The 72,089-nt window shown below is 34.3% G+C and overlaps 2 protein-coding genes across 2 annotated transcripts; one reads left to right on the forward strand and one right to left on the reverse strand.

Annotated features, from left to right (window-relative positions):
* The first annotated feature begins 832 nt into the window (after positions 1-832).
* Positions 833-19,875, forward strand: LOC124367788 (CD63 antigen-like). The gene is made up of 5 exons (XM_046824901.1): positions 833-1,114; positions 12,629-12,817; positions 13,908-14,078; positions 15,362-15,574; positions 17,160-19,875. The coding sequence occupies exons 1-5, from the start codon at positions 1,052-1,054 to the stop codon at positions 17,223-17,225; spliced, it is 702 nt and encodes a 233-aa protein (XP_046680857.1). The 5' UTR covers positions 833-1,051; the 3' UTR covers positions 17,226-19,875.
* A 6,477-nt stretch (positions 19,876-26,352) lies between these two features.
* Positions 26,353-52,327, reverse strand: LOC124367789 (ubiquitin-conjugating enzyme E2-24 kDa). Its single transcript, XM_046824902.1, has 6 exons — positions 52,308-52,327; positions 43,697-43,840; positions 41,137-41,187; positions 38,511-38,643; positions 34,318-34,465; positions 26,353-28,590 (listed from the first exon to the last, which is right to left on the reverse strand). Exons 2-6 carry the CDS (start codon positions 43,825-43,827, stop codon positions 28,493-28,495), a joined length of 561 nt encoding a protein of 186 aa, XP_046680858.1. The 5' UTR covers positions 43,828-43,840; positions 52,308-52,327; the 3' UTR covers positions 26,353-28,492.
* Positions 52,328-72,089: the final 19,762 nt, after the last annotated feature.

Here is a 72,089-nt window from a genome sequence, read left to right on the forward strand (position 1 = left end):
GTGCCAAGTAACCTATTACGTACGTTTTACCATGTCAAATGGTTGTGCTCAATTTATTTATAAATTTGTTTATACTACGGTACGTATTTCTCGTTGCCATCTCGGTTACCCAAAAGACCAATTTAAAAAAATTCGCAAACGCTTCGCCAAATCTATTGAAGTTATATGAACTGTCATCTAGTTTGATCTTGCTTATATAGAAATGAAGCTGTATGCAAAACTTCGAAGTCTATAGGTCAGTTTGCTCTTAAGATATTGGTTGATACATAGATAGGCGGATAGGCCGAAATGAAATTTGACCAGCCCCTCAGGTGATAGTTTTCGCTAGCGCTCGCCATTGAAAAACTAGTAACACGTTTAGTCACTAATATAATATAGGTAACCGCGGTTATTTGAAAAAATAATAACACTAACATCACTTATGTGTTAGATTCTGAAAATGCATGGTATAATTTGACACTCGGGTGGTTTGCAGTCCACTCCTATGAGATCCAGTTTTTATTGGGAGACCGAAGACAGTACATTTGCAGTTGGCACCATTTATTCATGATGGTAGAGTTTCAAGGTGGAATAGCTTGTCAACTAAAAACTTATCTTGTCAAGGACGACTAGCGTGAAGTTGTGCTATTTTTTTAAAGTAATGCAATTTTTTCAGTAAAGCTACCATTAATGTTGTAACGATTTGACCTTACAACAAATCGCGGCGGGGACCTTGAGTCTCAAGTCCCAGTAGAAACTAAGATATAAACTCACAGTTGCATTTTTTTTAACGACCATCATTGATCAACTAGAAAAAAGTATGAGCTGGTCATTGCTGTTGGTCAATCTATATCTGTTTTGTTAGTGTGTGAGGCCAGTGAGGGAAACGTCACTGAGGTCTGAGGGCTGTATGTGTAGATTTATGGGTTTGATAGCAAGATATAATTAATTAATTAATTAGTCACTTAAGCATTTTGTCATACTTGAAGAAGCTTCTTTGTAAAGCCACAATTAGTAACAGTTTCCACTATACATTGGTTGAACTAAAATCCATCCAGAATAATCATTCATCATGGATTCTGTGGGAATGAGTTGTGTCAAATACCTACTGTTCTTTTTCAATCTCTTATTTGCAGTAAGTACATGCTATATGTGTATTTTTTTGTTAATATTTAATATATGACATAAAGCATTATTTTTAAATTAGAGCAAGTGTATTGTCAGTGAACCAAACTTTTAGCCTAACAGTTAAATCAAACTTTTAGTAATCTCTTATACCTGGACTTTACCCTTTTTGTGCCAGGCCAAATAATTGTGTAATTTCAAAGAATTTTGGGAAATTACCACCCAGTAGGCAATTGCTGAAGGATACCAGGCCTATTAAGGGGGTAGAGTTGATACGTGGACCCGGTTTTTGTATCGATTAGTATAGCCTAATTATCGATACTTAATATTCATGTATCGAATACGTATGAGTCTATCAACATATCTGTAGTCGTAAGAACAATCATATTTTAAAATTAAAATAATTAATATTAATATACTCTTCCTGATTACAAAAGACAAGGGTAGAGTACAATAAGCGGACCCGGGGTAGACTTTAATAAGCAGCTTACTCGTTATTCAATTTCTATTATCGAATGGTTCGATTGTTTTTATCCGAAGGAATAATTCGATGTTACAATTGATTCAACTTATTAGTTATAGTAATTTTAATGTAAACAATAAACAGCAAGAAGTAACTAATATTTGTAAACTTTGAAAATAGCATTGAATAATGAGGAAAATATGTGAGATATTTCTCACAAGTGACTTTAAGTTGCTTCAACATCTGAATATGGCTCCTGATAACCCATGGGGAGAATCCTTTCCTCCATTTCACAAAAGCTGTTACTCGTTGATATCAAGCTGGTCAAGTTGTAATATTGTTAGGTTTCTTTGATATCTAAGTCTAGGCCAGGGCTGCCCAACCTACGGCCCGCGGGCCGAATTCGGCCCGCGAGTCAGTTTTATGTGGCCCGCCTTGTTGCCAAAACAACCAAATTTGTTTACAAGCATTGGAAATATTAAATAAATACAAATTTTGAGAACCAAGCAGTCCAGCCGATTTCACGTAGAACGAGCCGTATTCATTTGGTGGAGTGTGAGTGTTGAAAGAAGTAAAGTAGTTGCAGACAGATTTCACTGACTACGGTGGTGGCTGCCGGCTGGCGAATAGAGCACGCGTAAAACACGGCGAACCAAAAGTCTGGGTTTATATTTATTTCTACTAAAAGAACCTAAAAAACATTATAAACCTTTACCTAACAACTAATAAATAATAATAAATTACAATAATCAGGAAACAAGGGCCAAATAACCTTAAAACTCATATTTTGCACAAGATTTCTGGAACAAACCCCGGGCAATACGTTTTGTTTGGGTTCCAAATTCCCTGGGATGTTGGCCCGCCTGGCCATAAAGGGTTTACAATGTGGCCCTTGGGTAAAAACGGTTGGGCACCCCTGGTCTAGGCCATAGTTAGTTTTGTTGTTTTGTAATGATATTGTTAAATTTATGATTTTATAATTGTAATGTACGAGTCTTCTTGTTACAGTTATATATCACTCTTATTATATGTGGTGGAAATTATAAGGTTAAAGGCCGACCTGGCATATCACGAATTTGACGTTATCAACGTATTCTGTTCACCAGGTCCTGAACAAAAATATATATAGTTTTAGGTGGTACAAATGACAAATAACATGATTTTAGGGGGTATATTCATAACTAGTTAAGTTTCTAATGTTCGGTTTGTGTGCTGTGTCTGGTTAATCAGTTTACTTAAATATCATCTGCGGCCGGGATTGATAGCGTATCTGTTATCTGAGAACTCCAGGGCATGAGTCAGTGCTTCACAAGATATCGTGTACTGAAGGTTGGATCGAGTGAGTGCGTGACAATCATGAATCAACCATCCACTAGTTCGACCAGTTGTAGTGAATTGTGTGTGTCGGGCACGTAATGAGTTTACGTTTTGACCGAAACGAGATGTTTTCCTTAGAAAATGGCGTTTTTAATAATGAGTGTATTTGTTCGTCCTGCAGTTGTGTATTGTTTTTAAACCGGGAGACTTTGATGTTTGATAAAAGTAGTAAAAAAAAGTTTTTAATGTTGTAATTTTTTTAAATCGGCTTGGGCAGGTTCTTATTTTGAAAGAACACGCTTAGACATAGAGACATATTTTGGTTTGGTAACCATGTTTCTGCACTTAAAGCCACCGAGACAACGCTATATGTCGTTGGAGTTTTGGCGTTTCTGCAAATTGTGTGGTGGACTGGTATTCTTTCTGCCGCGAAGTGTATTTCCATCACATTTCAACGACGTCGAAGAAAATTGGCGGTCCTCTGACAGTCGTTGAAATTGATGAGGATAAATTTGGACAGTGGGTTTTTGGGGGAATCGAAAGGCAGAGCAGAGATTCCTTCCTTGTTCCTGTTGAAGAACGCGATAGGAACACTCTGCTCGACATAATTAAAGAATGGGTTCTGCCAGGTACGACAATTTTTAGTGACTGTTGGAAGGCCTACAATTGTCTCGGTGACGAGGGATTCAGACACTTCTACGTGAAATGTTTTTATTAATTTAAAATGTTTCGAAGTTATTATAGATATTAAAATTAACAAAAAGAAGTGTGATGACAGTCACTTAAGAAAACTGTTAGAAGATTTTTGTGCCGGTTATATGTCCGAGTGTCCATGAAGACAGTGTTGTAGAGTCTGTTGAAAATTGCGTAAATAATGTTATCTTTATATTTTGAGTTTCATTTTCATAATTCATGTTTAGTAACACATGATTTTGCATTGTTTTAAATGGTTTTTATCGTTAAAAGTATTGAAATTTTGAAAAGAATTTAACCCATTGCGGATCGTGTTGTTTTGGCGAGTGGACATCAGCGGGCATGAATTAATTTACGGTCAGCAGCCGAACGAACAGCAATGGTGCACCACATCGTATCGCTCGCTATTGTATACTCACTTCATATCTACGTTAAACTGGATTACGGTTTATAAAAATAGCTCCATCTATATTCTTAAAAACAAAATAATTAAATACAATATATTATTTATGAACTATTGTAATAAATATCTCTAATAAATATCGATCAAGTTCAGACGATCGTAAGTTTTCTATTTCGATCAGCTCATATTATGACACGCAAATTATACCATAAAATGCGATTCTAGTTACTATTTTAATAACAGCTGAAGAAAACAACCAATCAGAAGCGCTAAAAAGCGGAGAGTAAACTCGTGAATGATTTTTCAACTTCGACATACAACTGTGATCTGTAGGATATTTATAAAACTTTTGAAAACTCAGAACGTAGATCGTTGTTAAACACTCTTAGTTCACAAGTGAAGACGATCGCCCAATCTATCAGACATTAATAGAACTATTTGGAGGGAAATTTAAAAGCAGACCGCTTTGCGACCTGAGCTCGTCATCCCAGCTATTTTATAATAGTGTTAGGCCCGGCCGCTGTGTGACGAGCGCAGTGATCCGCAATGGGTTAAAAAGAGCTTTTTATGGTGAAAAATATACTTTAACTGATTATTTTCGTAAACCCTGGGCTTTTTAGCAAAACAAACCTCTAGCGCTTGAATAATGTTTATAATTGTCTTTATTGTACAATATTAGGTTATAACATATGATTTTAGGATGTTTTTAAATGCTCTCTTTATCATAAAAGTATTAAAATTTAAAAATAATTATTTTTTATAATAGTTATTTCACCTCAAATCAGAAATCAGAAATTCTTTATTGATAATCTTTAAGATTACAAGTAGCGTCAATTAACAAAAAGTTTACATAGTTATAAAATATAAAACGTCATGTTTGTCTCTGTCAAGTTGTCAGTCTCCATAAGTAAAATTCCTCCACTGTGTAGATGGTTCTTTGAAAGAGCCAGTTCTTTATTGCAGTCTTCATGTTAATGTGATTGTTTCCATTTTTCCTAATTTCTTCTGGCAGAGCATTAAAAAGTTTTTTCCCGGCATAGGTTGGTTTTTTTCTCAAATACAGCTGTTCTGTGAAGAGGTAGTGGAAAGTCTTGACCGTGTCTTGTGTTATGTTCATGAAGATTGAAGATTACTATTTCGAGGAAAGTCTTTTGATAAGCAGTACAATATCGTTTCCAGAATATATAGAGAAGTCACTGTCAGTATATTCAATTCTTTAAAAGTAGCTCTGCAGCTTTCTCTAGGTCCTAGCTTCCCCATTAACCGGATTGCTTTCTTCTGAATTTTGAGGACTTTTAGTAGGTTAAATTGAGTTGTGCCCCCCATGCTGCTATCCCATACCTGAGATGACTTTCAAATAGGGCATAGTACGCTATTTTGGTAGATTCAAGAGTGCTTGTTGCATGGGTCCTTCGCAAAGCATAGAGTGATGAATTTAGCTTCAGACATAAGTTGTCAATGTGATTTGTCCATGTCAATGTATTATTTAGTGTTATTCCTAAATTATTCATGTCCTCTGTTTCTTGAATACCAGGGATTTCGGACACATAGTCTTTATTAGTTCCTAGAGTGAGTTGATTAGTTTTCAAGCTGTTTAAGACCAGATCATTGTATTTGCAATATTGTTGGGTCATATTGAATGAGATGTAGGAGTTTATTTCTACCTGTTCAACATCCTTCTGGGCTGAGAGTAGTATGGTATCGTCTGCGTACATGATGGAATTTGTGTAGTTTTCCAAGAATATTGGCAGGTCATTGGTGAATAAAATATATAACACTGGTCCTAAGACGGAGCCTTGGGGAACCCCTCGAGTCATAGGTAGTTTTTCAGATTTAACAGTACAGGTCTCTCCCATTCTTCTCTGTTTAACCTCTACAACTTGGTATCTTTCGTTCAAATAACTCTCAAGCCATTTTAAGGCTGACTGTTGGACGCCAAGAGTTTGTAGTTTGGCTAGGATGAGCTTATGGCCAAGACAGTCGAAAGCTTTGCTCAAGTCTAAAAAGATACTAGTGATGGTGTTGCCCTCTTCCAGGTTGTCTGTAATATATTCAACAAGGTCTATTAATGCAGTTGATGTAGATCTTTCTTTTCTGAAGCCATGTTGATTATTGGATAGGAGGTTATTGTCTCGTAGGTGAGTGAGTAGTCTAGAAAGAGTGATCTTCTCTATTATTTTTGATACAGTTGGTAGTAGTGAAATGGGACGGTAGTTTGTTGCTTCATCTTTGTTTCCTTGTTTGTATTTAGGGTATACTTTGGCCTGTTTTAAGTTTTTTGGAAATATGCTCTGTATAAAGGATATGTTAGTGATGTGAAGGATTGGTTTCAGAAGTTCAGCTTCGCAAAATTTTATGATTTTTGATGAAATCTCGTCCAAACCCGAGGAGGTTTTACTTTTCAATGAACGGATTGTTTGTTTAATTTCTTTGGCTGTGGTTGGGGTCATTTCTGTCATTGTGGTATCTATATTGTAGCATGGACTATACAGTAAGTTGTCATTCGATATTTGGTGTTGCTTTAGCGTGTTTTCTGCTATATTTACAAAGAAGGTATTAAGGTGGTCAGCGATTTTCTTTGGGTCCGTTTCTCTTATTCCGTCGATTGTTAAATGATTCAAGTCTGATGTTGATTGGTTCTTAGCAGCTCTTTCTCTATTTATGAGTTCCCAGACTGCTTTTGTTTTGTTATTAGCGTGATATATGTGGTCTGCATTAGCTTCCTTCCTAAGTCGCCTGAGTTTCAGATCATAGGCCTTCTTCTTCTGGTTTGCCTCAGATTTATCTTCAGTTCTTCCTGTGACATTAAACTTATCCTGCGCATTGATAAATTCCTTTCGTAATCTTAAGGTTTCTTCATCATAGACTGTGTTCTTTCTAGAGTGGCTTTGTTTCTTGGTCTTGAGTGGGCAGGCAAGATCTAATGCCCTTGTAAAGGTATTAAGGAAGTTATCGTAAGCGTCATCAATGTTGTTCGATTGCATCACATTCTCCCAGGTTTCTGTGGCTAGGATAGATTTTAGGTAATTTAGGTTCTTCACGCATGTGTTTCTGTATGTTGAGAATGTTATATTGTCAAATATTTTAGGAAAGTCAGCTGTGCAATATTGGCCAGTATGATCTGATAAGCCAGTGTTACAGATTTCGACATTTAGTTTACTGGGTGGGAGGTCAGTGCATATAAAGTCAATAGAGGAGTTAGAGGCGGCTGTGACTCTCGTTGGTGGCAGGGCAAGTCTCTTTAGGTCATGTAAAGCCAGCAGTTCGTCTAGTGCACCTTGTTCTCGGTTTCTGGTAAGGTTATCTATGTTGTTGTCTCCAGTGATTATGATGTAAGAGTTGTGTCTTTTGACTTCAGTTAAGGTGTCGTCTATCACTTGGAGTGCAGTCTCAAGATTTGCATTCGGTGGTCTGTAATAGCCTAATATATGTATGTCCTTTTTATTACTAATTTTTATTTTAGTTCCAGTTACCTCACATACCATTTCTATACTGTACTTTTCCAGGTTGAGAGTGGTGGTTTTGTTGGCTAACTTCTTGTGTCTATATATAGCAACTCCTCCCTTGATATGCTCTGTTCTGCCATATGCACACACAAAGTCATAATTACTGAGCCTCACATGATTGATGATTTATTTTGTCTCCAAGGAAATGTTACGGTTTAAAGTTATTTTTTAATTTAAAAAATTATATAAATATTTGAATGTTAAATAGCTTCTGATGCCTAATTCATTTACCTTTAAAAAAAGGAGCTTTTTATGATCAAAATTAATTTTATTTAAATTCATTTGTAAAACCTTGTGTTTTTGTCCAAAACCCTCTGGCACTTTTCGCACAAAAAAGAATTCAGCACTTTTCAACATGGATTTGATTTTATCTGTGTCACTAAAAGGGTTAAAATTAATTAAAAAAATTTAAATCATTTACGTGATATTAAAGTAAATAAATACATATAGATAATTTTTAACTCATCATTACATTATTACTTTTTAGATATAAAACCATAACTGAACTAAACTGAAGAAAAGGCACGTTGATTAAAAGATTGGTTCAAATTACCGATATATATGCAAATCTTTCTGTAGTAAATGTTATAGAAACTAACTTTCTAATGATGAGGAGGCCATTGGAAACAGTCCACGAGTTTTTGGTATAGGCTACCTTCATTAATGCACCTGGAAAATCAACAAGCCTCAGTTGACTCAGAAATATGCGATCTCTTTGCAACTCAGTTTGGTTCAGTTTTTTCTCAGGATTCTCTTAACGCTTCCCTCTTGACAATCTCTGGTTTTCATAGTTGTTAGTATATATTATTATTCTATTTATTGTTATATTTATAGTGTCTGTGTTAGTAGCGTGTTGTCATTGCCGTTGATATGAGAAATAAAAAATAGTCAGTTGAATAACATGTTTCAAATTTTTTTTCCTGTTAGCAGAAAAATAAATTTCCTTCTTAAAAATCATACAAAGATTGGTACTTTAGTATTATCCTGAGGCCACTATTTTTGGATGAGCATTCCTTATCGGGGACCAAAATAAACTTAATTATGTTTTTTTTTTTTTTTTTTTTTTTTTTTTTTTTTTCCTTTGGGATATTGGGGTGGATTCATAGATCCTCACACGTCAACCTGAGCTTATTGTGTGCCCCTTTGATGTTAGAGGGGTAAGCCTATCTTCGTGCCCTTAATTAGGCTAAGAAGCTTTTCCCCGATACTAGCATCTGGTTCGTCGCCTGGTTGTTTATCACCGAAAAGAGCCCTTCTCCTTGCTCCCAGTCTCTCACAGTCCAGTATTATAATTATATGTTACTAGTACTTCCTTTGTTAATTAATGAATCGAAAAATACCTAATGAGTCATACCCAGTTGCCATGTCGCCTTCAAAGAGGCCTAGACGAGCAACACTTCAAGTAGGCCTAGAAGAGGAGCCCTTTAGTTAGGCCTAGGCGAGCAACCCCTCAAGTAGGATTTCAAATAATTAATTATTGTTCTTATTGTTTTTGTCTTCATTGATTGACATGCACTTGATTAATTTATAATTCCATCTTCACCTGTGGGATTCCACTTCAAACTGAAGTGGAAAGTTTTTCATTGGCAGAATATATGTGGCAAACTGGGAGTATCAGCGACTGTGGCGATGTATTCAACTCAATTCTTGCCGACATTGCTTCCTTTTGGGAGGCAGAATATGAGACCCTTACGTCATAATGACTTGTAAATTGCAAAATAGGTTAAATAAAACCTGTTCTTTTTAATACTGTAATTTATTTTGGTCTCTGATGAAGAAAATTCATCCAAAAATACCAAAGTAACCCACAATTTTATTTTAACATGTAATTTTTAACAATGTTTTTAATGTTTATAACAGAAAATATTTACTTACAGTTAATATTTTTTCTAATTTTACATGAAAAATAGCACATCAAAAAGAATTTTGTTATAAAACATTATATCATGGTAAATATGAAATTAACGGTTGGAGTGGCAAAATATGAGTTTCACGTTATTAACCTATGGAAGAAAACATTGAAAGGTTTTAAAGGGGTAGAAATGGCAAATAACAAAGCTATAGAACATTAAAAGCGGAATTACTTTTCCGCGCTGAGTAATATTTCCTTGTTACTGTATTTTTCCTGTTTATATATATTTTTCAAAAACTCTATATTTCTCTGTCATATTTCTTACTCATTTGAGCTGGTCGTCAAATGTTCTTGTTGTGACCATGAGTGAACCTCGATTGGTTGCTGTTTATGTCAGCCATCTTTGAATATGATAAATAACAATAATACTGATGTCAGGGAGATTTTACCCAAATAAATGGTATTTTTTTCACTTCTGAGAGTAGTAGTTCATATTGAACAGAGACAAGTGCACTAGGTACAAACATTCTCATTAAATCAACTCTTCCCCAACTCTTCCAACTTTAGCTACGTTATGTGTAGTTTTCTTTTTATTTTCAGCCATTGTAAGTTTGCCATGTTCATGGAAACAAATCTTGTTCTAACCAGACCAATATACATAATTAAATACGAAACATAAATACACAAAGTCAGACCATAACCTATCCCCTATAATACATCCCTGTGCTTGTTTCTAAAAATAGTGCGAGCTATGTTATCGGAAAGGAAACTAAGCCCACTTTCTCTCTCGTATATTCCTAGCTGTATGTAAGAAAAAAGTCACCAGGTACATATTGGAGGACTGGATATTAAGTTACAGTTTTTAGTGTAATCCTCAATCCCTATTTACTATTATTTGTATTATGTGATTTAAGTGGGTAGGATAGTATTGTAGATAGTGTAAATATAATCTTATCTTATTGATGAAATACTCGTCAAGGTTGTTAGAGCGCTGAAATAGCCTGATCTTAAATTTAGGTAACGTCTTAGATGTGCAAGAAGTGTGGGGTGGTGCCTGAGGATTTTCTGTCCTCAGATCACGTTGGACGATTTGGTATGGGAGAATACCGATCACAATTGTCCCTGACCACCAGTGTGGGCCTAGGGCATTTTTATAAAACAAAACATCTCTTCAGATGAGATGAGATGAGATAAAAAGTAGCGTGGGACAATTAACATCTTATTACTGGTTTTCCGTCAGTCAAGATTTCTTTATTCCTTAACTTTATATCAGAAACAACACATTCAATTAATTACAAACCAATCGTGGAATAATTTGAAATGATGTTGTGGAAATAGTGCATTAAGACATAATATTTTATATATTATGAAGTAAAACCTCAGCCATCGGAAATAATGTGGGCTGAACACATTTTGGATAACGTAAAATTCCGATAATTCAAGGTTATGTTAATACAAAGAACTTCTGGGAACTAAATGTAGGTACACTCAATATCATAATATTACAGTATTATTGTAAATGTATAGAACAAGAAATATTTTTAGAGAACTTTTACAAACAAGTCAGTATAAATTTATTCTTCTTAGCTTCAGGACATTGCTCAATAAATTTGTAATTCAGTCTGGTTGAGGTGTTGCCGTCTAGTGACAGCCCCCAGCATTAAATATTTTGATTTCCATAGATATAATATTGGGCTTGCTGTGTGCCCAAATTATTTGTTCTTCCTGTAGCTTCTTTTAGGATCACTCCTTTTCATGTTATATCAGGGGTTTTCTTGAGATTCCAGATGGTAGCAAGGATGTTTATTTACTGATGATACAAACCTGTAAATAGTTTCTGTCTAAAGCGAAGAAAAGCTCAAATTTATCATACAATTTTTTAATTCTGCTATGATGGATTGACTCTGGAAGATAATTTTTATCTCAACCCAAAGCTATCAAGCTTCAGATTTTTCAATTTTATTTCAAAACAATCGCGTATTAAATTAAAACCTTAACTTTTGTGTGTTCTTAGCAACAATTAAAACACTGGTACAACATAACCAGGTATTTTAAGATTTGAAAATAGAATTTACATTTGAGTTTGCAGCAAAATAGGTATCGATTTTATTTACAGTATGTCTAAAATACTGTTGTATCCATATCAGAAATGTTGTTAAAGGAGTTGGATAAAGCTTTAGAAACTAAACAAACATAATATACTTATGAGGAACATAAATTTTTAAAATCTGCAAGTGAGTAACAATGCCACCAAATTGAGAGGAACAGTGAGTTTCAAGTTAAAGGAAGGACCCTTGTTTTAGTATCCTGCAGGTTCACCTACCACCCACAATGATCACACTTGAATGCCACAAATCAATAGGCTTGATCTGCACTAATATGGGCTCTTTAAATTGTACAAACCAGTAGATATTCATTGGACTCTCAAATCACACAGCACAATCAATCAATATCAACATCTTATAAAAACAATTCAAGCAACAAAAAACGGACGCATTTAAGTAAAATACCAATCAATTATTTTACAGCTGATGAACCAAATAAAACTGTAGTACTGTACGTATTTCAAACAGAAGATTTTAACCCAATTTTAAGATTTTTTCTTGACAATATAAAAAATTAAGCAATCTTCTCCCTCCCAAGCCAGGCACATGGCGTTCACAATGTTTTGTACATACAATATAAAGTACACAAGATATTTTTTCCATCCTATATAGAAGCAGTGTGTCTTTAATTATGCATTTTTCTCTTCTTCTTACTCCATATTTTCAAAAACCTTCATATCTAAACATTGGAGATTAGATTATGTACAGATCGGCTTGAACACAAGATAGGTCACAATAACACAAGAATTTTGGTTATTAAATCGTTGTGTTTATGGAGGTATTGTATTTTTCTTCAAGAATAACAGATTATAAAAGACAGGGGAGCATTGTTGTGTACAACTTTTCAATTGGAATCTGATGTTAATTCTCATTTTTTATGTAATCAAATTCTAAATCACAAAATTAAGCATGAGTTACAGATTAAGAAACAATTATCTACCTGGGCATTACAACAGAAGAATATGTGCAAACTATTTTTATAAAAAGGGAGAGAAATTTTGAAGTAATTTGTTTCATGTACCGCAGAAGATATGAACAGTTAAAGTGAATTGATCGTATCACTTTTTTTTGTCATCAGTTGACAAATCTCATCTTCTTTTAAAGCACTCACTTTTATTACCTATGTTTAAACAAAAAATTATACTTCGTAGTTATCTCTTATTTAAAAATTGTATGGTTTTTCAGATTTCCGGCATCACCATTTTCACAGTGGGCATTATAATTCAGAATATGTACTACAACTACTCACAGTTCATTGATGAGAAATTTTTCTCTGCTCCCATGATATTGATCGTTGTTGGTGTCATTGTATTTGTGGTGGCTTTCTTCGGCTGTTGCGGAGCAATTCAGGAGAGTAACTTCATGTTGATCACCGTAAGTGTTGACCACGTTCTTTGAATTTTTTTCATATTTAGTTAATAATTATTTTTATCTTATCATAAATGTTGTTTTTGCAATAAGAAAATAGAATTATGAATGTAATGTCGTACTGTAGAATAATATCAGTAACAAAATATTTACAATTATAGTACAACTTCTTTTATCCAGAATAATTGGGATCGGATGTGATCAGTATAAATGAACATCAGGATAATCCGTAAATACAAACAAAAACGCACAATAGAGTACAGGTAATGAATAATTTATCAGGAACAGAAAATTTATTTGTGAACAGAACTTACTGTTGTCGAACAGAACATCTCCTTCTTCAAGACTATTCATTTTGTAAAGTACTATGTCGGATTTGTGGAATAATTGTGTCTGGTTCAAATTACCATTTTATATTGTTGGTGTTGTATATTATTAAATGATTGTTTGGACATAATAGTCCACATTTTTCCATTGTTAATACCTCATTCAACTAATATGGCGTCCTTTTGTTGACGTTGCTGTAAAATGTGTGATTAGGATCAGCAGTATTGTTGAGACCTAATCTGTTACTTCACTAGCCTTTCTAGATTTGGTAAAGAATTTAATTTTATGAACTTTCCGTATTCCAGAAATTTGTCTGTTTTTGAGTGATCTCACATTTAACGTCAATATTTTTTATATTTTGTTATTGTTAAAATTTAATTGGAACTTCCTGAACTCTGAACTTTTTATAATAACGGTAGTTAATTTCCTTTCAAATAAGTTAAACTGTCAACTATTTCTTCAGTTCAAACTCATTCCTTTCATTGAAGTTGTTTTTTTTTTTTTAGTATGTATAAATTGCATGTTTTATGTCATGTAACAAAAATAAAAAAGAACTAAATTGAAGAAATAAGTTTAATAAATGAACCAAACCATAGGATTGAATTTGTAATTGCTCTATAAATAGGAAATTTATCTAAAACAAACAGGATTGAAGAAAGACAATAGAATTGTTTTATTTAAGCAACTCAAATTGAGCAATTAATTTGTCATAAGCTGTTATTCTTGAACATCTATTGTTGACGACTGAACAACTTCCGTCTGTTCCTAGTTTGCAGTCCTCCTCTTTTTGATCTTCTTGATGGAAGTGGCAGGAGGTGTTGCTGGTTACGTCTTGCAGAAGGATATTGATGCGATGCTTAAACAACGTATGGATGAATCAATGAAGAAATATAACGAGAACCCAGAGATTACCAACTCTTGGAACGTCTTGCAATATGATGTAAGTACGGCTTTTGAACTTTGTGGAACTACTAGATATGAGGAATTGTAACTGACATGACGTTTCTCTCACAAAAGAGATTATTGGCCAGCTTGGTTAGCCATTTTGTTCCAATACGTCAGCCATTCAAATTTTTTTTAAATCACGTGTTACTTGTGGACCTAGAGAAAAAGTGATTTGGAATGCATACAACATTTCCTAAATCTGTTGTTATAAACAATATTTTTGTATCTCAAACGGATTTTTAGATTTTTTATTACATGTAAATCTCATAAGAATCTTCTGATAACCAACTGAACTGGTAATAGAGAGATTGAAACAAGTTCAAACTTGGTAAAAAATGTATCACACAAATATCTCGCCTAAGTCATTGCCTAGCTTACCATTTCGTGTATGGAGACCGTTCAAACTTCAAAAAACATTCACAACTTCATTATTCATAGGCCTAGAGAAAAATTGGTTTTCTTTTACAAATGTAGTTGCAAACCTGAAATTTTAAAATAATCCAGATTAATATTTTAATTGTCACAAAATGTACTTACTTCTATTGACTGGGCTGGAAGGCCTATAATAATGAAATTGCGATTAAAATCACAATGAAGCATGTAATTTGATATTTTTAAATTAACAACAGTTTTAGTTGCTATTATTTGGTTAAGTAACTTGTAAACACTTGTTTATATTGTGTTGTTAATACTATGGGTTTCAGATGAATTGTGGATTGGGTATTTTTTTCATATACAATCATTTCCATTTCAATGATAGGATTCATGGGAAAATTGCTTTGATGTCTTATGTTTTAATAGTTTAAAGTTAATAACAAATGTTATTTTAATGTGAATTTTGAGTTTAGCTCAAGTTGTTATTATAGATTAACGATATATTTTGTTGTTGTGGTGAAACTGTATTTCACAATGCACCTGGTTTTTTATGTATGGTAATGTAATTTATAAATTTTTATGTGCAAAATTAATTATTTTTAAGTATTTGTCTACTTTCAACTTGATTAATGGTGCCAACAAGTTTTTATTACACTGTCAAATTATGTATTACAAAGGTAACATGCATATTAAATTTATGTTTACGGTTGTTGGTAATATGTCTGGTGTGGTCTCATCTTGAAAACTGCCCACAGTTTATGAACAGTTTTTTCCGATTATGTTTAGCAGCTTCTTCACCTTTTTCACAATTATACAAGGTAAATAATAATAATAGGTCAGATGAATTTAGTTGTCATGAAAACATTTCACAATTGAGTCACCTGGTATCTGATATTTTCACAGCTGAACTGCTGTGGAACAGATTCTCTGAAGGACTGGGAAAAGATTTACAACAACGGCACAATACCGTACTCCTGTTGTCCAACCAATCCCGTGGATGAACCCTGCACCCAGGATAAAGCGAACAAAGCGGGCTGTCTAGGCGTGCTCAAGGAACTGCTGGAAAAGAATACTGCTCTGGTTGGAGGCTTTGGACTAGGAGTTGCATTTACTCAGGTAGGTATTGACAATTAATTATAGAACAAGTACAATATACAATCCTGTGGATGAACCCTGCACCCAGGATAAAGCGAACAAAGCGGGCTGTCTAGGCGTGCTCAAGGAACTGTTGGAAAATAATACTGCTCTGGTTGGAGGCTTTGGACTAGGAGTTGCATTTACTCAGGTAGGCATTGGCAATTATAGAACAAGTACAGTATACAATCCTGTGGATAAAATCTGCACCCAGGATAAAGCGAACAAAGCGGGCTGTCTAGGCATGCTCAAGGAACTGCCAGAGAAGGATATTGCCCTGGTGGAGGCTTGGAGGTGGGCATAGACAATTATAGAACAAGTTTTGTATACAATCCAAATTGATGGGACAAAAATTGCAGTCCAGACGGAAAAAATTGCATCTGAGATAATGTTAAGGTTGCCCAATTTACAACGTATTCACATTAAAATTAAAATAAAATGAAAATTGAAAAGCCTATTTGACTAAATTGACCTACAGTACGTTATAATATGATGTAATTACTAATCCCACACTTGACACCATGAAATAATTTTAACTTATTGTTACTAATGTTACAGCACATTTCTGTAACACATATTTATAACTTTCTTTAATTGTTGGATATTTTGGTTCAAACTCATAAATTAGGAGATACAAATTCATTACTTTATATTTTGCAGCTATAGGGTGAGTGACCTTCATGGGAAAGGAGTTAATGTGGTTCCTAACCAAATTTCCTCATTTTCATTTTTGACCATGCAGTTGGATTATATCCCCTATTGATTTTGAAAACTAATTAACTTTCTTCTTTTTAACGTACAAAGTTCTTTTTTTCAATGAAAACATTTAAAAAAATTTCCTTGAATTTCTCAACACATTTGTACTTTGTAACAGGTCTAAATTAATTTAAATATATAAAATCAATTGATTGCCTAAAGTCAGATGTAAAAAACCCTACAGAAATGCTATAAAATCATGGAACACAATTATTTCTCACTCACATGGTATTCCAACACCACCCCACCCCTCACTCTGTGACTGTCTAACATTATGTGTTTAGGCACAGTGTGAACCCAAATTCAACCCCTACAGCACTTTTGGTATTTCTGTTCCTTAAGGATAATTTTAAGGAATCAAAAGACACCAGTCCTGATGTCTTTATATGTTTCAGAGAAGTTTGTGTTGTCTTTTCTTACATATTGTCAGGATTTTGTGGGATAACTCCAATATACCATACCTGTAAGATTTACTCAATAGGTAACAATTTTTACCTATCCATGAAAACTTTTACTAGTATTGTAAATATGTTGTCCAAATATTTAATCACTTGTGAGACAAACTTAACCATTTGAAAAACATGGTTACCAAATACTGTAAAAAGTTCTAATTGTTAAAATAATCTCCATTTAATTTCTTATTTCGGGCCTACTGTATAAATCTAGTTTTTTTTTATTACAGTATTTTAAATATCAAATGAGAAACATTGGTATTTCATCTACACCAGACAATCAGTTGTTGTAAAAAATTGTATTAGTATATATTAACTCACTTATGTTCACGTACTATATACATTTTTTCTGTTCACAGCTGATTGGTGTCGTGTTTGCTTGCTGTCTCGCTCGCTCCATTCGCAAGGAGTACGAGACTGTGTAAACTGCGGCTTGTACTACAGAGTCAGCCTGTATCGTATCTTAACCTGGATATTGTGTATTGTTGAAATATTTTTGCAAGCAGTCTTACTCTTGATATATTGGGTGTACGCCACTACTTTTTATATGACCTGACCAAGCTTCAGGTGCACTATTATGGTCCTATCACGTGGATCTAACAAGTTTGTATCTTTATAAACAATTATAGATGTGATCTGATGTCCTTAGATGAGTTTAGCCCTAATCAAGTTGGTTTCAATACTCCTATGTCTGTTGTTGTTAAATGTACCTTCCCTTGGCAGCTGCTAATCGTTCAGTATTAATGGGTCGAATGGGAATGCTATTTTTAAAGCCAAATTCGAATGCACCGTTTGTATAGGATTTCTATGTATGGTTGAGCACAGTTTTTGCAGTGTCATGGTTGTACGAGTAGATTTGGCAAACCATGAAGTCGTTCAGTAAACTTACATTTTTTAGTGTACTAGATGTTTAGTGAGAAACCATTAAAAGCACAAAATGTAAATTTGAAAATAATAAAATAAAAAATTATATTCGCTTAGTAAACATTATCGTCTTGATCAAAATATTTATAAAAAAGAAGACTAAATATGACAGTTCTCTTGCACACATTTTCAAGTTCTTTCCTTCTGAATTTTTTAAACCAGATCTGGTTATGTGTATTTTAGGACGAATGTATACATGAGTTTTTCACTCTTTTAAAATCAACTCTCAAAACAAATTTTAATAGAAGTGTACTCAGGAAACATTGTTTTCCTATGAAATTTTGAGGTTGTTATAATTAGTTTGTAGTGACTTGTTTGAGAGATAACTTTACCTAAAACTCATTTTAACCAAGTAGAAAGTACACCTACGAATCAGCATTTTGGTGCAATAAAAAGTGCAAAGTTCTAGAAATTTATATTTTAAAATCTCAATAAATTGTCAGGATGTAAACAATCTTGTTGAAGATTTAAAACTCAAAAATTATACTTTGATTTCAAAACATTTAACTTGAGCCAGCACTGATATTTTCCCCACAGTTTCATTGCCGTATTGTACAAAACGTGTTAGCATACTTGGTATGGTTGCTGCTTTTTTCAAAGACCAAAGCATTCAGTATTTCTAGATCGAATTAAAAAAAAAAAAACAAACAAAAAGACATTACTCAATGTGAGTTTCGCTTGATGGAACTACGTGTGTAGTTTATAGAAACAGAACTCTGCGATGTATTTAATGCAATGCTTAAACATGTGGTAGAAATTGAATTTGAAATACTAGCTCAGCTCAGTTAGTGTAGTGGGTTTTTGTCAGAATTGGAGGACTTCCACTTTGCTTTTTTGTGATTGTTTTTTTGACAACTTTTGCTCATAGAGATTTTTAAAGTAAAAGTAAAGTATTTTACTCACCTCACGTCACTGATTAAAACTAACTTAGGTGAATGGTAAACTGCACAGTCACAGCACAATTAGGGAAAGAGTAAAATTATTGTGCCATTGCATAGATTAAAAAAAAAATGCTGAATCGCATAACAAGAAATGCTGAATCGCACAAGTGATGCTTCTTACACAATTATTTCATATCAAATGAGAGTAAGACTCCTGTATACATTGATCAGACATTTTCATCTGAATTATTTCTAAGTTTTGCAAATGTAAGTTTACTGATATGTACATTTTTCTCAATAGACTAGTAATTTTAGATTGCAAATCTAAAAAGAAAATAGTCACCCTTCATATGACTAGTCAATCTGTTGTATTATCGGCGAAAATTTGAATTAGTAAAGTTAGTTTAAGCCAAGTTGAGTGTCCCAATCAAAATAATGTTTGCTTTGTCAATCTGTTACAAGTGTAATAAACAATGATCTTTTGTAACATCTTATATGTGTGTATATTCATATTGATTGTTGGTTTGGTTTTTTAAAATGCTATAATTATGTTTTTGCTGAGTTGATTTTGCTCAAAGCTATTTTGTTTGTAATTAATACAAGTTTTAATTGTTCACTAACATTCCAACGGCATTTAAAACTTAATAGTATTGCCAGCCAAAGAAGTTTGTGAAGTAAAAGACTAATCGAACTTTAAGACTCACTGAGCTTTATAACGGTCTGACTGTGTACAAACTCAAATATATGTTAATTTTATATGTTATAGATCTAAAGTGTTGAAAAGACAAGTAATCTACGATTTGTGTTCAAAAAGTATTAATTACAATATTTGTGTTAGGCACTAGTTAGGGAGCACTGGTAGTTTTCCTGTAGTATTTATTATTCGTGCATAAAAACCACATATTATTTAGGCAACTGAAACACAATTTTTTTACTTTTGTAATTTTATAGATAGAATAAACTATAATCATTCTCTATGTTATCAGTATATTCTCCAGGTGTAGTTTTATATTGGGTTTCAGTATTTTACTTGATTAATTTTTACTAGGTATCAAGTAATAAACTTTAGTCATGTTTTACCAATATTACCATGATTGGCTGTGTTTGGGTTCCCTATGAGTGGAATAAGTTTATTCTATGTTTAAGCTTATCCTATTTGAAATTTTATTACGTCCATCAAGTATTCGTGTTGCATATATTTTTTATGGATTGCTGTAGCTATATTTGTTTGGAGTATTCACTTATTCTTAATAAAATGTTTGAAATAAAATTTGTATTTTTTTCCCCTCAGCATAAATGGCACAATAGTCTGTTGTGACATCAGCCAAGTCAGAATAAATATATACTAGTAATAAAGTTTCTGGGAATTTTAATGTTTCATTAACATTATCTATATTTATTGTTTTTGTTTTCACATTATCCTGCGTTCTGTACCAGCTGGTTGCATTGTGGTTAGTATTAAGAGATACATTTGCAGGGATATGGAGTGGAAGGAGAATTTTTATTAAGTATTTTTGAAAACTACACACGTTTTTGGAATTTGAAGCCTTTCTAAGTTTGAAGAATGTTTCTTTTAAATAGTACCTAATATGATATCAGATGAAATGGTGCCTAATTTTTATTAGATCATAATATATTTTTCTTGATGAAGTTGCAATGAAGCAGGAGACCACTGTTCATATCTTTCCCAATTGTGTAAGTTGCGTGTAGAGGGCTCCAACTTCTAATTAACTTTTTTTAAATATTCATCAAAAACAAAAATGTGATTTCTTTACTTTTAACATGTAAAATTTGAGATATCTTGGTCTCATTCACATTCCATGAGAACAGATGGTTCTAAAATTTACTAAAGGAATGCTTCTTTTAGTATTTATTATTTACTATGGTAAAAATATGCCAAACTTTTCTCTGTCTATTGGCTCTTTTCTATTGGTAAGTATGGGATTACATATAGTAAAGTCTTTGAAGGAAACAGGATTTTTCCGGACATTTGCCATCGTTCAGTGAAACAAGAAAACAGTAACACTACGTTTCGCATCTCGAGATTGCAGATCTCGAAACGTAGTGTTACTGTTTTCTTGTTTCACTGAACGATGGCAAATGTCCGGAAAAATCCTGTTTCCTTCACAATCCTTCCATCGTCAAAAATAACCTTCAAACAAAGAAGTAAAGTCTTTCTCTTTGGCTGAGCATTTGCAAAGCTTATCGAACTCAAGAGGCTGTTAAAATTTTATTTCGGTTTCTGCACCATATCTCAAGGCTTCATTGGCTAAGCAACAATTAACAATTTTTTTATTGGTCTATGGCAATTGGAAAAATTGCAGAATAAATGAATTTGTAAACAATTATGACATTTTAACATGTGGCACGTACATTAGGGTTTTTCAAACACAGGTATGCCAACCTATCCGAATGAAATGAGCCAAACTAGAAATTTTTGAACTTCAGTGAAGCCTATTAACGCAACATATGGTGTGGTGTACTACTACCTTGTTGGCTATATAACAAAAGCTGTATAAATTTCTGTATAAATCTGTTCAAATTTATAAGAGAAATAAAGACCTACTTAACAATTTTTTTTTTTATTTCCTTCATTTTTAAAATCAAAGTATTGAAATAAATAGTGTGTTTGATCCCACTTCTCAGAAATTCTATTTTTTTCAATAAGCGGCAGAAAACTGAAAGTGTATTTGGGAAAAGTCAAACTGTATACATTGCATCCTCTGTTCACCATTATTTCCATAATGTTATGTATGCAGGGTGTCCAGCGTGCGGAAACCGTATTTAAATTTACTGTGTACGGAAAAAATGCGGAATATGTACAGGAATTTTTAGGGAAATGCTTAAAATGTTCAAAACAAAAGAAGCCCGTCTAACGCTGATTTTTTTTGTAATAAAGTTCAATGATATTGGACAGGGCCTTCTTCATGAAAGAGAGGATAGAGGGTTATGAGGTGAGCTGACAGTTCAATGCCACTCGACACCAGTGAAAGCGTCGCGTCGTCGCGTTGCACCGGCCGATCAGTTAGTCCATGCCTATAGCAGGGTGTCTGGCGACCGAGAAAACCGGGGATAATCAAAGAATTTAACAATATGGAGAAAAGTTGTGGAATTTAACGATAGACCGTGATAATTGGCCGGTTATTTTTGCAGGGTGTCTAGCGGTCAAGGAAGTCCCGGACAAGTTACGGATTTTAACGAGTATTCACGGAAATAGCCAAAAAAATCACGGATATGACTGTAACAGAAATTTTGTGTTTAAACAGGGTGGCCACCCGACCGGGAATTTAACGGCCGGGAATTTTTCTGAGAACCGGGAAAATTACAAAAACAATTTTTCCGTCTCTAAGAACTTATAAAATCTAGACAATTTTGACAGCTTCTTCATTCCAGAATTTATTAATTTCGAAACATCGTGATGTTATGATATCACCCACCCAAACGTCGACTGAACTGCGTTTACACTGGCAAAAAATTGCGCAAGTTTTGTGTCCGACTGTAAAAATTGTGTCTCAGCGGGTACAAGAGCAGTCGCGAGCGCTGCCGCAACAGTCGTTTGCAAGAACTGGAGATCAGTGTCGGCTATTAAAAGTTCAATTATAAACAATGCCGAGACATCACTGTCGTGTTTGAACACACTTCGTATAGACTCCCGGAACAAGCGATACAACTGTTGCAAATACTTGCGACAGTTCTCGTGAGTAAAATTTCTTATCTTTTCACATTATGCGACAGTAGTTGGGCAAATTCTCGCGCAACTTTGCCAGTGTAAAACGCAGCCGACCGAATCAACTACGCGCGTCAGTTTCGTTGGAGCGGGATTGGTTGGACGACGGCTGGAAACCCGTCAGTTCTCCGATCAACTATTAACCTGAACGACTTCCCCGCACACGTGACGATCGATCGCACGATTCGAACTGTTCAAATCAAATAGTTCAACGTGTATAAGGAATCTTATGCCATGTTGTTTCGTAGTCCATGACTATAATCTAACGAACGCCTTTCGTGCGTTTATTTACTTTTTACTTGTGTTTTGGCATGGTGAGGTGATTCTATTCTTGCATTATATTAAAGGCTGATACAAAATATTAGGAGCCAGTAATTGATAACACCAATTGTGCTCGTATTCTGGCAGCAAATGTAGAAGGTACTGTTCTGTACTGGTGTCGAGTACTTATTCTGCAGATCGCGAACTAACCTCACATCGGCCGTAACAGATAACATTTTGATGCATTCTTCATGTACTGTATTGACCGTCAGCTGGATATATATTGAGAGCCACGATACTTTCGCGGGAATCCCAGGGCTACCACCAACGATGAGAATCTGGAAAAGCGTGCGTTACACCTGAATTTCGGATTCCGGAATACATGCATGAATTCTATGTTATTTTTTGTGTTCCTGGAATTTTTAGTAGGGATGGATCATTTCCGATACTCGATACCTGGGCTCTTTTTACTCAATTGCGATATCAACAAAAAAGCTTGAAAAATCACGATTTCACAATATACTACTCGTATGGGGAAGCTGAATCTTTAATAAAAAAAAACAATTATTCGGGGATGACTACTGATCAGCTGTACGCAATTTACCGATTGCCAAAACATGTTTGTACTTTCCGAATGAAAAATGTAGATAGATAATCAAAGTAACAAACTACTGCAGTTTAACAAATAATAGTATTTATTTTGGCGCATCGTCTAGAGTCTGCTCCGTCTATTTGTGAATAAAAACGATCGGCAGTATGCAAATTACCAAGTGGTAAGTTTTTGTAGTTCTTTGTGTAAAACACTATTTAGAAACATATAGTAACAAAATACCGGGATTTATTAATAATATTTAAATATTGATGTTCGTATTTCTATGTCTATATTTATCAACGCCATCGTGTTTCCTGGAACTGAGGAGCTTGAAATAGGTGATAGCGATAAATCGTCACAGAATTTCTCGCATATCGCTAGTGAAAAATTGCTAGAGCACATCAGCTTTGTGGCATTTCTTGCAAATACAGCTGGTGACGATAAACCGTCACCGTTGAATTCGGCGTAAGGGTTACAGTATTACAATTGTTTATTTGGTTTGAAAATAGACTAGAGAATCGGGAATTTTCGACCGAGAATTTGAAAAGAGGCGTTGAGTGGCCATCCTGTTAAAATATGTTTTATGGCATTCTAATAGCTAGTCATGTGTCGAGGTTAAATATATCTACAAATCTTCAAGAAAGGTTCAGGTCCGAAAACTGATCAACGGGATTCGACAATAGGATCTGGGAAGACTCGCTGCATCCTTAATTATCGCTTGATCGGCAGTATAAAAATAACCCATTACAAAACATTTTTGTCATAATTTGTAAATTGATTATTTTATTAATGACTAGTCTGATCTTTTAAAAATAGTATTTAAAAACCCAAATGAAGCCATTTGAAAAGCACTGAAATTTTTTTCCTAAGCATCTTTTACAAACCAAATGTTCAATAATTGTTGCAATATGAAATAAAATGTATTTCATCGCTTATATTATACAAAGGCCACTTAACCCTTTTTTTTAAATGCCTGGTTTTTCCTTGTAAATTATTTTTAATTTGTTAGTCCATTTGGCACCAAAATAAGAACCTTACTTTAACATCATAACTCTGTAACAAAATTCTGAGACAAACATGCAGTAGCCAATTTTTGTCATTAGCAGTATATGCAAAAATTGCTGTGGTGATAATTCATCACCATAACATGTTTCAAGCTCCTTTATTATATCTTTAACTCTTGTGTTTTTAATAAACATTTCTACAATTTTTGAAAATGTATTCTGAAAAACAAAAAAACTACTAAGACAGCAGTGTCGTGGGGCAGACGATAAATACAGCACTGCAGGTTAGATGTGCAGTGCACAAACTTTTTGTACAAAGCCATGTTTTTGCAGGTACACAATTAGCTAGATACAACCAAAGAAACAATCATCCAAACTCTACATTTGACTTATTTTAGAAAAAGAATTAAATTGAATGTAAATTGTATTTCCAGAATATATTATATTTATGTGAAAAATGTAGAGTATGATTGTTTTAATAAAATACCTACATAAAAAATAAAACTATCTTCTTTCACAATACAAGAATTGTAAGCTATACACCTGCATACACGTTTTAAGAGAAAATATTTATATACAACTACACAAAATACGATGTAGAATAAAGTTTACTGCTGAGGAGCTATCCACACATAGAATCACCAGACAAACTGACGATGAAGGACATAAACATATAGAAATCCTCAGATTGATCGTTATATGTATGGGAGGCTTAATGCAACATATTGGTAGTACTAATAGAGATAACTTTTCATTAACAGGTATCAGTTGGGGTTTGCAATCAAATCGCTGATTACACAAAACACTGAAGCAACCATGCACTGTCATTGCATTATAATATATAAACAATTCACATTGTTGATTTGCATTCACTATTTTTGTTTGATGTCAATCTACTCCTTCTTTAACACGTTCACAACGGCTCATATCCGGACTTTTTCATTTGCCATCGCATTTTGCAATAATGGCAAAAAAAACCGTAATAGTTTTTTTTTAACATTAAACATCTAGGTATAACGAGAAAAGTATGTTGGCTTTGCAATTTTGCACAACAAACTTATTTCAATGTTTCTCCGTGTACCCCAAGTACTAAAAATGAATTTACCTTAAAAATTATGCAATTGTACGCCACATGGAGTACATGATAGTCTGTGGTACTTATTTAAGTGTGGGATCAAATTGAACAAACCACCAAGACAAGCTAACAATAAAAACACAATAAGGAAATGCATAGCAATGTGTACCCCATCAAAAAGATTTCAGGTCTATTGCTTAGTGTAAATCCGTTGGTATATTGTATTGCCCACCTTTACGTATATTGTTGTAATTGTTGAGTACCGTGCAGCAAATGACCTTGTTTTTAACAAATCAAAGACCAATAAAATGACCTAGGGCAGCACGAAAGAGAGATTGTCAGCATTTCCCAATCTTGACTCTGTAAATGCAGTTGGTGCTGTGATTGACAGTATATTATTGTGTTGATTAAACTGTGTGGCAGACTGAGTAGTGGCATCTTTGTAATAAGAAAAATTAAGCATGTCGGCAAAAAGGATGCAGCGAGAACAGCTTAAACAGCTTACATATCTCTGTTTGAGTGCCATCTTAGATATGGCATCGTCTTGTGGGTTGCTACAAGATGGCAACCTGAAGTGTGTTCTGATCACTCAAACAAAGGCTATCAGAATACCGGCTGATCTTGACTGGAGAGCTGCAAAGATCCTTTTAAGAATTGGACATTTTGACAGTTACCAACGTCTATCTGCTGGAAGTGATCAGCCTTTGCATCCTCAAGACAAGTGACACCATTTTCAATCTTTAAGATTGTAAAATAAAAATGTTCTCATTCATTCATTCATTCGTTGTTAGAAATCATACTTAATTATCTATATAAAACAATTGCAGATCTTCATAAGAAATGACTTCACTTATGGTAATTCATGTGAAACCATTTCTGAGCAAGTAAACAAAAATGGCAGTGCTCAAAGGATAAACAGAACAGAACTTATCTTTTCGACAGTGTTAATCACATCAACTCTTAAGTACTAAAACAAATTTACTAAGAAGTATTTGAGCAATGAATAAGCCACCAGTTATCTGCAAATTACCACAAGTAGATGTAGTATTTAAACTTAGATCACAATAAAAAGGATACAGAAATAAGGATTACAAAAACACACATTTATATTTTCAAATTAGTTCATTACAGTTTCAATATACATTACCGTTACCTGAATTGAATCATGGCTTGATACTTATAAAACAAACTGATATGGATTTACTAAATTTTCTCGTTTATTATTGTTAATATACCATGCGCTCAAGGCAGATTGGCGAACTAAGCAAAGGGTTGACTGCCTACTAATATGACCGCATTTAAAAATAAAAATTAGAAAAATTGTATAAATCACACTTTAACAATAAGCTCCTTGGAACACAAGAATTCTTAATTTTATGCATCATAAAATTATATTTTATATTGTAATTAAAAAAATAATTTGAATAATATATATATTTTTCAGGATAAGTCTGAAAGTTTTTAATTACAGAACAGTTAAAATGTAACAAAACGCCCAGTAATATACAGGAACTACTTTTATTGCTTCGTGCTTTTATAAACACAACTATTTATGCATTTATAGTAATTTTCATCGTGTAAATAGGATACAGGTCAAATTAGTAAGCAGGGTTACCAACAGACACTAACCAGCTTAGCCACTACAGGAACACCGCACATGGACAGTCTTTGAAAGAATCAAACTCTAGGACTACAGCTTAACTTATCAGTAATAGGGATGGGCGAGACTACGCTTAGAAAATATTACAAACGCTTAGTAATTAATCCATAATTAATCATAACCTACCAACCAAAGCCCACTGGTAATTAACAATCAAACATTCAAATTCCCAGACTAGAGCAAGGTTCTAGATATAGTTGTTTCTAATATATAACATTGTAGACCCGTAAATTCAGATAGTACAGTTCCAGATTTAAAATTGAAAATACTTTCGTTTGTGATCTCGTCCACCCCGAAGTAAATAGAATAAAGTTTAAAACTATTTCGCACCATCAAGAAAATACGAATTGGACAATATTTACAAGAACAGCACGACTATTATTAGCAGAGTGACACTACGTAATGATCAGCTGCTTTAGGTTCATGTCTTCTGTCTTACTGTTAATTCATAGAATCAGCTTCATGATCGAGGAAATCCTTGAACCATTAACATCTACATTTGTTGTGTATGTATCACAGGCCAACTAAAAATATAACTAAACAAAACTATAATAAAATACCGTTAAGAAATTTAACCCCATCAGGTTCATCTACTGCTGTGTGACTGAGAGTAGTTTTGCACTCATAGTACATTTATGTGGAAATCTGAAAATGAAAACATTTACGAGCCTTTGAATATTGAGCTCTATTTTGAGTATTTGGCGGGAAAAGTTTAATTGAAGATATATTTTTATCCAACTTAAACTTAATTCTCAGAAGAGACCATGCTAATTACAATACATAAATTATGCCATTTGTTTTTGCACTTTTAATAACAAAAATGTTTTTTATGGCATTTCTTATGAGTCATAATTTGGAGTAACAATAATTAAAATTATACTTTTTAGTACATCATTGAAAAACTTTTTTCTCTATTATCACAGTCAGAATTACTTTTACACCATCAAATTCTTATTTTATGTCAGTCATGTGAAATAACTTAAGACTATAGTAGTTTAATATAGGAAAGAATAAGCTAGGCAGTGGATCTTCAACAATATTACATTTTTAAAAGAAAACTTTTAATAAGTAATAGTGGGATTGATAATTTGTCACTTTATATCGGTGATTTAATACATATTTTCTTTGGCAAAATTGTTATAGGTACTTGTTATTAAAAAAATACCAATCAAATTACAGTGATTTTATATTATGATACCTGCACTCAAACGTGTTTACTTAGTCATTGTAAAGAGAATAAAAACCTGTTTAACAGGAATAGTTTAACATTATTGTTACAGATCGGAGACCTTCACAGATAGTTCTAGTAGTAACAGAGTTATAGATACTGAACCCACCGAGCCAACTACAATAAATAAATAATCTAAATGCACAAGAGAACTTTAATATAAATTAATTACAATAATCGACAGTGAAATTTTTACCAACTCAGTGGTGCGGTGCATTTATAATCTAACTTAAAATAGTTCCAAGACTATTAAAAAGAGGAAGTTAAATGGTCTAAACAATTTTTTGAGAGAATTCCAAAGATTTCCGCAGATCAGTCCACTAGCCAGGGGAATGGGGAATCACGTTGCATAACGTTTTGTCCAAAGCCGAGCGATGCGATCATGCTCTTCTCGGTTCTGTAGGTATTGTGTTGCTATGCTTCCCACCAAAGGATCGGCTAAAATAAGAACATCAAAATTATTAAATACAGCAAATAGTCGTTTAGAGAAAACGATACAATACCTTCTTATAACCCTGTTAATACAATACACATTTCATAAACGTGTTTCTGAAAATTACAACACTGCACACAGGATTGTAATTATTGTTAAACGGCTGTATAAAATCAGATAAGTTATATTAGTACCAAATTTGTTTACAAAGCTTATTTCTTCTCTAACTCTTCTTATTAATAAACATAACTGTTATAGACCTTGAGATGAATTTTGGGATGACGCTGTTTATCAACAAGACATTGTGTAAAGATTTACGAGATATATTATAATTAAAGTGCATGCTGAGTTAAGTTTGGTTCAACAGATATGATACAATTTGCAATATATTAATGCTAAATTCGATTCATATAAATTTATATTAATAATAGAAACTTAATACTACAAAGAAGGGTTACAATATTTATTAGAAACTGATCATAATTGCAAATATATTGAAAAATAAGTAGAAAAATTAAACACAAAAGAAAAACTATATATATATATATATATATATATATATATATATATATATATATATATATACTAGCAGTTACCCGTGGCTTCGCACGCATTTTCCTGTTGAAAACTCGGACAATATATTCATGTATTCTTTATCTATGATATAATAAACACTCCTGAGATAATCGATAGTCACTCAAAGCTATTTCAATATCATGATCCATTTCAGATTTAAGTTTAAAGAACAGTGTTTTGGGGTCCTGAAGTCGTAAAGTGAAACAGTTTTTATAAGTTTCGTATTCCCTCCAACATTTCATAATAATTTATTGAAGTGCTCCGACAATTTCAGGAACAATAAGAGTTAGCCTTTTTATCCCAATGACGAAAGTGTATAGTCCAACTAAAAAGTTGCTGCGGTCAATATGAGTCTATTCTGGTCTTTTAAATTCACCCCGGTCTAATCTATTTACAGTTCCACAGTTGATTTATGCTTGATCTATGCACTAACCAAAACAATGGTCTCATATGTTGGTTTTGGAATTCAACTTAGATTAAATTTTGGTGATTAAGTGATTTTTATATTTTTACCGATCAATAAATATGTATAAGAGGTATATGCTTCTAGTGTAAGGGCAAGAGTGTGTTATCCCCATTTGCTTTTCAATAACTACATTAACCTTAAAACTGGCAATAATGTCACTCTGTACTGGCGGCTCTATTTGAACAGGCTCGCAGACGTTTCTTATAATGTATCACATTTCATAAATGTTAGTCCAAATATAAACTATTTTATGTCAATCTATTCACAACTATATGGAGAGCATTATAATAACAATATCTTATTGTTTCCATGGAAACATAACATACTTTTTTTTTACAAAATGCAAGAAAAATGTTTTTTGGACATTATTTTTGTAAATATTCCGTTGTGTAACTGCTTAGCAATAAGCTTTACTTCAAAAATGTAAATGTAGAACTTATTCACAATTTTTTCATGATTCCAAAAATATATAGTTATTGTAACTTTTACCTCAAAACGTATGTGTTACAGGGCTGTGTATGAAAAAGCACGCGCATTTACTTATTTTCAAAAATGCGTAGATTTCTAAATAATTATTTTTGTTCGTGGGTAAACATAATCTCCTGACTGCTTTTGTACTTATATAAGTATGACAAATAAAACAAAAAGAAAATAAAATAATAAATTCTAATCTTACCTTATTTACATATGTACAATATATACAAAGTTTAATTTTTCACTCAGCGTCCCGCCCTGCGAGCTCTCTAAGATCATTTGATCGGTCTCTAAAGTTTTCATCCATACTGAACAACTGAAACTACAACCTAAGAAAGCTAAAAAAACAATAATAACTATTGGATTCGTAACCTCAAACACAAAACCCGGCACTTGTTTACAGTTTCACAACAATGTGGTTGACCCGTACTACGTTCACGTCAGCTGTCCATAGAGAACGATGTTTTACGGTAAACAAAGAAGACAATAATCTAAGTAAGAACAGTAAATCAGTAATATAGTTAATGCTCTTCCAGAATATATTAAATAAATAAAAATCTTTTATATGACCTTAATTCTCTAAAATGTCAGTAACTGTCCATGTCTACTTTGGCGCCGAATATTCGTTCTTGCCAAATTGGACGGGCCTTTGACGACGAAAATTCGTTTCATACCAGATGGAGGGTTAAAAATGCCAGACACAATGTTAAAGGAGCTAACCAGATTCGATTACTTTATGTGCAAACATTCACAGCTTTATTTAATGAGGTAATTTTTATAACAGCGTATAAATAGCATTTCCATGGCATTAGATGGATTATTGATCATCGGCGCAATCAAAATTTAAAATTAGATAACAATAATAATAATAATGTTTTATTGCGTGAACATATTACATGTTATGCAATCGTCAGATAACTGAATTAAGCTAAAATTTTTCACTCATACTTGCATCAAAATCCCTTTCTAACATACAGGTTTTGACATTCACTCTCTCCAGTCATTCGAATTGTTCCACCCTTTCCCCAGTCAGTAAGCCAATTGTTATGTCTTCCAGTTGTGCGCCATGAACTCGTCCGTACTGTAAAAATGCGTAAGTGGTCAGTGTTGTTTTTAGACGAGTCTTAAATGCCTTCAGCATTGGGGCACTTTTTAATCGAGCTTGGCAATTTGTTGACCAATCGAACTCCTGCCTGAGAAGGCAGTCGTTCATGAGCTACCGTTTCTATGTCTCACAGAACGGTAGTCGTCCCTGCCTCTCGTTGCATAAGGGTGTATGTCACTACCTCTTATGGTCTCGCCATTTGGACTTGAAAAAAATGCAGGTTTCCAATATGTAGAGGCAAGGAAATGTCAACAGTTTCAGGTTTTTGAAAGCTGGTCTGCACGACTCTCTCCGTTTCAGTTTTGCAATTGTTCGGACTGCTTTTTTTTGAAGGATGAAAATTCTGGAAAAGTTTGCGTTCGTGCAACCTCCCCACAAAAGCCACTCCGTAGGAGAGGTGCGGGTAGATTAGTCCGTAATATGCCATCATCAGTACCTGGGTTGGGCAGTATTCGGACAGTTTCCGCAAGACATAAATGCCAGAGGATAGCTTTGAACAAACATGATCTACATGAGAATCCCAAGTCAAACCTCGATCTAGGTGTATTCCTAGGAATTTCATAGCGTAGACTTCAGTGATTTCAGTTTCATCCAACATGACTGTTGGACTATAATCTGAATCTGTTTTGTCGCAAACTGAATTTGAATTTGATGAAAGATGATTTCGATGGGTTTGTTTTCAGATTGAGCTCGTTGAAGTGTTGAACTAAATTGTTTAGCTCAATGAAAGACATTTTTTCGAGCGCCTCTTGTGATTCTGAGTTGAGATAGAGAGTCGTGTCATCTGCGTATTGGACGAGCCGCCCTTGTTGCACAGATGAGCCAACATCATTGACGTAGATCAAAAAGAGAAAAGGGCTGAGTATTGAGCCTTGAGGAACTCCATAGTTCAGCCCCAGCTCCTCCGATCTAACGCCTGAAATGCCTACGAATTGTGTTCGATTACTAAGATACGATTCAAGCCACTTGAGTGACCTTCCTCGTATCCCGTAATACTCCAGTTTGTGAGTGAGGATTTGGTGGTCGACACAGTCAAAAGCTTTTGATAAGTCAAGGAATATACTCAAAGTATTCCCTCGACCTTCAATTCCCTCTACCACTGCATCGACTAAACGGGCGACTGCGTCTACTGTCGATTTACCGCTTCGGAATCCGAATTGGTTTGCAGATAGCAGGTGGTGCTTATCCAGAAAATTTAGACATCGGGGAAAGAAAAAGCTTCTCAAAGATTTTGTTGAAAACCGGCAGCATTGAGATTGGGCGGTAATTTTGAATAGAGAAAGGGTCGCCCTTCTTGAAAATTGGCCTGACTTTGGCCTTTTTGAGAGAGGAGGGAAAGGTTCCAGCGTGAAAAGAGAGGTTAATGAGATGTTCAAGTGGCCCCAAAAATGCTTAGAACACTGTTGTAGGAGCTACGTTGACACGTGATTCGAGTCATTTGACCGTTTGTTGGAAAATCTCTTATCACTCTGGCAATCTCCTCCTCTGATACCGGGACCAGTGCCATTGAAGCCACCGGACTCGGTACTAAGGGGGGAGCAGGCTGACTATGTGGTGGACGAAGTCCTTGGTCAGCTCCAACCGAGGAAAAGAATTTGTTAAACTCATCAGCTATCCTTGAAGGGGTCGTTGATGAGTTTATTTTTTTATGTGCATTTCAATTGGTTTGTCAGTCAGTGGTTTTTTATTGTTAATGATGGCCCATGCGGTTTTTGAAAACGTTTTTTTGACATGAGCAATGCTTTGTTTACATCGTAAGCTTTTGCAGCCTTGATGACTTTTTTATAAATCCGTTTGTAATTTTGAAAAAATGTTTTGAATTCCTCGTTGGTTGTGTGCTTGTTAGTTTCTGAGAAAAAGAGGGAGTCTTTCTTTAGAAAACCAGGATACCTTTGGTAATCCATGTGCACTTCCTTTTTTGCGTTTTTGTTGGGACGAAGATAATAACTTCGTCTCTGCAATCTCATTACACTACTGATCAAGCAGTTTACAGTAATTTAATAGTTACTAAAATTTCAATGTAAACAAATGTTTCTGCCTCTTTGATGAACTTCAGCTGAAAGTGTTAACAGCTGAAAGTATCAGTTCACTTTGTATTACGTGTTGTAGCGCAATCTGCCGGATCCAATATAAAACACTAACATCAACAACAATTTATAAATAAAAAATTAATTAAATAAACTATTTAAATCGGACCAAATCATGAATCTAAACCATTCTCGAATCCCCTTCAACACACACAGAAAATTTCATCAAATTCGGTCCAGTCGTTTAGGAGGAGTTCAGTCACATACACACGAACACAAGAAATATATATATATATATATATAAAGATAAATATACAATATATATATATATATATTTATTTATTTAAATTATAGTAAAATTGCTATAAATATTCTAAATATAAATATAAACAAAAAAGACACGATCCAGTTTTTGAAAAATTTGAACATTTAATAGAAAAACTACAACATACCTTTTCTATATTTATGTCTTCTACATATTTATTTATATATTTTTAGTGGTTATTGTACACTGAGGCACTTGATGCTGAACCACGTTTCTTTAGAATAATAAATGTTAACAATAAATAATAATGTTAGTTTCCTTTTTGTACTAATTGAAAAACTTGAAAAAATGTACATGTTTTTGGTATTAGAGGGTTGCTGTTGATGGGAGTGGTTATCATCTTAGTGAGGTCAAATACGTTGTTTAATCTTTTTTTGGGAGGAAGGGGGAGAGGGAGGAGTCCATAGGCGAACTCATTCCAATATCTGTTGCAACGTGAATATCTATTTGGTCTCAGGAAGTAGGTAAATAATTTGTAAAAGCTAAACAAATAAGTAGTCCTTTTTTTTCTATTCAGCAAAGCATGAACTACACACAGTCCTTAAACATGTATTGGATTGATATCTACGCAAAAGAAATATCAGCTAGATAGTATAGAAAAACATTTAACTTTCGATTGTGTAAGGCAATAAGAGAATGTACTGGATACCAGAAAAACAAACATGCTGATGCCTAAGTAGCAGTGACAGCACAGTAACCAAAAGTGTATTAACACGGGTACAGTAGGGTGGTCAAGAGTTTAATTTGAAAGTTACCAACCTGGATTGCAGTCAGTGAGCAGAGAGCAGATGGACAACAGGACCTTAGAGATAGTGAGGGCTGGTGACCAGTTGTCCTTGAGAATGTCCAGACATATCACCCCCTGACTGTTGATGTTACAGTGATATATCCTCGTGCGGAACGTCACCTAGTGGACAAATTGTGAACTATAATTCAAAACTTCAATTACGAGAAAGCGAATACAGTCTGGTGATGATTTTTGTTTTGCAAGTGAAACTTAAAAGACTGTTAGTCTAATTATAACAAAATTAGTACCCAAGTCACTAACTTAACTCTTACCACGCGTATTACGGAAAATGTAGCACAGTGAAATGGCTCCAACGCGTATTACGGTAAATCTCACAATCGAAGTTTTTATTTCTTTTTTGTTGTTGTTGTGAACTATAGTTCGTAAAACTGCCGATAGAATGGGGTAGAATGTTGACTGAACCTCAAACGACTATCCTCCATTCATTGTTCTCAGCCACCCGTTACCGATCTGAAACTAGTTGTCACAGCAACTGAACGCCATTCTGACCTGTAGACTGGTGCGCCTTTCGGGATTTCCTGCGTGGTGAGGGCGACAGTGTTGTTCACGAGAGCTGCGCGTAAGCTTGTTCCTGTATTGAGTTGTGTGTTTTACGTTATTTCTGAACATTTTTTACATTTATACTTTTTTGAACAATTTTGACTTCAATTTGAAACACCTCATGCTTCAAGGTGTTTTTATTCACAAAAAAACTTAAAATTGGAAAATTCCATGTTTTGTTTTGTTTTACGTTTTAATCTGTAAAAATACAAAGGTCAAAAAAATTCGTTTTATGTTTTTTCTTCCAATAATAAGTTCAGAAATATTAAATCAAATAGAACTTTAACAAATTAAAAAATTTATTTTTTATACTAATAGCACGCTAGGGGAAATATAAGAATTTGTAATCAGCGCTCTAAGGGTTAACCTAAATCTAATCAAACATAACTACTGTTTTCAAAAGTTTGATACTGCCATATTTATAAATACAATAATCAATAGAACATAGTTTTGTATGTCTGCAATCTGAAACATGTCACAATAAATATTATTGAAGTGAGTTATTTGTGTTTTAAGATCAGTTTAATTTATATAACAGATTTTTATTTGATGATACTTGAACTCTAAAGATGATAAATCATAAGCTTTTTGAAAATTTCTAGAAATCTCTGAGTTATTGTAAAACTTTATAAGACAATTAGTTTTAGAATTTTATTCAAGAATTCTAAATAAGTTTTTATTTGTGGTCTATTACAATGCTTTGTATAGCATTTCAGATATAGTCAACTACAACATCTTAACCCATTATAACGTCAGTATATCTTTTCACGACTTTCAGCAAACGGCACAATATTAAAAAAAAAAAAAATTTAAATGTGTAAAGTTCATTTTTATTTTTACTTTCTATAATTATGGTAAGTATAAAAAAGTAAAAATTTTAAAATTATCTTGTACGTACATATATTTATGGGACATTAAATTGTAGATATAAATAAAGTCAAAATAAAAGGCACACAAAATTTTATTAGCTAAACTATAAACATTACCGGACAATTATATAAATATAATTAAAATAAATTATATATAATAAAATTAAAAATAAATAAAAACCATATAAACAGAAAACACGACGAAGGAAACCGACTCAGCGATGGTTAGACACGCACTACCTGAAGCCAAACTGCAAACAAAAGCGCGCGTGTGCTGTACGGCGTCTGTGCCGTGTGGCGGGGAGAGTGTCTAGACACTGCGTCTATTGTTTCAAACAATGTAACGCGACAGCTATATTTTGACGCTTGACATAGGTCAATAACCCACACACATGGTTTGACGCATACCGTTAGTGACATTGATCGGATTTAAAAGGAACTTAAATTTGCTATAGACGCAGTTTTGTGTCGATGCGCCATACCGCATCTTTGCCGTTTGGAGATAGTTTGTCTATGCGCCATACGGCGCCTGTGACATTATAAGGGTTAAAATGTTACTAATTCCTAACAACTCGCAAGGGCAAAAGTTTTGGGAATAAATACATAACAAATTAATTATTGTATCAAATTGAAACAACTGCCATCTTGATATTTTCCTTGCTTAATGTTTGATATAACTTTTAATACGTATTTAAAAAAACTAAATGTTAATAAAAAAAAAATGTTATGAATTAAAATAAAATGCACAAACACTATTAAAATACAAATAATATTTATTTTTGGTCAAAATATATTTATTTATATAGTTAGTAAAAAGTTGCTGGGAAGCAATTTTATTTGGTTAAAAGTGCAACCACCACACTAAGTAAATAGCGCAGAAGTAGCGTAAAAAAAAATCAAATACTTTCAGTAATGCAAAATAGAGAACAAAAATAAAATACACTACTACAATTTCTTAATACCAACACAACAGTGCGGGAAATCCATGTATACCAGTGACCCATAGGAGGCCATCCTACTGCTTGCATATATAAAAACGTACTTAAAGAGGATAGTCAGACTTAAAAAATTGATGGTTTGGTTAACCCTTTCAGGGCCAGGAGCAAATATGAAATGTTGCAAAATTTTTTCACATCTCATATCCCCGCCAGGCTAAAATTGGCGATTTTGCAGTCTCTTAGATTAAAATTAATAAGTTTTCATAAAAATTAGACAATGACCTAAAAGTTACACCAAATTACTCGTATAGATATATACTATCAACAAAAAAATATATAGATGTAGTTTTAAGTAATTTAAAATAAAAAAAAAATTTTTTAATAGATTATATAAGTTTTTTTATTTTTTTGCAAATAACTAAAAACGTAAAAATAATTTTACCATGTGAAGCTATTTTATTATATTATACATTTTAGAAAGGAACATCCATACAAAATTTTGTGTTATTTCTCTCATAAATAAATTTTTTATGACACATTTTGTATCAGATAATGCAAGATCGTCATTTAACTGTCGGTCAATTTCACTCCCGTGAGATCGCAAATTGTCAGTCATTGTAACAACTACACACAATAGCTAAAACGTAACAACTAAAACTACTAATATTTACAACCACAAAGTAAAATAATGAAGAAGAATCCAGCATAAAATAATACGATTACACTGAAACATAAAGAATAAACAACGAAAGATCGAGCACTGACTGGCAGCAGTCAGCTGATAATGTCACGTGACAATTACAAAATAAAAATGCATAGACCTCCAAAATAAAAATGATATTCATATTAATTATCTACAAATATACCAGGGAATAAAAAATCATAAAACTTTAATCATTTGACGTCGTATTTATTTAAGAAAACAACAATATATTTAGGAAAAGACAATATATTGCCGCCTGGCGCTTTTCAGACACGATCTATGGCGCCAATATATTGCCTCTTGGTCCGGAAAGGGTTAACCCATTGGCTACCAATGGGTTAACCCCATATATAATGCCCATCCATCAGTAAGCATTTGTATAATTACTGAAGACGGGCACTGCCGTCATGCTCAGTTCATTATTTTGTAGTCGAACATCTTTCTGATATTGATTATTTTGGCATTTGTCTATACTATGATATCAATGGTTAGTCAGTTAAAACAAAGGTTCTATTTTGAAACTTGTCAACTCTCTGGTAATCGTTTGTCGTTCACTGTTTCATATGTTAATTGTTTGGATTAGTTGCCATCTGAAATGGTGTCATGGCAAGATCGCATTCAGTCTTTTAGTAACTTTGTAAAGAACACACTCAATGAAAGTGAAAATGAAGTTAGTGATGATAACTTTGATGACGACATTTTGAGTGAAAATGGTGATGAAGAAATTCAATAAAATTATGTGATAAGGCTAACCTCCAACTTGGGGGTGAACAAGACAAGAAAATGATCCACATAATTTTATTTTTAGTGGCAGAAATGGTATAGATCCAATTGTTGCGAGGTAACTAAATACTTAAAAAAAGGTCATAAAATATAATTTTAACATGTTATGCATCTGTTTAGTATTTTTAATGAACTCTAAGCACTCACACAATGATTTCCATTTCAAAATGAAAAATTAATTCAGCATTAAGGGTAAATATATTTGAATTTGAAATTGTAGCCAGCCTATGATTTCACAATTTATACAATACTAAAATCCATCACTGTATCCGTTAACTAATAAAAGAGATATAAATACACTTGGGACTTACTTTGGGTGGTTTAAATGGGTACTCCGGTGAAAAGTGTATATCTAGGAAGAAAACACCTCCTTCATAAACAGATCCTGGTGGTCCCAAAATGGTGGACACCCACTCATACAGGTTATCACCTTTAGGTCCAGCACTGTGTAAACAACATAACATTATTAGTTAAATGAATATATAAGAGACTTATTCAAAAATTTTTTTATTTATTAAAAAAATAAAATCGTAAAATGTAACAATTATTACAAACACAAACAATAACTCTGAACACTCTCATAATAAACAAAATTATAATTCAGATTTTAACCTGACCTTTTTAAAGTAACGTTTTGTTCATTAAATTTTGTTATGAGTGTTTTACTCAACTTCAAAAGTAATTATTGATTCGATTATTGTAGGTTCTTAATACATATTTTCCATATTTAACCAATATCTTAAAAACTAAACAACTCATAATGATGTGTTGTATCATTATTGTTTAAAACATGCTAGAAGTTATGACACAAGATACATATTATCTATAATTATACAGTTCTACATTAGTTATTGAAACCTTAGTATCTCTCTCAAGGTGTTGTAGAAGTTAGTGTTTCTTATCAACACATAAGTTATTTGCATCTGGGCTGGCAAGCAAATTTTCCTACTCACAATACAAATGTTTTCCTGTGTGCCAACAATAGCAGTTCTATTATTTTATTACACAAAACCTCTCTTATTATAAAGTAAAGAAATTAAAATGGTAATCAGCTACTATTCATATCCAGAGGTGATACAACTTACACTTTATATGAACACAACGTATTTATTCATGATATACAGCATGTCGATACATGGATTTGTTTAAGAAAGGAATCGATTAACAACTTTGCTAATTTCAGTGGTACTCAAAAACGGGAGGGTAGTGAAAAAGTTCATAAACTAAATGATATATATTTCAAACTCACATTTCTCAGCTTGATACACTTAACCCCCTCTGATGTAGTTATTTAAACCTCTGCAGTCTTGGTGGTAACAATTAATTTTTGTGAGAATGTTAGAGTTTGGTTATCCTTAACAAATTTTATGGTAGAGCAATGGAAATTGAAACATTGTTTACAATGAATGTAAAGGTTTAAAATATAATTATACATAATTTAAGATTAACAAAAATTGTATGTATATACAATTTTTTTCCAAAAGATTCATACCAAACTTTGTTATTGTAAATAGCGTCACTTGACACTGTATACACGTCTATTACTATCACTTGAGTTATGATCACAACACACAACAAAACCTTATCCACTTCAAAAAAATGCAAGTTTTCACGATTGTAATTGAAATATACCGTCAGGCAAACCAGTGTATAGCTGAGGTGATCACTGATGGCAAAAAAAAAAAAAAAACAAAAATAATAATAAAAAAATAGAGAATATATCAACAATATTTAGTGGAAATTGAGCGAAAAGTTTTATTCCAAATGTTAACCACACCAGTATGTAACCTGGAATTTGGTCCCGGCCAAGTGGTAAATAATTTACCCCAATCACCAACCGTCATGCATGTCAATGACAGTTACATCATTATCAGCCAATGAGAAGTGAAAATAACCTGGAAGCCTTTCATTGGCTCAACATGAGTTAATAATTATTGTTTAGATGGCTGAAGGTTGGAAGTGCATGCAGAAATGAGATTTTTTAAGGAGGGATAGAGAAGACTACAAGAAGAGATAGAATAAGGAACGAAATAACCAGAGAAAGATTGAAGGTAGTTTCACTGCAAGAGACAATGGAAGGAAGAAGAATACAGTGGATGGGGCATGTGAAGAGGATGGGAGATAATAGAATGCCTAGAATAGCACTGGAGAAGGAGGAAGGAGGAAGAAGACCAAGAGGAAGACCGAGAGGAAGATGGGAGGACCAAGTGTGGAAAGACATAGAGAGAAGGGGACTACCGAAAATACAAGTGGATGAAGAGGAGACCTGGAAGGATAGACTAAAGTGGAGGAGGCTGTGTACGACGACCCGTGAGAACGGAAACGTCTGACGATGATGATGATGATGACCACCAACCATCATGCATGTCAATGACAGTTACATCATTATCAGCCAATGAGAAGTGAAAATAACCTGGAAGCCTTTCATTGGCTCAACATGAGTTAATAATTATTGTTTAGATGGCTGAAGGTTGGAAGTGTGTAACAAGTTCAAAATTTAACACCCCCGAACCCTTACATTTCAATTCACACCAAAATTATCAACTGAGAATCAATTCCTTTCTTCTATTAATCTTACATAAAACTAGGTTGTATAATATAAAGTTATAATTGATTCTCGCATTCTGGATTATACTTATCAATATTTTTACCTCAAGAGCCATACGTGATTTCAAACCCTTTAAAGAATCATAATAATTGTTAGTTTCTAAAAACGAATAGAGAATCACAAGAATATCGTCTCCATTTACAAAACTCAAAGTAACAGGCAGCATCAGTTTATGTTTTTGTTAGGCTCATTCACCGCAAGACATCTTCCAGCATTTGTTTTACCATTTCATTAAATGTAAATGGTAAAACAAAACCATTTATATGTTAAGTTTACTATGAACTAGATAATGTGGTTAATAAATATAATAATAATAAAAAAATGTTTACCTGCAATTTGGTGGTGGGTCTAGAGTAATCTCTGCCAGTTCCTTTTGTATCCTGAAACAGATAATCTAAATGAATAAAATGAGTATAATTAGGCCAAAATAATTGTAATTTTAACTTAGTTTGAAATACAAAGCAAGAATAGTCTACTTTTCTTTTACACTTTAAACTAAATACCATAGAAATAACTAAAACAACCACCCTTCAATGTTGTTTCATGTGGCAGTCTCAGTTGACAAACTCGCTGCACTGTAGATTTCTATTGAACGCCATACTGTTGTGATTTAACAGTGGCTGTCAGGCCTATATGTAACAGATGCTTGTGTTGCTATATATAGGAACAATCATGTTATATTTTAATTACTAAGATTTTTTTGTATTATTCTTTTTTTGTTTGTTTTACATATGCTTACAAAAGAAGATGACTTGACTCAGTAAAGCATACAAACATAATAGAATATCGAATCCGCTGTTGTGTACTAGAACCTGTTAGCTTTAATCTTTTAAGTATTAGATCATAATTATATTACAATTAATGAGGATCAGTAAATCCAGGTTATATGTAATGATAAGTCATTATTAAAAAAAATTATGGTAAATCTTTAAGATCAGCGACTACCGCTCAGATCGCCGCAAATTTTTTGCATACTAACACAGGTTAACGTAATTTCACGGAAAAAAAAAAAATAGTCCCGATTGTCGCTGGGGGCCGTTTAACCCCCCCAAAAAATTGAAAAAAATTAAATTAAAAAAAATTAAAATTGAACAAAATTTAAATAAAAACAATTAAAATTTAAAATTTTTGTACTTACCTTAACGGTATTTTGGGAGGTACAGCGCAGCCACTGCCTTGAGGAAAGCGTGAATCCTTTCTTCTGGGATGTATTTGGTTTTAAACAATTACTCCGCGAGGTAGCTGACGAAGTGCTTGCTCTTGCGACCGTATTTGGGGACTTCGGACCGGACGCCACGCCACTTCCGTTCAATTGTGTTGGTACAGGCGGATGTTAAGGGGTCAACAAAGTCCTTTCAGTGATTCACAGTCAGGTGATTAAACTGATATTGTGAAAGGGTGTTGTAGGCCTTCCAGCAATCAGTTATTATTGTGGATCCTGGCAACACCCAAGTTTTAATACACTGTATCAGAGTCTTCGCCGTATGGTCTTTAACTGGGATAAGGAAGGTGTGCTTGGTCTCCCGATCTATTTCCCCCAACACCCACTGTCCTTTTACTATCCGTCCTCTGTTGTACTTTCTTTTGCCAAATTTGGCTTCATAAATTTCAACTACGGCGCCAGGTCCGCCCAACTGTTGGCTGTTTCTTTTCAAGTGGTCAATGTAGACTTCCCGGATGAATGAGAATGAGTAGTAGTCCACTATTGTCGGGTCTGTGAGATGAAGATGAGTTTTAACAAACGAGTGCCTCAGAGGCGATGTGAAAAGATATGTTACAATAAAACGCCACAATGTGTTAATATTGCCTTTACTGTATTTCGCTCCAGGAACGTGCCAACCTTCGCCGAAACACGCCACCCACACTTGTTCCGGGCTTTCTTCTGCAAAGCAACAATCTTTCCACACCTGAACTTTAAGTCATCTGTCAAGATCACCGAGTTCCCGCATTTCACACAATTTGTCTTCGTTGGATGGAAGCACGTTGTGCGCACAAAACACATTAATAACACGCTTTTCATCAAACAAACATGCTTCGAAGAATAGCGTGTGACAAGAACCATCGCACGCCATGTCAACAACTTCACTAATTATTCCTTGTCCATGTGGGTTTGTTTGTTTACGTCTGGCGGTCAATCGAAGCCATCCTATAGGTCACGTGATCCGCCCGGCCAATCGGAAACTTTCCTGTTTGTCACGTGACTACTGTCAACTCATCAAAACGACCATGGTCGGCCATTCTTTTTAGTTAGATAGTCGGAAATCTTGTTGTTTATGTGATTTGTATTGCCAACATTGTACTGCCGAAAAACGGGTTTTTTATATGTTAGCGACAATCAGGACTATTTTTTCGGTGAAATTACGTTAACCTGTGTTAGTATGCAAAAAATTACGGCGATCGGAGCGGTAGTCACTGATCTTAATATTTACCAAAATTATTGTTTGATATTTTAAACCCTTTTAATACTTTCCCATTCAACCCACACCAAAAGTAGTGCAACTGATAATCAATTTCTTGCTTAGAAAAATACTCTATCAATTTCGCAAAAAACTTCATTGGGTACTAAGGCAAAATAGTACTTGGCTTCTGGCCTATTTAATCAAGTGACTCCTATCTGTAAAATAAATTTCCTTTTAATTTGTTTTAAGTAATAAAAGAGATTTAACTTTTATTTAGTGTAGAAATGCAATTGACACCACTGGTGACTCACACAACTGCCTAATCTAGAATTCCATGAACACTATTGTAAGTATGGAAATATTGAAATAAAATATCTAGTATAAATATACAATGAAAGTTTGTGTTTTATTTTGACACTATTAATTTTATTTTAGTATTATTTATTTATAATAAGCTTGTAATTAATTTAAAATAGTCAGCCAAGCTTACCTTTTAGCAGACGTACTAAGTGCCTTGGACATTTTTGGATTCGGTTTGACTTCCTTGCTCTCGCTCTTAGTCTCTGGGACTGACGTTGAACCCCGGCCTCTACCTGTGCCACTAGAGCCTGCCCCTGACATTCTGGACTGGTATCTAAAAGGCAGATTAAGATAAAGATAAGACTCATCATTTTTTAATTAATTAATGAAAAGTTGGATAATGTTTACTTTAGCCACAGTACCTAAAACAATCTAAAACCACTTTTAACAATTTCTTAAAATAGTATGTATACTTTAATTTCCAGACAGAATTTTAGACAGTAACAGACTATATACTAAACTATTTTAATTTTAGGTTATATCTTTATTAGTCCATCGATCTAGGAAACTGAGAGGCATCGGGGTGGATGAGGATAACAAACTAATGAGGAGTAGGTTAACCATTTGCGATAGGCATTAAACTTATATGATGCCGGGCCACAAGGGTGGCTATGGCTGTGTCAGGTCAGTGAATTATGACCACATCCTGTCCCTCAGCTCGGCGGGCCACACCTAGTGGCCCTCGCTGTTTTGCAGGTCACTACGTGTGGCCCACTGTACTGCGCAGTTATAAAAAATTCAATCCTTTTATCCAGCTATGGCTGGAAAATGCTGCAATTTCTTGGCCAAATAAGTAACTAAATTAATATTTCTTCATTTGCAGGACAAACCATAGTAAACATTTTACAATATTTGGTTAGTTTAAAAGCAAATAATAAATAACAAATTGATAAAATTTCAACCTTTAAACTAATAATCTTTGTAAATTATGTGAGATTTTCATTTAAATCTTAATAATTTAAAAAGCCGAAGGTAAAATACTGCCATTTAAATCCAAAACTGCGAAGTACATGAAGTGATGAGTGGTGACACAGTACCAAGCCCACACTACTACTATGTACTAAGTACTATGTGTCCCAGAGAGCTGAGAGGAAAACCACCTGAAACTCTACCTGAGCTGAGTGAGAGATAATTTTTTGCCAAATTCGTTTGCTCTCTTAAGGGCAAGGGGTATGAACAGGGGATATCAAAGTTGCCAACATTGAAGTGAGAATTTGAGATAAAATAATAGGTTTGTGTACCAACTGCATTTGAAGGTAGTTTAAGAATTTTTCGTCATTTTGTTTAGTGGTGATGTTTATTCATCGTGAATAAACATTCACGGTGAAGGTTATTGATTGTTGTTTGTTTTCCTTTGTTTATTACAGTTATGTTGACTATAGCACAACTTCTTAGGGAATCTCATTGTTTTTCTTGATCGGTTGTGTAGTCATTTACAGAAGAAGTCACTGTTTATTCTCGTCTGATGAGCTAGTGAGTGACGTTTTTCTGCATATACAACATAAAAAGTTAGTGTGGTGAATGTACTTTAAAGTACATTACTTATTATTGTGTCGGAATAGACAGAAAATAGGTTTTCTTTTACTTCTTATCGTGAATTTAAATTCTTTGTGTAGCCTACTTCGACAATAGCCGGTATCGGCCATTGCTCTGCTACATAGAGTAATATAGCTAGGCGAGTCTGTAATATTATTAGTTCTCATGCATTAGTGACCAGTCTTTCAGAATTTATATTTTACTCATCAGTACTATCTCGAAGGATGTTTTTCGTTTGTTACCATCATTGTGGAGCAGCCCATTTATAGTAAGTTAAATAAAATCTGTTCTTTCTAATAATGTAGATCTTTTAGGTCTCCGTTAAGAAACTCTTCCAAAAACAGTGGCCTCTGAATAGTACCAAAGTACCCTCCAATCTACTCTACCTTAGAGCCAACCACCCTACCTGAAGGCCTACTCATACCCAGATGTACCCTTCCTATGCCCTTGGACAGGTCGGTTGGCCATCGGGTAGTGTAGGTGACTCCTCGGGTAGAGTAGGTTGAAGCACGTGTGTAATAGTCATGTAGTTAGTTAGGGTAGTACTCATTTTTGTTTCCCAAGACCAATATATTTGCCTTATGTATGTTGAATAGGTTTAAAATATGGGTATGACAAGTCTACCCTTCCACAGTGTCAAGAAAAAATTTCTCTTTTGCAAAATTGTTTTGCTTCAAATATGTACTGTATGTCCATGCACTGCTGTCCATGAAGTGCCAGAGGTAAAATAGGGTAGGCTTATATGGTGTTTAAAGTATTCGGTTTCTTTTTTTGTTACTAACCTGTTTCTTATAAATTAAGAGATAAACAAAATAAATATAGTATTAAAATAATAGTAATAAAAAGTTAAAAATTAAAATAGGTAAAACTTAAAACAAGTTTGTAATCATAATTTTTACAAAATAAACTAAAAGTATTTTTAATATGGGTATTGTATTTTGATGAATATATACAGTAGATGCCCTCTTAACCGGCCATTACAGGACCGAACCCCCAGCCGGAAAAACGGTTTGGCCGGTTAACCCATTGCGGACACTGACGAGCTGGGCTCGTCACGCAGCGGCCGGGCCTAACGGCACGATGACGAGCTCAGGTCGCAAAAGCGGTCTGCTTTTAAATTTCCCTCCAAATAGTTCTATTAACGTCTGATAGATCGGGCGATCATCTTCACTTGTCTACAAAGAGTGTTTAACAACGGTCTACGTTTAGAGTTTTCAAAAGTTTTATAAATATCCTACAGATCGCAGTTGTATGTCGAAGTTGAAAAATCATTCATATGAGTTTACTCTCTGCTTTTTAGCGCTTCTGATTGGGTGTTTTCCTCAGTTGTTATTATAATACTTTTGAGGTTAGTGACACAACTAAACGACGTAGACGTACATGTTGGTGGGTTTAGTGTAGACAATGGCCCGGATGTTGCAATCGATTCGCCCGAGCCGCTTTATTTAGTCTATGATTCAGACATCATCCCTGCCACGCCGTAAACTTGCTCGCGTGTTATCGTTCCTACATCACGGATACCCCAGCAGGCCCATGTTCCATCTGAACGAATACCTTTGCAGCTGAATTTTCTAGTATACAATAGCGAGCGATACAATGTGGCGCACCATTGCTGTTCGTGCGGCCGCTGACCGTTAATTAATTCGCACCCGCTGGTGCCCGCGCGCCAAAACAATACGATCCGCAATGGGTTAATCTGACGAACATTGGTATACTGTATATGTACCAACTATGTAATAATGTACCGGTAAAAAAAACAAATATGTATTTAATTCAAAAGGTTATTTTAACTGAAAACCTAATTACTTTTAATATTTTAAAGAACAGTGGCATACGAGGTCCAATCAAAAAGTATCCTACCTTTTGGTGCAACGTAAAACTGAAGTTACCTGAAAAAAGCTGGCGTTAATTTTATTCAAAATAAGCACCCTGAGAAGCAACACAACGATTTCCAGCGACGTTTCCACTTCTGGAAGCAGTCTTGAAAATAACTTTTCGGCATTGCCATGAGATCAGCCGTCGTTTTTTTCATAATTGCTTCTCGACTTTCAAATCTGGTGCCTTTCAATGGTTTTTTTGAGGTGGGGGAAGAGCCAAAAAATCGCATGGAGCCATACCTGGAGAGTACGGAGGCTGAGGAACTTGCGGAGTGCCGTGTTTTGCCAAAAAAGTTTGAATGAGCTGGGAAGAATGAGCTGGCGCATTGTCGTGGTGTAGCCGCCAATTTTGAGACGCCCACAAGTCAGGTCTTTTGCGGCGAATCGCATCTCGGAGACGACGTTGGACACTTAAATAGTACTGTGCATTCACAGTTTGAACTCTCAGGGGCATATTCATGGTGTACAACTCCACGGTGGTGGGAAAAAAACAGTAAGCATCACTTGACATTGCTTCGAACTTGCCTTGCTTTTTTTGGCCGAGGATCCTGGGGAGACCTGCCATTGTGATGACTGAAATTTGGTCTCAGGGTCATATCCATAGACCCAACTTTCGTCTCAAGTTATTATCGATGTTCAAAAAGTTCGCATCATCCTCACAACATTGCAGTATGTCCCTCGGCAACATCCAATCGCCGTTGCTTCTGCTCGTCTGTCAGCAATTTTGGCACAAATTTTGCGGCTACCCGGCGCAATCCCAAGTCATCCGTTAAAATTGCTTCAGCTGATCCGAAACTGACACCTAACTCAGTACTTACTTCCTCCACAGTCATTCGACGATTTTCACAGATCAAAACTTTTGCTTTCTCGATGATTTTCCGGAGTTCGACTTGTTTTTGGTCGGCCCGAACGTGCGTCACTTTCTGCTGAGGTTCGACCACTTTTGAAACGGTTATACCACTCTTTAATCTGCGTAACACTCATTGCCTCATTTTCGAATGCTAGCTGAATTTTCGGAATGGTTTCACTTTGTTTTTTCTCACAGTTTCACGCAAAATTTAATGCAACAACGTTGCTCCCACTTTTTCCGTCATCTTCACAGTTAGAGAAAACCGATACGCGCACTTGACTTATCAGTACATACTGACCCGTCTCCGGCGAACCAGTCGGGGGTTCAAGATAAGACTTTGTACCTTTCCTTATCATAGTAGGAACTATTGTCGCAACAAATCTTTATCTCATTATTGGCAGCAGAAGCCGCGATACACGACGAGGTCGGATACTTTTTGATTGGACCTCATATAGAATACATAATAACAATAGAGTAATACTGTACTACATTGTATAAGAAAAATATAAAATGAAACTTACATTTTGTTTCCGAAGTATGGTAATTTTAGACACAGAAACAGAACAGTACATTAAATATCCGGTACTGTAAATGCTAAAGGAAATCTGTTATTTTCTTTTCCACCGTCTTTATGAAGGCATAGTCTCTCCACTTTTTAATGAATATCACATCTACAGCTGTCAACAGGTCTTGCTGCTCAATATACATTGCGGCCAACCGAAGTGGTTTTTTTCCCCTCTACTCATACCCTCCAGTTCAATAAAGTGGTTAAATACAACTGATTTTTTCTGCTTGATGGTCTTCGTCTGAATCCTCTGGAATGCCTTGTTCATTTGCCTTCTCAATGACTTTTTCTACAATTTGATCGTAACTAAAAAATCTTTTTCAAGGTCGTCGTCACCTGTCACCCATTCATTTACATTTTTCTCTTCAAGATGATCATCTCTAGTACTCAATTTTCTTAAGTCATTAAGTGCTTACAGCTGATATAAGTTCCATCTCCAAGTCCATCTTCCCCAAAATTTCTGAAAGCAGTTTGCGCCAATAACATCTCTTTCAGCATTCTATGACTCCTTGGTCCATAGGTTGAATGAGACTTGTGACGTTCGTTGGAAGGAAAACCAATTTTATACCGGGCGCTTCTTCACATTCAAGATCAGGTGGGTGTGTGCCAGAATTGTCTAAGATTAAAATGGCCTTTTCAGGTAATTTACATTCTTTTAAATATTTTTTACTTTTTGGAACAAACTCATTCACGAACCAGTCTTTAAAGATATTGGAATCCATCCATGCTGCTTTCTGGGCATGATAAAACACAGGAAGCAATGAAACATTTGCATTTTTAAACGCTCGTGGTTTCTGGGATTTCCCGATGACCAACACCTTTTCTGTTCTACACTAGTGCAAAAATCCTGTAAGGATTTGCGATTATGTCACCAATCATTGACAGTGCTTTTACCGACGTTTAGTTGTCACATATCTTTTTCACTGTTTCGCCTTTGTCAATTCGCTGGATCGCATTGAGCTTTAGTTTTAGAGTTAAAACATTACTTTTACGTTTTCTTTCACTAATTTTTAAACTAAATAAAAGTATATTATCATACAAATTGTTAGTTCATTTAATAAAAACTGCACACCTAAAAACACTACAGCACAACACTAAACTGCACAAATTAAAACTGTAAACTAACTGTATGTATGTACTGTACATGTATCACGTTGGGAACCACCTGCTCAACTGAACAGGCATTGTCTAAACTGTCCCAAAATAGCCGTTCGAGTTGTGACCTGTCGATCGTTTGCTTTGTGGCTGGTTAAAGCGGTGGTCGGTTGACCCGAGGCCGGTTAAGAGGGCGTCTACTGTACAAATAAAAAAAAGGAAAACATATGGGAAATTAAATATACTATGGCCACAAGAAGTAAATAAACATCAGCTTGAACAATTCACTGGCAATGGCCACAACAAATAATGCTAAGTATAAAACACATAAAAAAAGAACACTAAGTAAAACTATTTGTATTCAGATCTGAAGTTGTTTTCAACAATGGATAAATCGCAGATACCATATACCGAAAATTAGCAACGAGGCACCTGCAAGCTAATTTTCCTCACTCATTTTGCTAAACAAAATTTTGTATTAACAGAAAAAGGGTAGAATTTGATTAAATTTGGTATGAACTCAGACTATAAAAATTGCCAATATTTTTCTAAATATCTCAAAAGGTTTCAAAGATCCTTAAAAACAACAATTTAGTTATTTACAAATCAATTGTTTTATAAAACAATAAAATAGAATAGCTTTGATTACTTTATAACACCTTTTATTTGAAAATGTAGGGAGGACACTCATAAATAATAAATAGGAGATTCCGATCTAGATGATCCTTTAACTTGTGACATGAAAGGCGACTAATAGTAAGCAGGTCTGTTGATGGTTTCATGTGCAAACAAGAGTCTCATACATTCAAGTTGAGACAGGCTCACTCTTAACACGTTCAGTGCGGGTGGATTGCCGGCGAGCCAAAGGACCCTGGCGTACTGTATGGCGGGATCGCCGGCACGATGCGTTGTCTAGGAATGCAAGACTGCTGCTCAGTTTTTTCAGTATCCAGTGACCCTTATAGGCGAAGATTTCGCAGTCAATGTGTTAATTTCCTCCCTTCCACTTGTGTTATATTGTTTAGTCTGCATTTGTAGGATAGTATGTGTCAGTGCATAATGTAGGTGTTAATAAGTGAACAACTTTTGATACTCAAATAATTGAAATATAAGTTATATTATTTCTTTAAAATTACTTGAATATTTTTTTGAGATATTTAGAAAAAATTGTCAATTTTCCCAATCTATAAGAGGACAATCTTCATACCAAATTTTATAACACTCTAAGGCTAGCCAGGTTTATACCCGGTGTTGATTTGATATGGAATGACCCAAAAGATTAAATGCATTTGTAATCAATGAATGAGATATACATGCAAATGAAAGTTATTAAAATTATTTAAGATCTACTCTTAGATCAAAAAGTAAAGACACATGAGTTTGAAAGTTACCACGAATTAACTAGTAGCAACAATAAAAGGAGTTTTTAAATTAAAATCTACCTTGTTTATTTCTGTGTTTAGACATAAAGCAAATAGCTTAATTTAGAAATAATAACTTCCACTTTTATGAAGATAACAATAAAAAGGATAACGGGGTTGACACTTTTCAACCAAATAGTTAGGCTAATTTAAAAATTCATAGCTTGGAAATTTGTGAAACAACTTTTTTTATGCTATAAGTTTATTTGGAGTTTTTTAATTGTATGGAAAAATGATTACAATTTTCACTTTAACTCATGACGGGTCAGTCCAAAAGTTTGGCCATTGGTTATGTAATTGAGCTCTTGAGCCTCTATCCTAGGCATATAATTTAGTAAACCATACAGCCAAAATGTTTCATTATTAATACAAATTTAATTGAGCAGGTTTTGTTGTTTTCCTACCATGACCGGCACATACTTGTTTAAACGCACAAACCACAATAAAGTCAAGGCTAAACCGTCCTGGTACCACACCTTGAGTACATAGTGAATTTTAAAATCTCTTTACGAACTAAATAAAAAACAAATTTTTTTTCCGTCCATTCTAGCACAATAATGGTAGCCTATCCTACTCTACAAATACTGTACATGAATATGGAGAAAAACATAACTAACTAGCACCACAAGGTGTTAACATAAAAGAGAACAGAGTATTCTTATTGAAGTCAACTACCTATGCAAACAAAATATAACCAATAAGGAATTCCAAAATATAAACAAACACTGACATGCTCCAAGTTGTACAACAGACAAAATACCTAAAATTACAGAGGAAAGCAAAAATTAATAAAATGCACTATTTCAAATATGTAATAGTGATAAACTGTATAGTTAGAATGTTTGTGTGCTTGATAGTTTAGGGATTTCTAATCGATAATTTCACTAATTCAATTGTCATGGTGGCCACTTATACTGCAGCCCTCGTACACTCATTCTTAGCTAACAAGTCATATACTAGTGACTTACACATTCCTAATTTAATCATTGATAAATGGAAATTTGGCCATAGCTAGAGGTTTCTAAGATATATGAATAATTTTTGTTAGCTACCTTAGTTTACTATCTCACTTAGGCCTTATTGTGATAATTGAATTGAAAATAATAATATATTGATCAATATCACTTAATGCTATAGGATGTCACTATAATAATGAAAACATTCTCTCATTGTAAGAATGACTAGAATCAATTGTCAAGAAAAAAATCCTTCGTCTCCTTCCATTGTTCATCACCAAGTGAAGAATGTCAAGGGCAATGCCCAAGAAGACTACCTAAAACGTTTCACATCTAAAACCATAAATGAATGTTGTTTTTACATTAATTAACACATATTCAAAATATGCAAGCCAAACTGCTAATAAGGTTTATTTACTACCAATACTAGTGCTTACTTACGTTTAGACTGGCAATGAAAAACGGAACGAAAAACAAAATGAAAATAAAAAAAATTATGTCCAGAAGAAATCGATGTTTCGTTGTACAAGTTCTAAAATGTATAATGCATTTACACGTGTCTGTTAAATATTATAAAAGTCAAAACACAAAACTACAGTTTAATAAGAAGGCATAAATACAATTTTCTGAAAATAAGAACCAACCAAAAAGTCAATCCCCCCCCCCCCCCCACCCCCCCCCCCCCCCACCCCCCCCCCCCCCCACCCCCCCCCCCCCCCACCCCCCCCCCCCCCCACCCCCCCCCCCCCCCACCCCAAAACTTAATTACTATATATTTGAGACAGCAATGAAAAATCTTTACTCCACTAATAATAAAAATATGAAAGTTTTTAAATATATTTGTATGATTGGGTGTTTAAGTATGTGGGTGTTTGATTACTTAATCACACAAAACCTAGTGGGTAGAATTTGACGAAAATTTGGCACGTTTATTATTTAGATATGTAATAAAACCAATAAACCATAGCCTTATTTTTAATCCTATTAATATTCTTAAAAGCTATTGAAAGAGAATGTCTTACTTTAGATAGGCATCATATGGTCTAGTCAAAGAAACGCAACGTGCCAAGCAGTATCCTAGTACTTTTTTTAGTTCGATGAATATATATTTTTATGAAGTACAAACCATCTATAGCAAATCTATGTGTCAATCTTCACAGAATTCGAGTGCTATGCTGTTTTGGTTCAAATAAGGTTGAAAAACACATACAATTTCTGATCATCAGTGAGCAGTATCGAAATAAGATTGGTCCAGGGTGGTTTTAGGATAACCTCAAACGGTAGCCATTTCGACTATCGATACATGAGGTGGTTAAGTTTGCTTGTTGAAGGGCACATGACACTGGAATTCTTTTGGGTGAGGTGTGCGGACTTCATTTTGGTGAGCCGCTACTTCACTCAGGACTTCTGGACAAAGATTTTACTATTTGTAGAACATCCTAAGAACGTTTTGTTGGCAATGGTCTGGTCACCAGCGATTTCAATGCGATAGGTTTGGAGTGGGGTTTGGACCCCGTACAGGGGTTGCAATAAACAGGACTCGGCGGTGGTCACTTTGCATTCAAATTTCACAAGCCGGGGCATACGCAGACAATACCGGATGTCACTTTTACTTTACGGAGGCATTTGCACGTAATATTGTAGGTTGGAGAGTAATGTGAGCACTGTTACTGGTAGGCGATCACCACTGTAATCACCTTTAACTTGACTTTAGGCCGAAACATGAAGAATGATCAAAGAAGACGTGCTTTCGGAGGTACTCTAGACAGGTAAGAATGATCTACTAGATGGGCTAGGCACAGCAGAAAACCTGGTGGAGGCAACCATGGCCTTATTACGGAGGACCTGCGACCCTTGCATGTCTAAGATAGTCGGATTTCCACGAGGAAGAATAGTCTCATACTGGTGGACAGATGAGATCACTGGTCTAAAGAGACAATGCCTACATCGGCGAAGAGTGAATAGTAGAGAAGGTTATGTTGCAGTTAATTCTCACTTGGAGTACAGGGGTGCAAGAAGAGAATTTAAGTTTTCCATAAATAAGAGCGAGCGCCTCAAATTGGAAGACCTTAGACATAACGTTAACCCAGATTCCTGGGGTATAGGATACAGGATTGTAATGCGAAAGCTAGGACTTCTGTCGATCAGTCACATGATTGATACTAAAACGGATGATGAAGCAAATCTTTGATACTTTTTTCCAACCTGTGAGAGATTTAGAGGTGCAAGCGGCGCCGGATTAGGGTGTGTCACTGTACACAGAAGAAGAATTAAATCAAGCTGCAAGAACACTTCGAAACAAGAAGGCTCCAGGGTTAGATGGCTTACCCGGCGTAGTGCTGAAGGTGGCTGTGCAGAATTACTCAGAAATGCTCCTGGGGATGTACTACCGCTGCTTGGTGGAGGCCGTTTTCTCAAAGATCTGGAAAATACAGCGTGAAGTCTTGGGCAGCAAAGACAAGGGCAATAAAAGCTCTCCACCAGTGTACAGGCCTCTCTGTATGCTCGATATTATAGGGAAGCTGTTTGAGAAAACTCATCAGGCCACATCTGACAAGGGAAATTCAGGATGAACCATTGGTGCCATAAAATAATTGCTAAGTTGCATTTCAAGAGGCACCGCAGAGGAACCACTACTCCAGGCAGATAGTAATGTCGGTAAATTTGGATATCAAGAAATGTTTTTAATTTCGGAAAGATGAATTAGGCCTAAGAGAAACATTGCAGAGTATCTGCTCAGGATGGTGAAAAGCTACCTGACAGATCGGCAGGCGGGCTTTATGACATCGGATGGTGAGCGAGAAGGAGGTCCAAAGCGGGACCGCTCAGGGTTCTATCTTGGACCCCAACTTGTAGAATGTTTCCTACGATGGGAATTATCGTTTTTTTAAGATACCTCCGAGTGCTTTTCTGGTTGAATATGCAGATTAAATCACTGCAGTTATTGTTTTTCCTAGCATAGAAGATTAACAGTTGGTGCTGACCATAGTAATGCGACACGTGAGCTCATAGCTACGAGAACACGGGTTAACACTAGCGACTGAAAAGACTGAGTTGGTTCTCCTCACACAAAAAAGAATTCCTACAGCCATCCAACTCCAATTTGGAAGAATTGAAATGTGTAAAAAGCCTGCAGTGAATTACCTTGGTGTGTACGTGGATACCAATCTATCATTTTTTTAGTGTATTCGGTACTCATCAGGAAAGGCGACTCTTGATGTCTATTACCGAATCCATCCTACTCCATGGATGTTAGGTTCGGTCCGATACTACAAAGAAAGGCAATTATCGAAAGAGAATGGCTTCTGTTCTGAGAAAAGCCGCTTTGAGGGTCGCTGGCTCGTACCAGTCAGTGTCTGAGCCAGTGGTTCAGGTCATTGCAAGTGTAATACCCATCGATTTAAAGGTGCAAAGAAATAAGAATATTTTTGACAGCATGGAAGAGCCCGGAGTTGAGGAAGCAGAGCGAGTTTAAAAAGTCGTCAGTATAAAGATATGGCAACTCGCTGGGATGCAGAATCGCATGGAAGTTGGACGAAAACATTGATTGCTAACATCACTGCGTGAATGGAGAGGCAGCACGACGAGTTAGGCTTCTTCCTCACCCAGTTTTTATTGGGCTTGGGGTATGTTGGATCGTACCTGCAAAGTATGGGGAAACGGGAGTTGCCCGCTTTCGTTTTTTAGATATTCTACTCGGGATAATGTGATACATACTTTCTTTAGGTGCAGATTATGAACAGAAATAAGATTTGAGCTGATGATACAGTTACCGAAAGAATATCTTCATCCGCAGACTATTATTTGAGTTATGCTTCAAGGACTGTAATGCTGGAATATGGTGGCCAAAAACGTGGAGAAAATCCTAAGAGTGACAAAGGTGACTCAAGAGCGTGAACAACTAATCTACAAAAATAATTAAATAAAGGTCAAGCAAAAGCCTATTCCGAAATATTGGGACCACGATTTCCAGACTGGACGGGTGGAATAGAAGAGGAGGGGTGTTGTTTTTAGTGGAAAAACCTGCCCCACATTATTTGCTTAGTTACGGGAAGGTCGTATTGCATTTTTCCCCTACGGAATAAAACACACATTTATTTTTTATAATCGTACCATGTACATTTTAAATACAGATGATTTATCAGGTAGGTAATTCAAACGAGGTTAAGGTAAATAATTCAAATTTAATTCAATTGTGAACTTAATTTATACTGTTTAAAAATCTATAAACTAACAAACCTTTTTTTGCAATTATTCTTATATTTATATATTATAAACTAATACGGTGAGTGCAGACAAAAGCTGCGAGTCGGGTGGCCTCTCCAGTACATTTTAACTAAAAATTATTAATAAATAAGGACACTTGAAATCGTAATGCCTCTTGATGTTTTTGTGTAGGTCTGCGTTGGTTAGTTTACATATTATCTAAAAAACAGGTTGAAAAGTTTTTCACCACTATTGAAGAGATAGGCAGAGCCGGAAGTTAGGATCTGTCACTCTACTCCTTTTACCCGAATTTGAAAAGACGCCAGAAGTAGAAACTTTTTCATTTTATAGGCTTCTCAAGTCAACGTATATATTTATATACCTGTAAGTTTTGTCTAAAAAATCCTAAAGTGGAACATTATTTTAATATAATAAATTTACAGAAAATTGAATTCGGAAAACAGTTATTTTTAAAATTTGGGGAACTATATGGTCTAAATAAAAGATGAATCTCTAGATCCATCACATTAAAATTTTTTTTCTTTGTCCAAATTTACAAATATCTACGTAACAGCTTTTGGCATTTTTGTTCGATATTCGTGTTCTTTAGCCCCAGAACTGTACAAAGAACTAAATATATAGTACTATACCTTGTCAAAACAGTTTTTAATACATACACTTATATACCTGTCATTGGTACTTACATTATACAAATGCATATTAGTTTTTTATACATATTTTTATTATTATTATTATTATTAATTACGGATTTCATTTACTTTTACTTCTTTTAAATGTTTTATTAGGAAGGAAATTGCGTTCGAAACTATGAGTTGGTGCTAGTATATTTTATATATTCGAATTGTTATAACAATTAATGGTTGTGTAACAATGACTGCATATTAACAATTGGATTAAATGAACTCCGTTATGTGTGCAGGAATAACTAGGTTGCTCCGCCGAGATCGTGTCAGAAATATCGTAGTACGTACATTCAATAGTGTACTTGGTGAGACAGTGAGAATATCAAAACACCTAGTTTAAACACTGTATTGTGTAGTCTAGGCGTCTCTGTCAAAAATGTGTCAATGTTCGTTTTGACCTTCCTCGTCGATTTTTTTTTAATCTGTTAAGACGAACATGGTTCTAAGAGACAAGTATTTAACAGCGTCTGATTCCAGACGCTGCACTTAGAGGAAGGGGAACTGCAACTACTCAACATTGAATCAACCTTTCGTACCATATCTCCACCTGTTGTGATACAAAGTTGAAAACTGGACGTAAATCAACGATTTTGTTGTTAACATAACAATAACACTTAGAGATCTTATAGATCAGAATATTACAGGTAGATCCCACTTGTAAACCAACCCGTCTTCTCTAAGTGTCAATCTGAAGATGGATTATTAGTTTAGACGTTTAATTTCCACAGCAATGATGGGGCAATAACTCTCAATGTTGCCATGTTTATATATCCGTAAACCATTAGGTCCATAATCAAAATTTGTTGTAAGCACAACAGTTTATTTGTAAAACGTGGATTTAGTTTCCAATTGATTCGAAGTGATATTTAAACGTATTCACTAATCATGATTTAACTTTAATCTTCTTTAACTTTAAAACGCAGCCATCCCGAAATGATTAAGAGTTATAAAAAATTAAGTAAAAATAAATTTTGCCTGAAATTACTTGAACATTTTTACAAAAACTGACGGATTGTTTATGTTAATATATGTCCGTGATAACAATTTTTCCCGATTTGAAATAAACTCCATCTTGAAAAGTTTTTATTGGTTAAAACTGGATAACAAACTACATCAAACTATGTATAAATACTGTTACTGTACCACGTATAGCCGAACCTATTGAGAGCTACGGTACTTATTATGTTCCACAATTATACCAGCTGTATACCACTAACACCATCGTACAAGATATAAAAAGAAATAATTGAGAACAGACCCTATTTTTAATTACCTGAGAATTATAAAACACATTTTGCGCTGTAATGCATAAAAAACCGATGTGACCATACCTATTCCAGAGTTTTTAATGGCCGCCATCTTGAAAGCATAAAAGGTACTGAAAAAGTGATAGATAAAAGTAGTTTATAAAAAAAAATTTATACGCTTTGGTCTTACGTTCAGCATTACAATTTATTTACAATTTTTGTGAATGTGAATGGCCGTTATCTTAAAATATTTTATCGATTAAAGAACTTATACAAACTATGTGCAAGTACTGTCATTGTACCACGTTTATTCTGGAAATTAAAAAAGTACGACTGTTACATCGCATAGGCCCATACATTTATATTTATGGTTATAAGTTGTTTAAGGGAGATTTCTATTGATTAGGGAAAAACTCTAACCATTTGCTGATTGCTAAGCATTGAAATTCTATTTGTCAAATATGCTAGAAACTTTTAACTAATCTTAAAATGACCACCTAAATTAAATAACCAGGGTAAATTTCAAATATAGTTTCATGTTTGAAATAATCCTGAAAAAATCATTTTGATTTATTTAATCAAGGCCATTAATACACTAAAAAACCTATCACACTGAAAGTTAAAACTAGTTGTATTAATAATTGTGGTATTTCAACTAAAATGCCAAAGTCAAGTAGCAATGTAATATGGAAACGTTTGAACCTTTCATTTCCCTTTGATAGCGCCAAGTGTCACTCATTTTCTCACCAAAGTGTTAACATCTCACAAAGAAAAAAGCAGTCCAGCACAAGTATAAATGTTGTTAATCTTATTACTTATTGCGATAATACCTATAAAAATACTTTTCTAAAAGTTTTAGTTAAATCTACTAACGCGATTTATTTTTTATTATCTCTGTATGCATATGCTATTTTATTGTAAAAAATGGAGGCATAGATTCACGATGCAGATTGCCCTTGTTTTGCCATGATGGCCTTCTTACATTGAAAAAAGTAAATAATATATAACAATTCTTTAATTTGTTCACCCATATTTTATTACTAAATCATACTAATTAAAAAACTATCTGAATCTACAGGTTCAAGACGCCTGATTTAGAGGTATATTTTTAAAGTACAGCGTAACTTTCCATTATGTCATGAACATTTTTAAATATTTGTCCAAAGTAAGAGTGCCTTCTTTTGACCTCAAGCTTCACTGAGGTCATTAAACACTATTTGTAGTTATTTATAAGTTTAAACGAGATTGAGAGTGATTAGACTATTTATGCCTCATAATTAAAGGTTGAGACATGCATCATTTGCTTAGACCTAGTTGGCTCAAAGGGTTTATTTTTTTATTAGTTTTGACCTGCGGCATGTATACTCAATAGAATCTAGTTTAGTTCTCCGAAATAACTACACTACCTACAATATTGCATCTGTGAATGGGGACAATAGTTCCATACACCTACTTCGTGTTAACAAAACGATCCAATATCTACAGTAACAGTGATGAGTAACAGTGGCATGATATATTTTCGTTTATATTCTTTCAGTTTATATTCCTCCCCTTTTTTTAAATATTTCAGTTCGTGTAACTAGTACGCCGAAAATTCTGTGAAAAAATGTGTTTAAAAAGGATGTTGAAAATCATCTTCCTACATATAATTTGTTTAATACTTCACAATTTTAACAGCTCTCACAAAATCAATATTTTACGGAAATATTTTAGTATTTTAGTAGGTACCTCGAAATAATGCAAATTAACTTTGTTGATTTTATGCTTTAAGAAGTCGGTAATAATATCTTGTAAACTAAAATTAAAACTATATTGTGATTCAGTCACGTATATATTAAATTAATGGATTGTGGAACAAAAGGTAAAAGTTTACGAGGGTATCAGGCTGGGCAAAGTTACGACACCGATAGAGAAATATTTACCCGCGCTGAAAGATTCGGTATTATGCGATGGTTAGAGACCGTAAACAATAATTTTATTCCTTTCCACCATAAGAGGATGCTTTTACAACCGAGCGGCACTAAAATACACTGGGACCTCGTTCACTGTGTTCCTACTGTTTTGTTAGAAATGTTTAATATGTTGCAAAGAGTTCTAAGAAAAGTGTAAATACAAATGTATATTAGCAAGGGATGTTTTTTTGTATATATAAACAGTGTATAACGACCTTTATCAAATATTTAAAGGATATTTTAAACCGTTCCTAGAATGTTTAAAATGTTGCTTTGCTAAGAATTATGGTTAACTTGGTTAATTATGTGACTAAGTTATTATTATAAAATCCCCAGTAGGGATCACTTGCAGCTGGTTTTTACCTACCAGTAAAATCTACACTGGGTACAGTAAAAGCAAATATGGCAGTTAAATGTGGGCAACCTTATTAATGTCCAGTAGCGGTACATCACTAACCGCTAATGAAAAGATTCTGGGGTGCAAGGGTAGATCGTTAGCTATAGTCTACTACGGGGAATGATTGTTGACGTTCGTGGGACTTCTTCAGTGTTAAGGGCTGTTGCTAGTCTAGACTTTGGGGCGTGCCACCACCTGCCTGCTTTGCCTGGAGAGGCTGGTACAGAGCTGGCATTCCCTTCTTCTAAGGAGACATGATTTAGATTAATACTCCAACTTCTTCCTCGTGGATATTTACAGGAGGCGGTCCCTGCCCTTACCCATCCAGAATATATTGTTACTTAGGAAACAATGCAAAACCCTTTTAGGATGTGCAATTTCTAAGTTTCTTGTCTTTACAAAATTATTATAAAGAAATCTATAGCTCATATAAGACTATGTAGTATTTGATAGACTTACGATGAGAAATTCACTTTCATAACCTAGAATTTTCGTGTGGGCACTTGGAGCACTTATAAAACTCTCCCGATGTATTTTTATACATTAGACTGCATATATTTGACGTAACTCCAAATTATTAAAGGCATACTAAAATGTAGGCTAAGTGTTGTTAGTAACCACGTTAACCAATGTAACAATATTATCGCATGCCTGTAATTGTGGTTAAACGTACAATGTATATAACAGTTTGCCTGATGATGAAACCTTTAGTTTCAAAAGGCCTATTTTAGTACTATTTAACAATTTTTTTCCAGTTGCTCCAAGAGTCTTCAATAAAATAACAGTATTTCCCATGTATATAGCTAAGCTAGTATTGAATATGGAACTTACATTTTATACTAATATTTACTTTTGAAAGTTTTTATTCGTTTTGTTTTATATTTTTAATTAATTGCAATGAGGTGGCACAAGTTTAATTTCTTTAACTCTTAACGGCAATTCATATTTTACATTAGACAAACTTAATAATATTGTACTTAAAGGTAATAATCAATCAGTATTGAACAGTAATACGTAAAAAATCGTAACTTAAATGGCAATGAAACATGCTTAGTCTACTTAAATTAAATAATATTTATAGTAAAGATTTGATGAAAAACAACAAGTAAACTATAAATAAAGCAACAACATTAGTAAATTTGATAATCTGTATGTGCTATCTGATCAAAAGACTAACGTCACAAGTTCAAGATTACATCGATATGATGTAAACAATATCATTAAGTTTAAATAGTTAGCCTACAAATTTACAATAATGCTTAAAGATTAACACTACTAACTTATCAATCAAAAATGTAACTAGCGGTTCCAAAAAACTAAATAACAAAAATAAAATTCAAACACTTCAACAATCATAAATATTAACAAGACTTAAAAATTGAAAAGGGAATGCTTGGGTCATTAACACAAATGGGTAAATACTGCATCTGTGTTAGAATGGACTTAGATGGGAAATTGAGAACAGCCTGTATTGATAAATATAAACAATATACATATATGTATATATATATATATATATATATATATATATATATATATAAAATTATATGTATATAATTATATGATAGAATTATCCAGAGGTGTGATCTACTCAAAAAAGAATAATTGTTACTTTCATTTTTCATTCTGTTTTTTTAAGCTCAATTCATTATCAGCATCACTTACGAGAATATTAGTAAATTTGTCAGAAATGCCAGAAAATCGTTTAACTAATCTTAAAATGACCACTTAAATTAAGTAGTTAGTGTAAATTTCAAATATAGTTTCATGTTGAAATAATCCTGAAAAAATAATTTTGATTAATTTAGTCACGGCTTTCAATACACTAAAAACCTATCACGCTGAAAGTTAAACTAGTTGTATTAATAATTGTGGTATTTCAATGAAAATGCCAAAGTCAAGTAGCAATGTAATATGGAACGTTTGAACCTTTCATTTCCCTTTGATAGCGCCAAGTGTCACTCATTTTCTCACCAAAGTGTTAACATTTCACTAAGAAAAAGGCAGTCCAGCTCAAGGATAAATGTGTTAACCTTATTACTTATTGTGATAATACCGATAAAATACTTTTCTAAAAGTTTTAGTTAAATCTACTAACGCGATTGATTTTTTATATCTCTTTATGCATATGCTATTTTATTGTAAAAAAATGGATGCATAGATTCACGATGCGGATTGCCCTTGTTTTGCCATGATGGCCTTCTTACACTGAAAAAAAGTAAATAATATATAACAACTTTTTTACCCATATTTTAGTACTAAATCATACTAATTAAAAACTTTCATTATCAGCATCACTTATATAAGTAAATACTCAGTGAGTTGAGCCAATTCAATTATTACTAGCAGTTACCCACGGTTTCGCAAGAAATATCGTAGGTATAGTACGTGTATTAGCAGTTATGGATAAAGAGAAAATTATATTTCCGATGCCAATGTTGAGTTAGCCTTGTTGCTACGATCAAGAAAATCTGTCAAAAATTATAAAAAATGGCCATTTTCATTTATTTTTAATTGTTGATTTTGCCTTGTTCCCTGATCGAGAAATTATATATAAGTACACATATCTAAGAAGCCCACTTTTGTAAAAAGGCAACAAAGATGGGCTTCATAATAATATTTAAATTTGTATTAAAAGTTTAATTTTTAATATTTGCTAAAATGTACAGTTAAAGTTAAACTTTTAATTTTCTTACCACGATATTATCTTACTCTTCGCTCAACATCGGCAGTAGCAGAAATCAGAAGTGTTGCCACTATGAAACTTAGTGTATGCTTTTACACTATAAATGCAATCAACTAGAAAACCGTAGTTAAATTAATGAAACATGATACCGTCTTCAAAATTTTACACATAACAGTTGAATACACTTAACAAGTTATTTCAATTTTTATATTTCGGAACTTTAAAGACCAAGCTGGGACTTTTCGTTATTCTTGAAACCACTCCCAGGGTTTCGACAACCACTCCCAGGGTCGAAACGTTATTGTCAGTGCGTATCCGGGGCAGATTTTTGAAATAAGAATAGGCCTACATTATACCCTAAGAATGTCCATGTAGAAGTTCAGTGTAATCGGTCGGTTTGAACAGTTTACGCGTGAAATAACAAAAAACAAAAAAAAGTTACTTTCGCATGTATAATATTATTAGGATGTAAGCTATGAGAAGCTCAATATAATTGACAAAGTGAAAGTAAAGGCTTGCTTAAAGCGTTTGTACCACCGAGTGGCAGCGGCAGCTTACTGTACAGCTGTGGGTAAACTCCAGGCTATACCGAGAATAGCTGAGAGGCTAAAGTGGAAGAGCTGCATTAAACAAACGTAAATATTTACATTTAGGCCTCTGAAATAGAAACATATGTACCGATTAATTGACTAAGGAATAGTGGTGTGGAATTTGTACCAATCTCAAATTTGAGGCTACTGTATATTGGTTTGGAATAGTGCATTGAACTACGAGAATTCATTTATTACAATCCGTCTATTCCACATTATGCTTTATTTCGTAGTCTTTCGGTTTCAATACTTAAAACTTTCGTTTTATGCCTGGTATTTTGCGAGATGACCAGCCATTTTCGCCAAGTCGCCTAAACTTTTCTAACACAATTAAATTGTTAAAAAAACATTGCTGTACGGAGAGATGCATATTAAGGTGTTAAACTAAACCTGCCAATAATGCACATCTGCTTGCGGGTGAAATGAAAGGGGCCAATTTGTACCATTTAGGCTGAAGCTTAACCATTCAACGACCAATACGGTCAACAGCATTATGTATATCCAAGAACTATAGGAATAACCAAGGAAAAATAACATGAACAAAGAGGATAGCGTAAAGGTACTAATATGTTATCCTGTGATGTAGAAGCCGTATTGATCGCAATTGGTTATGCTAGTCATTGATAAGCAAACACCTCCATACTCACAATAATACGTTTATAATCCAGTGCAAGATTGTGTTAGATGTTGGTAGTTTTAGTATCTAGTTAGATTGAATAAGATGGAGCGTCTCTACAACGCGCCCGCTGTAGTCACGTGACCGCTGTAAATCGGCTGTAAACTTTACTTTATTACCTCGTGAAGAGCCGCCGCCTGCCGAGACGACGCACTAAAAGCATTCTCTTGTCACACTATACTTGATTGGATGAATATGAACTTTCCAATTATTACTGTATACAAAGTAACACTACCCTACGTTAGGGCGTGCGGTATAAGCTGTATAGACTTGTTTGATTAGCAGTGCTGTACCTGGTAGCTGAGTGGTTAGCTTTTCAGCTTCTCACCCCAGGGGCCAGGGTGTGAATCCTAGTGGTGATACAGTATTTTTGCAAAGTAGCGAATAATCATTCCAGCCTAGACTGAAGTATTTGATAAAAGCTTACTCGCACAAAAACCCTGACTAGCAATGAATGAAAGTGAATTTTGGGAGTAAAAAGGAGAATAATACAGTTCGAGTTAATTAAACAGTTTAATACTTAGTAGATTGTTTATAACGAATCGTTATTTAACTCTCTATGTTATGTTCTATATTCTATAACATCATTTACCCATGGTTTGACACAGCACTTAACTCTTACCTAAAAAAGAAAAGTTGTAAGTTAATAAAGCAACTGTGAAGTAAAATGAATGTTTTCGCCAGATTCTTCATATTTTAGTTGAAAAGGCAGTGTTATGTGCCATATCGAGTTTTAGGAAATAAGTTTCTTCATCATCGAGGAAGCATAAATACTTAAGCAGTTGATCTTCACAGTATTTTCTTCAAGAATTCTCAACGTAACTATTATTTAACATGGATATTAGGACAAGTATTCAAAGACGTTTGCTAGATACTGAAAATGTAAAAAAAGTACGCAATACTATGTTATTTTTAAACACACACACACACACACACACACACACACTCTAATTGTAAAATCAAGAACACGTGTTTACAAGCCTATTTTAAAAACTGAAATTCAATTTAATCACCCAATTCATGTGGTGATAATATTAATGTCTACCCATTGATCACTAATTCGTTTTTGAAGGTGTTATTTTGAACACGTTTGATCCCAAATTGATAATTTGAATCTCTGACGCACATACTTTCTTATAGCTCACTGGTACCAATCATACTGTTCCGACTTCGCAATTACGATCGCAATTAGAACTAGTTTGGTAATCTAAACTGATGGAATAAAGTTCAGCTGGTTTATCGAGTGTTCACGCCACAAAGGATGTAAAGAATTAACTGCCACCTATATAAATGTTTCATTAGCTATTATTCCGTGGACGCACTAATTTTAACAGTAATTACGTTTGCCCTTTTATGTTTGTGAATGTTTACTTATGTGAAAAATCATTAACGGCCATATTCCTATTCGTTCCACAAGGTATCTTTAGGTCCCGTTCCTCTATATCTGGTATTTGTGTTTTTGGAATTGATATTACTATAACTTAATATATCAAATTTTAATTAATTTTTAGTCCCAATTGTTCGTAATCATTAACACCGAGTTTTTTTGTAAGTGGTATTTAGTCCGGATCTTAGCACCAACTCATTACAGGGTTTTGTGGTTTAGTAGCAAATTCTAAACTCAAAAGGCCCGTAACACTATTCTCACATGAATTAATACCTTGCTGTGTCTGTTCTTGGTCCTATTTTTAGGTATTTTCATTGTTACAAACACGTTAAAATGTTCCTCATGTTTCTGATATATCTCTCTTATTCGTTACCTTGGGGATTGTATGGTATAAACGTCTGAAATTTCATTCCACATTGAAGAGTTTAGTCCTAAATTCTTCACTAATAAAACAAGCCAATACTATGATCAAAACTATATAATTCAAAATAAAATTTTTTTTCACTATTATAAGCTAAGTTAAATAAAACTGTATTAAAACTTAGCTGAAAACTTTTTCGTTCCAAGTGTATCACTTCCTGTTACTGTTGGCACAGATTTTAAATTAGTATATTTCTTCAAAACTGTTTCATTATAACTTTCAATCTGTATCTATTAAAATTATTTGGAATATTAAATTTCCATAGCAAACAACCCTTAACAATAATTAAAGTTGAAGACTTTACTCGAAAACAAACCTTGTTATAACTTGTACTATCATGCAATGTTGCGTTAATAATTCAATATATAATATAATATTCCACAAAATCCTACGCAGAACGGTTCAACAAAAAATAACTAGAATAATATGCCAAATTCTAAAAACATCCACAGACATTCGCGAATAAAAGTTTATATATGACCCCTTCACTAACCAAAACTACCTTATTACCAAACGCCCTTAATTGGCCTCCGACTATACAATAATAAGGCTAGATAATTTTTTTTAGAGAAACTGTTCTACCCCAATTGTAACTAGTTATCGTAGTCGACTTCCAGTAAACAGCTGTCTTTCTGTATCAGTCCTACCATTTCTAGAAAAAGTGCATTTTTAATTTACCCACGTTTTTACAAATCTAATGATATTATTAGTATATTGTCTGTAAAATTACATATGATCTAAATTTAATTTTCTAATGTAGCAGATGCTACAAATAACAAACATCGAAATGTCTGTACAAAGCTTTTGTTTTTTACTATCAATAGGATACAGGCCGTTATTTTCTTTTGTTTCTTTTTTGGAGAGGGTTAATTTATACTGCACTTTTATGCATTATATACGTGTGTATGTGTGCGTGTGTGTGTGTGTTTTCAATAAACATTGAATCACAAAAAGTACTTGCTCCGCCGGGACTCGAATCCTAATCCCTCAATTGCTGGGTGAATGTGCTACCATTACACCTCAGAGCCCTCACTTTTGACAATTAAATTATTTTGTATTGGGCCGTATCTTTCACAAAAGCGTTTAAGTAACCAAAATGACACACGATCGGAAGACCACATAACTGTAAAAGGAATGTTATATACATTAATTAAATTTATATAAATGACAATAGCATAAAATAATTTTAATAAACATTTAAACTCAAATAGTACTGTGTATATGTATACGTATATATATATATATAAATATATATATATATATATATATATATATATATATATTTATATATATAGGATAAAACTTGTAACTGTAACATAATTTAACTGCAATTAGCGAAAGTTTGGTATTTCCTAGTTTATGATCCTTCAATCGTATAATTATAGCATATCCAAACATAACCCATGCATAGCCCGAAACATAACCAGTTCAACCATCGAGTTCTTGACCTTGAATATGGGATACTCGACTTCAGTCTATCTGTAGCTCAATATCGTTTTATATTTTGCTCAATATATCATATATATGACAGCATGTAATCAAAACCCAATTCCTTTCGTAGATTAAAGTTTTGCACATTTCCTCATGTTTTTATCCTCGACTTGATTGGATCAGCGATCCTAAACTAAACTAATCGCAGTGTTTTCAATAGTCATCCCAGTTTGGTTTTTAGGTTGTAAAGAAAAAATTTAAAAGCCAATAACGCCGTCAGGGAGTGAAATGCTATGCATATTGTGGCAAAGCAAAACACGTAAGGCAACAGAAAGAACGTATTTCCCTTGAGAAAATACAGACTGGAGACTGGAACCAGCTTGCCATGTACCCAAAACACCAGTGTTAAATCCTGAAAGAATCGCGTTTATAACATTTACGAGTATATAACTTTACTTTTTTGTACTTAAAGATATTCAGTTATACATATTGGATTGTAATTAAGAACACACATAACTTAGTAAATACACTTATTTAACGACTAAAAACTACTATTGTAAACGAGCTAAGGCTTCATTGTAATCAGTCGGAGTTTCCAAGACGATTCATTGTATTGTTAACGAGTTTCATTAAAAAATAATACAGTACAAAGCCACAAAAAGTAGGTAAATTTCTAGTTCAGATGTCACCACCACTTGAATCGATGCCCTGCCGCAAGGACAATTGTGTTAACGAGATTTTTGCTCTTGACCCATTCGTTAAATGTGGAATAACAGTTCTTATACAATTTCTAATACTTCCTATTGGCTGAGCATTAGCGAAGCCTATCACTCTGGTGTCTGACAACATTTTTATTCTGTCAATCTGTCTGTCCGCATAGAATATCAAGAACGACCTTTAAAGCGTCATTACTATAAAGGCAACATCGATTGTAATGATAATACATGTCACTCCAACGGATTTGGCTGAGTGTTAGTGAAGCTACATTGTCCAAATTATATCTCGGGAACGAATTGAGCTGTTACGAGACACGTTGGTACACCTTGTTCATATACAGCTATATACATAATCTTAATTACTTTCTAAGTGTAAGCATAATTTTGATACTTTTCGAAGTCCGATTCTGTCTCACGAAGTATTTCAAAATCAAAACTAGTGGATTGTATACTTAGGGATTTATATAGCGATGTGAAGCGCTAAAATCCACACTCACCCGCGTATATTTTTGGGTTTTGAGTTTAAATGAACACAGAGGTTGCAGATAAACCAGCATTTTGTGAAGTTCAAACTTAAAAAGTAATATGTCTTTAAAATAATTCTAAAACAAAAAACTCTTCTTTACTAGTATTGTAATATTGAAAAATGATCGAGAAGTGCAAAAGTTGCGCCACATTCTTGAATAAGTGCACAATACTAACTCAAACTCTCAGTGATCACTATGTTATCGAACTTGCTGCAACGCTGAACCTCGTGGGCTCGAGCGGGGAGTATGTGCACCGAAGCAAACAGCCGTAAATCTCAACTAATGGCCGGACAGGTCGGCGGTTCTGCGCAGCGGGTGGCCAGGCCAGGGTGAGAGAGGCCAAACTGTTCACATACTCTTGCGTTACTGGCCCCACTCCCCCACCTTCATCCCTGTCTGTCAGCTTTGTGTAAAAAAACATTTACTGTTCTCATCATTCATTCCCAGGCTTTGTTTAAAAACTGCCGTACCAATGGTAATTTATTAACATACGGGTTGGTCCGTTTACTAACAATCTAATAAAATGAATATAATTGTCTTCTATATTTATTTATGTCCCTCGCACGATATATTGAGAACAACATACTTACGCATTGACTTGAAATTTTCCATGAGTCTTCATTTTTATATAGGCAATATTGACGTCGATGATAAAGTATGCCACCCTTCAGGGGTCGTAGTTATTTTAAAATTGTATGAGGCTAGTTAGAGAAGAGTTTTTTTTTAAATTTGAGTATACTGTACACCGTGTGCAATTACGGGTCTAATATATGTTCCTGTTGAAAATTGGCACAATAACTGATACGTCTTTGATTGAAGTATGTTATTGACGATAGAAAGTGTGAAAGTATAATAGGATTTTGGACATTTACCACCCTTATATGTTACAAAATCCATAACACTATTAGTATAAAACTATGTATAACACTATGAGTAATACATGTTGAAAAGAATACAGACATTTTTCTGGACATTTTCCATCGCTCAGTGACATAAAAAAATCAGTTACAACGTTTCAAGATCTGCAATCTGATCTCTTCCTCAGATGAATAACTAGCGTAAAATATGATTACAATCAACTTTAAAATAAGCAAGTCATACTAGAGCGTTGTCACTAATTCAGGTATCAAACCCATTATAGTTTTAACTCAACTAACCCTAAAACATGCACTTCATGAGGGCAAAAGACTAATTATTAAATCTGAACTACAGAATACAGGTCACAATAAATATACATTCACCGACCATACACCTAAGATTTGTTTTAGAAAAGAAACTTAAAATAGGACATTTTCTAATATGTAACGATGGTAAATGTTCGAAATCCTATTATCATTTCAATTGATACTTGTTCATTCTTAATCTGAGTATTAATAACGTTTCACTAATGTAGTCGATACTTGTAGCATCCTTATCGATAGTTTTGAGTATATTCACGGACTATTAAGGACACACACTGTAAAACTGTCAACGTGATCAATTAACAAGAATACGCTCGAGAAGAGGAAGGCAACTTTTTGATGCCAGATTCTTGGTGCCATGTGCCGGTACGTGCTGCACGTGATTGCAAGTTGCCAAGAATTGATGTTCATTTAAAGCATCAGAATGTTGAATTTGAATGCATCTGATGCTGGTTGGGATCTGATTTCCTGTATGTTAGGGATACTCATAATGATGCCTTGAATATACCTTATCATTTGTATTAATGTGTATGTAGATTTGGTGTGATAGGTGGGTTCTACGCTGACAAAAACTTACCTAAAATTAAAATTTTAAACGAGTCACTTCGTCTTCCATCGTTTATTCTGCCACTCAGAGGAAATAAAAAAGGTTTAGTTTTACTATCAAGGTGCCGTTAGAAATTATAAACCAATTTTTGTCAGCGGCAGTTTATTAACTTTGTGTGAGCCATTGACTCGATAAACCAAGGGGATAATCTCGGCGGGCGGATAGCTTAACAGCAAAGTTAACGCTTTGATCTTACAAGTGCGGGCTGGACACAATTATGACCAGAGTTATCGACTTTCTAACCACTAATTATCATTACTAATGGTTATATATTAAAAATATAACTACATAGTAAAACTTAATTACTATATATTTGAGACAGCAATGAAAAATCTTTACTCCACTAATAATAAAAATATGAAAGTTTTTAAATATATTTGTATGATTGGGTGTTTAAGTATGTGGGTGTTTGATACTTAATCACACAAAACCTAGTGGGTAGAATCTGACGAAATTTGGCACGTTTATTATTTAGATATGTAATAAACCAATAAACCATAGCCTTATTTTTAATCCTATTAATATTCTTAAAAGCAATTGAAAAATAATGTCTTACTTTAGATAGGCATCATATGGTCAAGTCAAAGAAACGCAACGTGCCAAGCAGTATCCCAGTATTTTTTTTATTTCCATGAATATATGTTTTTATGAAGTACAAACCATCTATAGCAAATCTATCTGTCAATCTTCACAGAATTCGAGTGCTATGCTGTTTTAGTTCAAATAAGGTTGAAAAACACATACAATTTTTGATCATCAGTGAGCAGTATCGAAATAAGATTGGTCCAGGGTGGTTTTAGGATAACCTCAAACGGTAGCCATTTCGACTATCGATACATGAGGTAAGTTGCTTGTTGAAGGGCATGACACTGGAATTCTTTTGGGTGAGGTGTGCGGACTTCATTTTGGTGAGCCGCTACTTCACTCAGGACTTCTGGACAAAGATTTACTATTTGTAGAACATCCTAAGAAGGTTTGTTGGCAATGGTCTGGTCACCAGCGATTTCAATGCGAAAGGTTTGGAGTGGGGTTTGACCCCGTACATGGGTTGCAATAACAGGACTCGTGGTGGTCACTTTGCATCCAAATTTCACAGGCCGGGGCATACGCAGACAATACAGGACGTCACTTTTACTTTACGGAGGCATTTGCACGTAATATTGTAGGTTGGAGAGTAAGTGAGCACTATACTGGTAGCGATCACCACTGTATCACTTTTAACTTGACTTTAGGCCGAAACATGAAGAATGATCAAAGAAGACGTGCTTTCGGAGGTACTTTAGACAGGTAATAATGATCTAATAGATGGGCTAGGCACAGCAGAAAACCTGGTGGAGGCAACCATGGCCTTATTACGGAGTGCCTGCGACCCTTGCATGTCTAAGAAGTCGATTCCACGAGGAAGAATAGTCTCATACTGGTGGACAGATGAGATCACTGGTCTAAAGAGACGATGTCTACATCGGCGAAGGGGGAATAGTAGAGAAGGTTATGT

Source organism: Homalodisca vitripennis, chromosome 8 (assembly GCF_021130785.1).
Source record: "Homalodisca vitripennis isolate AUS2020 chromosome 8, UT_GWSS_2.1, whole genome shotgun sequence".
NCBI lineage: Eukaryota > Metazoa > Arthropoda > Insecta > Hemiptera > Cicadellidae > Homalodisca > Homalodisca vitripennis.

Excerpts from the sequence above, each read along its gene's own strand:
- LOC124367788 (XM_046824901.1), top strand. The coding sequence starts at position 1,052 with ATGGATTCTGTGGGAATGAGTTGTGTCAAATACCTACTGTTCTTTTTC. Across the intron at positions 1,115-12,628 it reads TTTTCAATCTCTTATTTGCA|ATTTCCGGCATCACCATTTT; the intron begins GTAAGTACATGC and ends ATGGTTTTTCAG. Across the intron at positions 15,575-17,159 it reads TAGGAGTTGCATTTACTCAG|CTGATTGGTGTCGTGTTTGC; the intron begins GTAGGTATTGAC and ends TTCTGTTCACAG.
- LOC124367789 (XM_046824902.1), bottom strand. The coding sequence starts at position 43,827 with ATGTCAGGGGCAGGCTCTAGTGGCACAGGTAGAGGCCGGGGTTCAACG. Across the intron at positions 41,188-43,696 it reads CTTAGTACGTCTGCTAAAAG|GATACAAAAGGAACTGGCAG; the intron begins GTAAGCTTGGCT and ends TATCTGTTTCAG. Across the intron at positions 38,644-41,136 it reads GACCCACCACCAAATTGCAG|TGCTGGACCTAAAGGTGATA; the intron begins GTAAACATTTTT and ends TTGTTTACACAG.